This window comes from Nasonia vitripennis (genome assembly GCF_009193385.2).
Source record: "Nasonia vitripennis strain AsymCx chromosome 1 unlocalized genomic scaffold, Nvit_psr_1.1 chr1_random0009, whole genome shotgun sequence".
Taxonomy (NCBI): Eukaryota; Metazoa; Arthropoda; class Insecta; order Hymenoptera; family Pteromalidae; genus Nasonia; species Nasonia vitripennis.
This window is the reverse complement of record NW_022279596.1, coordinates 59,793-120,740: the sequence shown is the minus strand read 5'-3', so window position 1 is coordinate 120,740 and position 60,948 is coordinate 59,793. Positions and strand designations below refer to the sequence as shown.

The following is a 60,948-nucleotide window of genomic DNA, read 5'->3' as shown; positions in this document are numbered from 1 at the left end:
GATTGACAAAAATAAAAAAAGTTATGCGACCGAGGCGTAATAAAAAGGTATATTGAATTGTATTATTAAGTATTCACATAGAAACTATCGCTTCAACTTTTGATAGACTTTTGTCATTGATAGACATGAGCATTGAATTCACCAGTGTAGACTCGATCTGTAGCGAGAGTCAAACACTCCTTATACATACTGCTGTTGCTCCTATCGCTTAAGAGTTACGGGTAGCCACTTAGTGGCGTTTATTTCAAGCGCAGTTCACTCTTTGCTCTCCCACGGCCCGCGAGTAGTGCCATCTCAACTTATTGTTCAAACATACAACGACAATTTTCTTAAGATAATTTACATATTTACAAATCCAACCTTACAAATTATCTATGTTTATTTACTTTTGTTAAAAGTTTCATCGATGTAACTTGAATATTTGAATACGTTTGTATAAACGCCCGGATAGCCTTTGGCACAAGGGATACCTCCAGATACGATGCCGATATAAGAACGCCATCCTGGGTCAATGGGCCTCCGCTGTCTCCCTAAAGTAATCAATAATTTTTATCAGTAATCTGATATGCATAGTATTAATATGAAACCAAACATTTCAAGTATAAATAACTCATTTTTTAATTATTACAGTAGATATAATTCACCGAGGTGACCAGTAGTATATTACTCAACTTTTCTTACTTTGACACAAAACTAAGATAGGTATGTACAAGAATTCTAGTCCATGGGCCTTGTAAATAGAAATATTGACTTATCGTTATACATGCAAAGTACATCTGTATAATTTTCATAACGTATACATGGATATATACACTAATATACATATAAAAGCAAAGTATACACCTCGGTTATAAAAATTATGGGACCTTGTAAATATCTTAAGTTTTGTGTCAAAAGGAACCACCAAACATATGTTGTACAAGACTGTACAGCGTACTCCCAGAGAGTGAGCCTACATACCCAAGCAAAAAAGTATGCGAAATATATCTGGCAATTAATGAAGAAAACAGTTAATAATTGCTGAAAAATGTAGGAATTGAGAAAAAGACAACAGTTATTTGCAGTATTCTTCAGTTGTACACAACAATTATTCGTAGTTTTCTTTTGTTTTTAAAAATATAAAAATATGTTAAACACATTTATAAAAAAACTTACAAAAAAGTCGTCATTTATTATTAACAGTTATTATCTGTTGTGTTCATTATTTCAATCATTTCGGAAATTGTAACATTAATAACGATTTAACAAAAGTTTGAATAATATACAATATGTTGTCTTTGTCTCAACTCACACATTTTTCTGCAGTTATTAATTATTTTCTTCAGTTTTTTACACTGATAATGTTGGCTAGAGTAATACTTATCCATACATAATATTGATAGGTTGATTTCGATTAAATAAAATTTTGAAGTATCAAGCAATTCTGTCTGATTACAGCACGATTGAGAAATTCTTGAATATGATTGGGAGCAGCACATATCAAAAGATACGGTTATATATCAAGTTATATCGACACAAAGAAAGTAAAATAAATATTTCTTACAGCGCAAATGCCATGCCCCTTATGAAGCTTAGTACAAATATGTCACTGGTCTACGTAAGCTTGTTTCCCCATCTTTTCTTGACAGGTCTTTTGATCTATGATTTCCATCTCTAGTTTTTTAAGCGTTGTTGAAACTGGCGTATACGCATTCTCCGTTGAACCCTATCCCGATACAACAGCTCGTGAACTAACCTCTACATCCTTAGTAGGTAGTTTTGCGATAACAATGAGATCTGATAGCTCGATTTCATCGGCAAGCTAAGAATTTATGCAGAAATCAATCATTTATTCCCTATAACATTCAGTTTTTTGTTACAGAAAAGCTCTACCATTTAATGAAAGTTTATAAAAAATTTAATAAATTGAGAAATTTTTCAACAATTTTGAATTTTTGAAAAAAATTATGCAAATACCTTAAAAATGCCGATGTCATACATCCAATCCGGAAACAAGTCCTGGAATTCAAAATCTGGATGTTGATATGAGTGGCTAATCCTGTAAGACTTTCCACCGGTGGACACACTGTTGGTGCCAACGACGACGATGAGACTGCCAAACATGTAATTTGTCACAAAAACGCAGTGAGCTACCGTCAATACGTGTCTCTTTGTAATTAGTGCACCACTGCAAAAGTGTTTGTTGTTTGAGCGAATCGATACTGCAAAAGGAAATTCTCCAATTTCCGCATCTTTCGCACCAATCAACCTCTCCTTGATTGAAGAAGCTTCAATGCCTGAACAAAGAAGACGTAAGACATTTTAAATGACATTATTATTTGAAAATAGTGATATTTATATTTAAGAATTATACAAGGATTCACATTCTCTGTCATCTTTTGCTTACCGATCACTAAGGCGACGATTAATAAGAACCTAAACTGCGTGTCATGGTTATTGCCAGCTGTATCACGGTGCAAATAACACGTTCTTGTAGAGCTATTTAAAACGTCTTGGCAGAGCTTATATACTTTCTACAAAACATTTTTGAGATTATCTTTGATTCGCAGCTGCTTTATGGATAAAAACTATTAGATTAATAACACTCTACTTACTTTTGTTCGAAAAATATATTCTGTCTTTTAAATTTAGGGTTATAACGTAATATTTTGTTATTTGAATTAGCAAATAACTGGATGTATGCATATTATTGCAATTTGATTTGTATTATTTTACACGATAACGCATATTTTACGTATTTTACATTTTTATCGAATGATGGCACATATCTTTATGTAAAATATGATGAACGATAATTAGTAGAATATAGCGATCAATCTTTCTGGTGTTTGTTCCACAAAAACATAATATGATTGCAACTAGAATTTATACAAGATGATTTTTTCGAGCATTTAAATTATGTTTTACGTAATGTCTTGGCTGAAATGTATTAAGGAAAAATTGTCATCTTTAAGTAAATTGAATAATTTTGCATATTATATAAGAAAATATGAAGTGATACTAATAAGGAGAATGAAGATTCAAAAAATCTTGATGAACTATTCGAAAATATAAATCAGTTGTGTTCGAAGAAGAACAATTTTGTACTTATATATTTAATAAAAATGTGAAAAATGTTGTTTAAACTTTGATAATTTTTATAAGAATAAAGTTTTTAGTGTAATTCTAACATTTACATCAGATATATAGTTCAAAGAAATTTAAATATTTATTCGATTAGCAGATTGCTCATACGATTTGAGTACGCTTGTATAAGATTATAAGGAAAGTCGCGTCCGTCATTTTTTCAAAGAGAGGTATCTTTAAAATATAATAATATACGTAGAATGAAAAATCATGCTTCCATTATCAGCTTATCAGATGAGGAAACATTAACTAGTTACGTTAGAAAAATATTGATTTAAAACATCTGTGTAAGATACGCGTATATCTATAAGAAACGCTACAATTGGTCTATAATGCTCCCTTTAATAAGATAAGTTCAATATATAATTAATTTAACATTGGTTAGTGTGATTTATATTAAAAATAATCACTGCAAAATGGAGCATAATTATTTTTATAAAGCATTTCATGCGCTCTGTGTAGTACAGGATTTAAATAAAAAGCAAGTATGTGAACATGAAAGATACCATTTATTTATCATTTTTGATGGGACAAACAAGTTTTACATAGAAAGGACACTTTGAATAAAACGCAACTGCCAACCATCAACACAGCAGGTGTACATAAAACGGATTGTTACTCGCTGGTTATTTTTTTTTTATTTATTTATTATTTTTTTTTTCATCTAAACGGCATTACATTACGTCTATATAGCGTCATTAAAAACGATCATAAATAGGAATAGGAGTAGGAAAGGAAAGATCTCTCGAGTTTTTAATGTTACACGTTTTAATAATTTGTTTTTCTAGCTTCTTTTTATTTTTAAAGGCGACACGCGTTTCTTCTACCCGCTGTCGCAGTTTACAACATCTACATCGTCAGCTACCACATACTGTTTTTAGTTTTCTTTATAACGTATAAGTTAAGTGTCTCACACAAAACTGTGTAGATTCAGGATTTTTCTTTATTTAACTTTTGAAAAATGCCAAAGCAAATCCCCGGCAAAAGTTCATTTTCTTCGTTCGCTAGCAGCAAGCACAATTACGGAGCTGCTTGTAAGTGAACAATGTTCGGCGCTTTTGTTTCCCTCTTCGCTCGAAATCGAGCGTATCGCTTTAAATTCTTATTTAAATAAACTGTCCATTAAAATGTATTCAAAACTCGTGGATTTGGAAGGAAAGAAAAATTTTGACGATATAACGATTATTGATTGTGACGCGCGTCTGCTTTGATTAATTTTTCTGCGAAGTACTTCGCCTATATGTGTAACTATAAAAGAACGAAGAAATTTGAACTTCGGCGCAGGCGACTTGGTTTTGCGTCGTTAAAAAAACGATACAAAAGCGTACAAACGAGTTTTTTTTTGTCGGATACGGTACTCGAAATTTTTCTTCGGAAGATTCGCACGTTTTCTCTTTTACACGCACGCCTCTTAATTTCTTCAACACAGGCACTCGTACGTTCACTCCTCTACAATCGATGTAGCGATCGCGTAATAAACTAGTAAGGTACAAACAGGAGTTTTACAGGCAGATATATTTAAGCTCACGTCTCACAATGTACTCAACTAATATTCCTCTGTTGATTTTTTCATCTTCATTTTCGCTTGCGTTCGTCCGCTGAAATATTGTTTACCTTATCGCCGTCTTGCCACGATATAATTATAAGCGCCATCTGCCTTTTATCATCTCTCTCACTCTAATCTCTAATTTTTGCTCTCATTCTGTCTCCCGACAATACTTACACGCAGTTCTCTTTGTAGAATTTTTCTATCACGATTAACAGCATTTTAAACACGATTTTTACTTTTGTCCAGTAACGTTGTATTACGATTATAGCGCAAGCGCGCATCTCAAATGCTTTTTATTTATTCCTCGCTATATTTCGCACATTATTCAATTATACACCGTTGGCGAAGTGACGGCGCAAAAACGAAGAATATCGAGATGCGAACGTTTAACGTGCAGGCAGGATTTTTTCGTTTGATTTTACACTTCTTTTTTAATTTTTTTGTTATTTTTATTCTTATCGAGCGAGGAAGAGTCTTTTTGAGTAACGCCACCGACGTGCTTTTGACATTATGCGAAGCTTTACATTTATCTGATCACTTAGGACATTTTAGTGCATTTTATAACGTCGTTGTCGTCGTCGCTTCGTTATAATAGGTTCAAACAATCGGTACTTAAAATCCTACGATTTTTCGAGAGGCGTATACGTTCAGCTACATATACATGTCTTCGTAGTATTAAAAAACTTGAGATTCTTAAAAAAGTCAAGTATTAAGCATTTCTCTTGGGTAATTTCGTAAGAAGTGCTGAGAATGTAGAAACATTTCGTATAAATGAAATTTCGTACACCCGCGGTGAAAAAAATTGTTCCATGCTTTAGCAATAAAAAAGTTTGTTCATTTACCCTTTTTTTTGGAGTGTTGATAATATTCTTATGTAGTTATGTTTCGTTACATTAAAGACTGGAGCTTAGGTAATTCGTATTTGTTATAGTATAGTTTAGAATATTTCGTGAAGAAATGAATACTAATTTTTCTAGAATTCAGTGCCTACTGATTGATCTAAAAGACACAATACAATAACGGTAAAAAATTGACCTGGTGTAATTCTACTCAATCATCAGCAAGCAAAAATTAAAGCTCAGTGGCGTGCGTTCTAGTATTATCAATCCTAACTCACTTCTATACAAGTATTCGTATATAGTAGGTACAAATGAGACATTAGAAAATATTGAAAAGTCCAGTCAAATGTTAAGAATCAAACGTTGAAAAAGAGGTAAGACATTGCCGTTGCTTTCAGAGATACTTTTTGTCTACATTATGCACACTATTATAATTGTTTGACAATTGCAAGATTATCAGAAACGAGTATAAACTCACCCAATATACATAAGTGAATCGTGAAAAATATAAAAATATGCACAAAGAAAAGATATCTCCGAAGCGAGCAGCCATGGTCTGGCGGTGGGCAAGCACTTACGGAATATCAAATCCAATCGCGTTTGTTTACGTACACGTCAATGCAAGCAGCTCTGTGTTTTATTAATTTCTCGTAATTGACAGCGCGAGCAGCTCGAAGCTTCGTAAATTCGATTGTCCATTCGTAAGTCATGAAGATCAAAGTAGCCGGGCTTTCTTATCCCGTTTGAACGCGCGATATAAGTTTCGGCCTCGCATATCTCAAATAGTCGTCGTCGGCTGCAAGCGGCGTCAAATTTTTACATCAAACGTTTTTCCTTTGTCGTTCTCTTTTTTTACTCATTATAATTCCTATAGTCACACTCACAGTCACGTACACGCGGATTTTTGCTTCTTCCCTAATTGAAAGTCAAAGCGGGTGGTTTCATGTTAACAATTTGTCTGTTCGTTTTGTTTATTACAGTATATTTCTTAATATTCCCACTTATTTGAGCAAGTTTTATTTTTCTAAAAACGCGTATCTCTGCTCATCTCACCTAACTAGCGAGCTAAGAGTTAAGTCTAAGCGATATCTTTGATCGTCGACGGTTTTCTTTTACTTCGAACGTGACAAGACCATCTCCTTCTATGAAGGGACATCTATATGCTTCGATACCTATTTATATTTATGCAGTTTTAATCGACGTTCATATACATGCATATACATATCTGCATCGATTATTTAACTAGACTAACTTTCGTGCCCTTTATTGATAAATCTGCTGTTTTTAAACGAAAAAGCTCTCGACTTTGTTCGAAAAATCAAGATATCAAACAATAACAAACGATATCACTCGTAGTTTTACGACGAACTAAACGATTAAACGATCAGTGGTTTTTAAAGTAACATGTTCTTAACTATATTGCGAAGTTACTCGGCGTATTTTTTGTTCACGATGAAACGCGTTGGTCCTGTCACTATATTTTTCATGTTTAGTCTCAATTTACGAACTACGCGAAAGAAAATCCTGTGATTCCGCACTAACACTGAATTGGTACTGATGGTATTATACATTTATATCACATTCAGAGAACGTACGGTCAATACTGGCCCGATTTTAAGTAAATTCTTATAATTAACGCATGTATTGTACAACGTGTTCTTAAAGCATATTACATTAAATAAATTTCCCTTGACACGCGAGAAATTTAAGTCTTTCAGTAGATCGAGTTAGCTAATTTCAATTTGACCATAAACTCTTTTCAAATTTCGGCAAGCCTTGCTAGAGTACCAATAGAATTTATAGATACATTTTTCTGAACTGAATTAAAAATATCCTACGCAATGTACTGCAACAAATTTTATCACAATTAATCGCATTCTTCACCAGAACCAATACAGTATTATATTCGGATAAACAGTGAAAACTACGATGTATTCAACATCAACTAATTAATTGAACGCTAATTCTAAACGTAGTTATAAATCCTCAAACGAAAAATCTCCATTCGCTAGTATTGTATGAGAACAAGAAACATCATTAAGTTTTGTAGACTGACGTTTACTTGAGACAAAATAGCACACAATTATTACACGTGTAAAAGCACTCAATGCGATAAATACAAATACGCTTAAAGAAAATCACGGTTTTCGATTCGCAATATATCTGCGCTACGTATGTACGTATGTACGTATGTACCTGCACTTTTCACTCTAAATTTTTCATCAAACTACGAAATACAAACCTTACAATTTTTTTTCCAGAGGAACTGAAAAATTACTAAATTCGCACAGCTACGTGTCAACAAAGGATTGTACGTAAGATTATGTACGACAGTTGCACATTATATAAAGTCGTCGTGGCCCTTAACACTCGCGCGTTTATAAGTATAGAAGCGAGAAAGTTCGAAACTAATATAAAAAGGCCTTGACTGTTTTTTTTTTTATTGTATTCGTTGCATCATATTTGTTCCTTGACGTTTTCCCATATCTCTTTCCCTCTCGCTCCTTGTCTTATCTGTTTCTCATTAACTTAAATCCCCTGTATTCGAATCGTCATTAGTAATACACTGAGCGGCATATTCTGAGAATATTCTCTTCGCTTGCTTCGAATGAACGTTAAATCATAGATGATGAAAACTCGATCTCGTCGAAAGAATCACAATAAGTCGGACATTGTTCTTTCTGTGGGTTCGATGTGTTTGTGTATAGGTGAATGTACGTGTGGTTCTTATTATAGAAACATTGACACGAGAGCATGCGCCCCTAATCGACGCGTTCAAACTTTTTTGCTAGCCAGTCACACAAATCGCGCGAATTACAGTTAGTCATGAAGACGGAAAAAACATTGTTTAGCCTACGTTTACAATACACCGCTTGATTCTGTTTACCTTCCCGCACAGCTAGAGTCCCTATATTTTAATTCTACTATATACCCTCGTACGTATGAAGCCCCAATATACATATAACCCAATCCGCCTTCTCTCCACAGAGTTTGGCGGTATAATATGCACTTGCAGTCCTTACTCTGATAAGACTTTTGTGTTTCATCATAGTAACTATAATATTATGTTTTTAAACATTCCGATTCGACAAGAATGACTTCTTAGCAAATTTAGGAATAAAAAGTCAAACTCTCAGGCGATAAAAACTACTTATACAAGAGCAGTTGAAAAAGGTGTGCACGCGCATAAAAGTGTTACCATAGCGTGGACCATTAAACACCTGGTTACAGCCTTTTGATAAACGTATTATTGTTACAAGCCTAAAAACGGTGTATCATCATTCGACTTTATACTTTAGGTATAGGTACAGCGTTATTGACAATTATGACGGACTTCGCTACAATTAATTTTATTAGTTTATTATTAATTATTAGGTACAACATGTGCATAATGGTCGTGGTGTATGTATTTAATGTCAATGCAACATGTTTTGTGGGGTGTGACGATTTTTGCGGAGACAATATCATCTTGCACTCCGTAGATATGCGCCATCCATTTTGTTTGTTAATTTTTCCCTTTTTTTGTTTTGTTTAACGTACTTTCCACTCTTTCCTTACTTTCATTCTTTGTTCTTTATTTAACTCTTTTTTAGTATTCTTTTATTTTTTATCGCACAAAAAGTCAGTTAATTTGCATTCTCATTGATTATTATTATTACTATTATTTATATTTTAAGTTACACCCCTTATTTTTCCGTTTGTTTATCGCGTTTGCAAAAACCGAGGCCAATTTCGAACGGCAGCGGCGTCGGCGGCTTCGAGACTTATCCGGCACGGGCACAGAGTATACAAGGGTTTGTTTTATTTTTTTTTCTCTACCACAGCCCATTTAATGATATAATCATTCATATATATAATATATTAATATTATTTCGTTATTTATATATATATATATATATATATATATATATATATATATATATATATATATATATAATTGGTATAGATGTAAGAACTACAATAGCTGATATATAATGTGAAAAACAAGTACCACCGATTGTCCTCGTAGTCTATTTTAAATCGTTATTTTCTATCAACTATATCAATACGGCGATTATTCATTTATTACTTTTCCTTTTCTAGTTCACTTGACTTAGCTAGAACGCTATATGAAAACCTTGCGATACACAGGAATTATTCATTCTCGCCACGATCGATTTTCCAATAACGTAACATCAAGGCGCATATTAGTAATTTAATTTGATGATATTGGGGTTGAGCCTTTGAACCACACTTTTTCAGAATATTATTATTATTATAAAAACTCTTATAAGTTAAAATACTTCGTACTATTAATTAGATTTATGCTTTTATTTACGACCTTTGATTTATTAGAAAAAAATATCTTATAAATGCCTTTCAATATTGTGCATTAAAAAATCATAATCGTGGCGACAATGCAACATCCTCGTCGCGAATTACTAGGGACTGTCAAGAAGTCTATCCTTAACCAAAAATCACAATTAACAGACAACTTTCTACATTTTTCGCTTAGACTGCAATTCTCTTTCAATTTTTGCGTGGCGGAACAACATCACCAATAAGAGAGCTTTTTCACGATAAACATTGTCTCTTATTACATGAATGGCGAAAAAAGGATCTAGCCGATTTCTACGAACGATTTTCGCTATTAAATACCTTACAATCCTTGTGTTCAGTGGGTAAATTTTATAGTTAACTCCTTTTATTTAAGTTTCAAAAACTAAATATTTGATTGCACGAATTAAATTACATCACCGCATCATCGCTCGAACATGCAGTCATTTTGTGTTCAATTTTAAGTCTTTTTTGACTTGCGTACCAGTCATAAGCAACATATTGACGTGTTTTTCATAGTCTGTATTTATTAATCTACTGTTCGAAGTCTAGCGTTTCTCAGAGGAGAACATTTTTTAGCGTACTAAGTATGCCTATGCTACAAAATATATGGTTTTCAGGCGTAAACAAGTCTTGTTGAATCCTTTCTTTCAAACTTTCATCATCTTCTAAAACTGAAAATAAGTTTCTTCCAAATGTTTTCAGTTGATACAATTAAAGTTATTGAATGGTATGCAAAACAAGTTTTTTAGTAACTCTACATTGGTTAAGTTAATTAATCTAATCAAATGAATTTGAAAATATGTATCACTGTTACGAAATTTTTAGTGGAAATATTTTAAAAAATGTATGTCTTTTTAAAATGCAAGTTAGAAAAGCACCCACAGCACATAAATAAATCTCAACCTCTAATATCTAAAATCAAAAATAGAAACGACTATAAATACAAGCACCTTTTTAAATAATTAAAGAAAGATCATCAAACGATTATAGATCCCAACTATTTTAGTTATTAACATTTTTCGATATCTAAAGCATTTTTGTACATATAAAATAGTATGGCTTATTTACTACTGTAGAGTATAAAGCACAAAAGAGAAAAAGAAAATCTGTATTCTTTTTTCGCAGTAAATCCATATATATTTTGTTTTGGAGAAAGTAGAATCTTGATAAGTTGTGGACAACCAAATTGTGGAATTGAAGATAATTTGATAAGTTAATTCAAATATCTGATTATAGTTTAATAGCCTTATAATAATGATTCATTTTTAAATTTGTCATCATTTGGAATAAATTATAAACAAAAAATAAACAAAAATTCATTCAAATATTTATTATGTCTCAGTACCATGAAAAAAACATGCTTTTATCATTCTTATTCATTATCAAATTATCGATTCACATTATGTATTATAAATTTGCAGTTAGATCAACATTTTTTTCAAATAACTTATTAGCAATAATTATTAATAAATATAGAAAGCATTTCTTCAAAATCAAAACTACGCAATTTCTAATCGCTTTTTGATCGGTTCCTAAAATTATTAACCTGTGAATCGGTATAATCTATATAATCAGACTTGTCGCATTGCCTACATACATATTTCAGATGCAGATATAAACCATTACAGATACATTATCAACTGCTTTCCAAAAAAATAATTATAAACACAAGCAAAAAAATAAATAAATAAACGAATAATGCTCAGAGTCGTTCAATACTAAGAACAATTACAATTTTTCAATCGCAATTACAAAAACGGTCAAATTATATCAGCCACTATATATATATTTTCTTTTTATAAACAATTAACACATTTTAACTCAAAATATGATCATTTCTATAATGCACAGCATTGTCAAAATAAAAACTTAAAAAGCCTTTAAGTACATCTTCATTTTTTGCATTTTTTTCAATCTTTTAATATATATATATATATATATATATATATATATATATATATATATATATATATATATATATATATATATATATATATATATATATATATATATATATATATATATATATATATATATATATATATATATATATATCTTTTTATCAAAGATACAAAATGTATTTTCTAAACATTTGTACTCGAACACCAAGACAAATCAAAAATCATAATTATCCACACCTTAACCATTTGCCTTGATTTATCTTAAACTCTTTAATAATTTTAAAATAATTTAATCATTAAGTCGCAAATTTACGTGCTATATTTAATTTACCTGCTTCGTAAAAAACGAGCAATTTAAAGTTAGCTCTCCATATTTAAGATAAAATTATACACGTATTCGAAAACAAAGCCACTGAGAAAGCTCAAGAAATCACAAGTATAGAAATTTGATTATCACCAATGCTTTGGACATACTCCAATAAAATATCATTATAAGAATAATTAAAAGTTACTTAAATCACGAGGTATAAATTCATCTCACCCGCCAAAAAAGAATTAATTGTTGATAATCACGTCAAGGATTATTTACAATAATAATCAGATTTACTGCTTCAACAAATAAAATTAATATAGTGAACTGAAACCAAGAGAAAATCTTCACAATTAAGATGTTGCCTTTTCTCTTTTATGCAATGTATAATTTGTATAGAAAAAGCACTTAAAATTTTGCTACTATTCATCATGAACCAATCAAAAATTGTTATTATCTAAAAAATCATGACGTTAGCGCTACAATGGATTGGAAGAAAATCTCTGAGAATCGAACTAACGTGTAGTGTAAGTGCGCAATTTACGTGCGCTTGCACGTAAACAAAAGTCTATCAATATACATATACATTATGTGAACGTTAGATTTGTTCGATTTAGCCATTATCCGCGTAATCCAACTTTATGCATTTATATTTCGATACTCTACAATACTTTTAAACGATCAGATCCAACTCTGGATAAGGTCAGAAGTTAATCAATAAGATATACAATTTTCTCCTTTTTCTTTCCACATCAATCGATCATTTAATTGATTATTGCTTGAGTTTAGTTCATCATTTCTCCATTTTTTTGTTTCATTTTTCATAAACACAATAATAAATGTTACGCGCTAGTTATAGATTATTAATCTATCATCACACTCCAACTTGACCACTGATCATTTAATAGAAAAGTGGGTTACGCGGATGGAAGCTCGAATGTTAAATAAAGCTATTATTACAGTACAGTGGACAGCATTATTTTTTCATCGTTAAGATTGCTTCGCAACATCAACATCAAATAACACACCTATGCCCGTCCAAAAATTTTTTTCGGCTATTAAATGTAATAATCTTTGCATCGCACATATGAAGTGTGTCGTCAGGGCTTTCCCATTTGCAGATTCGATGGGTTACCGACACACACGCACGCATTATACGGGACACACACTTAAGGAAGGCCACATTGAACTATTCTATGAAATTGTATCTAGCGTTTGAACTAACACACTCGGTAAAACTCGGTGGTCCAGGCCTCAGAGATCGGCCCGAAACTTTCATCTAATTGTAAGCGAATAGTGGTCGGAGATTCGACTCGAGAGTAGCTTGCGCAGCGGCGAGAAATGATAGAGATGTACCAAATATTTTGTTGCATGTTAACCTCGTAGAAATGCGTCTAAAGTCTACATACTCATATTCTATAAATTTGTTTAAATATTGGTTTCAAAAATAAAAAAAAATCAAATTTTATTAATAAAACGATTGTTAACAATGATGTTCACTTTGTGCAAGCATTATCAAGCCTAATATTAAATAATGCTGACAGTTATCATGATACACATTCGACAACGGAAACAGACCAAAATTTAAATTCATCGATTTAATTTAAATTCTGAGATAGTATAAAATTAAAAAATCAATTTTTTTATACAACAAAAATTGCTTTTATTGGGTTTTATTAAAATATAAATTAAATCAATCGAATTAAAATTTCAAGCCTGTAAAATATCATGCATACAAAAATATTAGGATTACGAATTATTTTTTCGTCAATTATCCAAGTAGAAATTTTCAACAGATAAAATAGCTTTAACATAGATTAAACATGCAAATTGAAAAATAAAGCCTTAATACGTAATTAAAGAAGATAAACGAACGACGAGGAAATACTTATAATATTAGGCAATAGACTCGAACATTTCTCGCCGCACCGTTCCTCGAGTTGAACGTTTTTATTTTTCTAGTTGGACTGGAAGTCTCGTGCGTTAAAATACCCCTGGCCATCGAGACGACGCCAAATCCCAGACGCATCAAGACATTTCTTGAACTGTCTAGAACTGCTCGATTACATGACTCTTAGGAATTTGTATTTTGTTTAAAAAACTACGGAATCACGAGTAACAAATATAAAAGTTAACCGGTGCAGTAAGATGCGCCGCTGCAAACCTCCAGGGCAATTATAATACGCGACCTTTGTCATCTCTTTTTTGTCTCGTTTTCTTGTTTTTTCACGCACGCTTAAATATTCGAAAAATGGCGAAGCAATGCACTTTTGCACGCACGGCTGCACGATTAATGCAACGCGAACAAATTAATTGTGCGCTTCCCTATATAAGTATGTCTAACGAGACAAAATGACGTTATATGCAACAAAAGCTATCAAGGTCCTGCACTTTTAAGCGATTGGTTAACTTGGTTAGCACCAAGAAAATCTGAGTACGACGGTATTTTTTTTTTCATTATTACACTGTACCTTTCTATAATGATTAACCATACCTTTTTTTCTCGCCTCATATGTTAATAATTCCTTAGAAAAGCTTGATAAAGATTAGGCGCCATGAATCTTGAAAAAGAAAGACTCACAGTGAACTTGAATGACGAAGAAAGACATTTTCTGCAGAACTTCTTCCTTTGCTTTGCTTGAGTTGTTACATCTTCACTTTCTCTTGATATATTTAAGTACGATTAGCAACAGAGGTGGTGATTACAGACTCCTCGCTGGAAGTTAGCTGCGCTGTTGAAACTGAAGTTGGGGCCACTACTGGCGTTGATGTAACTGGCGATTCTTCAGCAACAATTTCCTTGGGTTGAAGCTCAGCTACAATATCTTGGTTGGTTTCCATGATCTTCGTCTCGATCTCGCCGTTGTAAAGGAGGGTTGACTGCATGGCGTTGTACATGGCTGTTCTCGCATAACGCGAGGCTTTAGTAAGTTTATAAATACTATCAGCCAGAGCCAAAATATCTGAAAGATTTTAACATTTATTGTAATTAGATCTTGATAATGTCTCTTGTGGCACGCAATTTTTTTGAAGGACTTTATTATAGTTTTTTGAAAGACATTTTAACTATAGTTTATGATAAATTTATGATTTAGGTAAAATAAAAAGTATTTATTAACTCTGAAAGAATATATTGATAGAGATAATTCTTTATACTGTTTGTTTTCCAAAGTATCATGAAATATAAAAATGCATAAAGAACCGATTTGCTTTCGCATTTTTCATTAAATATATATATATATATATATATATATATATATATATAGAACACACACACTGTAAAAAGTGTGCTGCTTATGTAAATGTGAACAGTGAAACATAAATAATGAATTTTAAATAAATTAATATTGACTTACCATTGTCATCGTGGATAGAAATGCAGTGAGGATTTTCTTTTTGTCGTTTATTGGCATTAGCGATTTCCTGCTTGCGACGTTCCTGAACAAACTTTATGGCCTCGAGCCAGTGTTCCATAGCTTTGTGAACACGCTGATTCATGCCAACACCTCGAAGACGTTCCATCTAAAAATTATAAATTAAGTAGTTAAAATTCATATTGTGATTTCTAAATAATTTATCTCTGAGAGTTTCGTTTTTGGCAGTGGATACTTCTGTTGGGGGAGAGAAAGATCTTGTTGTATTCTGGAAACTTCAAAGAAATATTTTTTTTACTTAATATAATAGTATAAATACGTTTTTATGCGCTTTTAAAAGAAGTAGTAAACAATCTTTACGAAACATTATTTACAAAATATATTCATCAAGAATATTTCTGTAACGGTCGTAATGCTGTTAATTAATATCACTCAAAATTGAATTCAAATTATTGTCAACAAAATTAATATAAGTTATACAATCGATGGCTTGAGAACTTGGATAAAAGTATGTTTACGAAGTTTACCTTAGCAATCAGCGTGATGACACGGGCGTGCTCGCGGAAATGATCAATGATAAGCCTGTCAACCCTCGAAGGGCTGCCCTGAAGCCTCGGAATTGGTAAATTGTTGGCGCTAGTCACTTTCTTGCCAGGGAAATGAGCAGCAAGTCCAGCTTCACATTTTTTACGCTCTTTCTCCAACTGCTTGAATTGTTCATATGTTTGTTCAAGCCTCAAAAATAACATCCGTGATGGTCCTGAGCGACGAGCTGAGCTGGGCGTCGGCACGGCAACAGGAATAGGCATAACCGTGTGTGCCGGGAAGACTCCTGCGCTTGCGCTCTGCATCAAGCCAACGTTGAAGAGCACATCGGCAGCTGGTGATATTGTAGGCATATTTTTCAAGCGTTGTTGCTGCTGCTGCTGTTGGCGTTGTTTTGCAAGACGATTGAAAATTTCATTGTCCACAACACCGTTGTTACCGTTGCCAGTATTCATATGTTGCTGCTGTTGTTGGGCGAGAGAATTACTCGTGAAGTTCATGCTGTTGGCTAACTCATAGGCGGCTTTCATCTTGTAGGCACTCGTGATATTGTTGGACCTCTTATGATTGTTCTGAAAAGCAGCCTAAAAAGTATAAATCATTTTAATCGAGTTTCATGTGAAAAATAACTAGTATACGTTACAAATAAAAGTTATTACAGCACGAGATTAAGGTACCTGAGAATTCTGCTGCTGGATTGCCTTGAGAGCGTCGGCGTTATTAACAATGAATCTCTGGCAGTCGTTAGCGCTCTGATAGTTGTACTTGAGTTGCTGCAACTGCTCGGCCTCTCTGGTCGCAATGGCTGCAGCAGCAGTCAGATTGCGCGAGTAGCCAATCGGCGAGAATACCTGCTTCTCGCGCGATTTTGGTCCAACTCCAGCACCGTTGCTGCTTTTTGGACTAAGCATTTTGAGGAGGGTAGCATCAAGGCGCCCATCGACCATCGATAAACTGTTACTGCCATCGAATTCATTAGCGGATGAGAATTGTTGTGGTTGTTGTTCGACGAGATTAGGATAGTGACTGAGGAGTCGTTTGTATGCCTGCTCAGCGGCCAAAACTGCTGCGTCATCAAGCTTGCGAGCGTTTTGCTGCTGCTGCTGCTGTTGTTGATGCTGTTGTTGTTGATGCTGTTGCTGCTTTAGATACAGCTGTTCGTTGGCTGCTGCGATGTTGCTGATATTCAAATTGGACGTCTCATGATAATCTTTGTACTGGAACAAATTTTTATATTATTATAAAATAATTTTTTTCTTTCTAAATTGGCAATACTTCAAAATGCGAACTAAAAAAGACACGAATTCTGTCAGTCTAACGAGAGCCTGTCTGTTACTACTAGGACTCTGAGCTATGAACTCGCACACGTATATTACAAGCTCACCTCTTCGTATTTTCCACGTTGAAGGTTACTAGCAAAGCAGTTCTGCAGGGTAGAATCGGCGGGAGAAAAGTGCTGCAGCGGCGAGTTAGATAGAAAACCGGAATCGGCACTAAGATCAGTCACAGCGGAGCTAGGACGGTAGCCTTGACTATTGGCAGTCGCGTTGTAGGAATCGTGAACATTTAGTATCGAATTGCCATGACCATTCGAGGGTACGTTGCAGTGAAGCTGCATATCGCCGAGGGTGACATTGTCAGGCGATTCAAGCGCTAAATTCAAAGCGACGTTCAGATTATAGTCTGTATTGTTGCATGACTGTAGTTGCGTGTAGTGACCAAACAAATCCTTAACGCCATCAGTGTTGAGCAGAGTTTCGGACCAGTTGGCAGATTGCGGATTGTAATTCAAGCCGTTGGTCGTCGTTGTAAGTAGGCCATTATTTGATAGAGGAACATAAGAGTTCCGTACGGAACCATAGGATCCATCATTTACAATCTGAGCTGGGTATTGTTGCCCGGATCGTTGTAAATTATTGTCAGAGGTGTGTAATGGTCTGCAATGAATAATGGATATATTTATTTTTATCTAAGAAAAAAAATTACAGATTAATATTGGACATATTTAAGAAACATACCTCTGCACATTATTGATGTATCCATTATTATACGAGTTTCCCTTGTCATGATTTTGCTGTCCCATACACAAGTTGAGACCCAATGAACTCAGCCCACTACAGATATTTCTATATTCTTGGTCATTTTCATTCATACCTAATGAGCCATTTGGTATTTGAGACACAGGATACGATGAATGGAAACCATTGGCATTTGTGAGATATGCATTCGTGCCTAGTCTGGTTTTGCAGTCTTGTGCCATTGGAGCCCCAACTTGATATTGTTGCGAATTGCCGTTGCAGCGGTTAGCGAAGACATCGTTGCTACTGATGCAATCGTCATCTAGGATTTTAGCAACAAGATCATTTACCATAGAGTTGTTCAAATCTTGCCCATCGTCGTCTTCCAATATTGTCTGAAAAAATAGTCATAAAATAAGAGTTTGCGGAGGAAGTAAAATAGTTTACAAAATGCTGATTCAAAATAACATAATGACCAAAGTTGATAAGCTTTCTACCAAAGTTAAAGATTGCATTAAATTGTAGGCTAAAAAAATTACCTTGTTGACGGTACTTCCGCCAAGCAGATTGTAGCTCCATGGACTGTACTCATTACAACAATTGTCTTTCGCTGTCTCAAACATACTGATGCGTTTTTCGATCTGCAAATAAGAAAGTAATAAAAGATGCAGACCAATGAGCCATGTAATCAATATTGAATATTGATTGACCTTGACATGATGGATAATCATATGAATGAGAATCCCGAATTTAAAATTTATCAATTGGAATAGGCATCAGTGCTCGCAGATGTGAGGAATTACTCGGCTATTATTGATATGATTTTATTTCTTTGCGCAAAAGGCAGTGTTGAAAGCTTAGGTGACCTGCAACAGTTCATGCATCAGCAGAGAAGTAACCTGATTTTTTTCTACTTGTTAGGAACAAAGCCGTACAAAATTAATGAAGACTCTGCAAAAAGTATATCTAGCAGGGACAACTCACAAGCAGCGGTGAAAAAAAGTCTGAGAATTTCTGCCCATCATTATTCACCTGTCATCAAGTAAATTAAAAATACAGTTGACATAACTATAAAGAAGGGGTAGTAGCAGAAGAGGAAGGCGAATCGCGCAAACAAGCACGTAATTTCTCTGGCCGAGTGCAAGTAGTATAGTGCTGAACTCATTCCACCGAGAAAGACAGAGATGTGAGGGGGGGGGAGGAGGCGCGAGTGAGAGAGGAGTTAAAAAGAGGAGTAGGTACACAGTGGCACAAAGCGAGTGAAAAGAAAGCCAAGAATAAGTAAAGAAGAAGAAGAAGGCGGTGGCGGCGGTCGGTGGCACCTACGTTTTCTCCGAGACTCGCGTAGTTAAGCTCATCGTGGAATCGTCTGGGTTCGCCCTCGACGCACATAACAGTGCTGCTGCTGCTTCTGCTCCTGCTCCGAGTCTATACGCCGCCTGCCCGCAATGCAACGCTTAACCGCACACAGTCCGACGGGTCCGCGACACACACGAACTGCTGCTGCTGCTGCACCTCCTCCAGCTCAATCGCCTAGATTCGCAGCAACTCCTACATGTATACACTGCTGCTATACTGCTGCGCTAATACTATACGCTGGGCGAACGGGTGGGGGCAGCAGCGAACCTTCGCGAGTTTCGCGGAAAGAGGAGAAGGAAGAGCGAACAAAAATGAAGAGCGTAGGAGGGGCAGGCAGAGACGAGAAGAGCGCGGCTGCGAGGTGCCCCCCGCGAATATATACGCTCGCACACCTACGCGCGCGCACTCGCTATGCGAAAGCCATACAGAGCTAACTCGAGCCGAGCGAGAGAGAAAGAGCAGCGCAGCAGCACCGGGTGCAAGTGGAGCAGTCTTTTTTATATATACCCCGTTGACGCGGCTATACCTCGATATCCCCGATGCCGCGCGTGTAACACTATACACTCTCGGCGTTTTCGTCCTCCGCTAAGACGACGCAAAAGGGCAGTGAGAAGAGAGAGAGAGAGAGAGAGAGAGAGAGAGAGAGAGAGAGAGAGAGAGAGAGAGAGAGAGAGAGAGAGAGAGAGAGAGAGAGGGACAGAGCGAAAGGTGGAAGCAATGACGGGATATACCTATATGCGTGCATACTTGGATATTAGTGGATTAGTGCGACGCGGATTTCCTCTTTGTTTCTTTTTACCTTGTCGCCAGAAGTGCGAGCATCGTTCTTGCCGACGATCGCAGTAGAAATCTACGCCTCGAGCTGGGCCATCGGTCAGGGATCATCGTCGCCACCGCCTGCCATGTCGCGAGTGACTCCGCAGCTACACTGCTGAGCTGACTCCCCCACCTCCTTGCGTACGTGTTTGCCTGTGTATGCACACACACACACACAACGCGCGCGATGCTATCCCCACTGCTGCCGCTGCCGACACCCACCCACACCCCCGCGATCACTTCTGTTAGTGCTCGCTATATACCTCGACGCGAGCGTTTTCGTGCGCCCTCTCCTCGAGCGGCGGAGACACCTTTTGGCTTTTCGGCTGGTGCTTTTTTACATGCGCCTCGACAGGGCGGGCTCTCCCGTTGCCAGGCTGGACGGATCTTTTTTAACAATGGGAAATTCCGCAACTAGTTCGCATGCGATAAATCAGTGATTCGCCAGATTTGACAGGCGTGCATAGCTATATGTGTATGTACACCTTAGCGAAATGTGGTGCAATGCGAATATAACGTGACACGGATTCTTCTTTTATTTTGATTTTAGATCCAGCCACTATACACGCGGATATCTGTTTACGCGTCATAAGTACACGCGACGGAATCATAACAAACTCGCTATATACTTTCATTGTAGACTTGTCCGCGAGTACCTATATTTGTTTATCCCCGCGTACGCAATCGACTCAAATGTATAGCTGTAGAGGAGAATAAAAATTAATTACAGCGGAGTTTTTGAAAAGCGAATGCGCTCGATACTTATAGAAAGCCGTTGCTCGCCGCGTTGGCTATCTGGTCTTTTTATTCACGTTACCAGTAAAAAGGATCGGAACTCGGCTTCGCCTCTTTTCGAGGGCTTTTTGTCGCTTTATGCGAGAGTACACCCACGAATAAAGGAGTAAAAAGGGTCGGCTGCCGAACGATAGCAGAAAACCTGCACTTTCGCGTGCGAATTGCTCGGCAAACCCGCATTCGAATGCGATGATTTGTGGAATGTTTTAAAACTTTTCGGCAATAATGGAGGAATGAGAAATTCACGTTGTATAGACTAACTCTATTTTATGTTTATATAAAAGTTCTAAGTTAAATATGACGGAGATCAGTTTAAACATAAAAAAATGAAGACATTTTTCAAGCTTTCATAATTTACAAATGACAGCGGCAAATGTCGAAGAGAAGAATCTGATTTTAATAATGTTAAAAATTAAGCAAACATAAAACGCAATAAACGCCATTACACTTTGATCGAAGGGTACGCGAAAAGTCTGACGCAATCGGATTTTTGAAACAAAAATATTGTCTATCCCGAAAGTTCTTGCGAGAATTCATTTGAGACTGGAAAAGAAGTTTGAAAAGAAGAGCAGTAAAATAAACATCAAAAGTATCGCTCAAACTTCTTCGAAACACTCACGGTACAATACCACGATTTTCCACGATACGACCAACAAATACAAATATCTGAATCCAGTGGCTCTATAGTAAAATAGCATACACATTTATCACAAGCAAAACATGTAAGTACCACGAGAAAGTGTCAACAGTTCGAAAATTCGTCAATGTTTCGTTGGGGCGATGGGAAGAGCCTATGCAGGCTGAAAAATCGGGCGAGTCGGTTCTCAGAAGATTTCCGGAGCAGCTGCCTCACGGAACTGGAGTAGCGCGCTGCACCCCTGCATACCTACATCGCGGCCGATTCCGCGAAGCTAACATCGGCCAACGAACTTTTTGGAAACTGGACCGCGGGGGGGCGATTTTTCTTGTTTTCGCTCGTTTAGGAACATGCGATTGATTTGCTGACGTTAACTTTTATTATTGTTTAGATAGTTGCGCGATGAATGTAGACATACTTTAAAGATTTCGTATCAACACGGCACTAGTATACATTAATCGAATTACAAAAAACGAGATCACTATCGTTGAAAAAAACCGCGAGCATGTAAAACGGCTAAAAGAGAATTTCTGTCAAACGAGAAATTTTTCCGTGGGTACGTATAAATCGAGAGAAAAAATCCAGAAAAAAAAACAATCCGCCAAAAGCAAAACTGCATAGGTATATACGCGGGCGCTCGACGCTCAGTTTTCATCAACAAGGCCGCGCGGCTGTCGTTTCCAGCTCGCGAAACGAAAAAAACAAGACGACTGATGGAATTCGGGCAAACAAATGACGCGTCGCGGGGGCAAAGGACAATCATATGCGGACTTACTTCGATTCTTTGCTGGAGCTTTTGAAGGCTCGGCTCGAACGGTACCTGGAGGACAACCATTCGTGCGCGGACGTTCCCGGTGAGCCACCAGGAACAGAAGACCAGAGACAGAAATTGCAGTACTCAGTAGTAGCCGCTCGAGGAGAAAATAAGTCGTGCTGCAGTCCTCGTCTTCTTCACACGGCAAGACAGCTTTCTCTTTCTCGTTCGCACCGAATTTGACACCTCGCACTTATCACCGTGTGTGCATTCCTCCGGGCTGCGGAGAAACGAGTGAGCCGATCATCCCGCCGCGCCACCACCACCGCTCCCGCCCCCACCGTAGCGCCACACTCGCGACGAACTCCCATTGGCCCAGACTGCGTGGCGCTGGATTGTCGTCATTTCAAAGCATCGCTCGGTTTCTCGAGTTTGGAGACTAAAAATCAGTTGAATCGCTAGATCGAAGACATTTGATTCGATGCTGGATTTGCTGCTAATTGAAAGAAAAAATCATTACTAAATTTAACGGCATTCGGGGTAGTCGAAAAGCATCGTCCGCTTTGTAATCTACGCGCAGAAGCTTCGGCCAATGAGCGACGAGAGCCGTACTGCGGCGGCTCACCGCATTAGTTAGCCGGCAGCCGCAGCGAAATTTCAAGTCGAGACGCGAATTCAGTCGTGCAGCTCAGCTCAGATTCAATTGTGGATAAGTGAAGAAAACACGTGCCGCATGCATAGGATCCCTGTATAGTTGAAATTTGATTTTTTGTGTCATCATTTATTTTTTGACATTTTATGACATCTTTATATTTTGTTGCGCATTTTTATATGCACGACAGGCTCAATGTGACCTCTTTCACGAAACTGTAAAACAAAGTATATGTTTACATCAGAGAAAGTTTTTAGAGTTGACATTGTATGTTTGTAAGAGAGCTGCGAAAGATCTTAGTTTGCATTGTTCGGAACGGGCTGGGCTAGTGTATTTATAAGTATAGATATACGCCCCTACCTATATAGAGGCCTTCTTTGTGCTGAGCTTGTGTATAGACAAAAAGCTATTGCTGCTGCTGCTGTATTTAAACGGTGATATTTAACTTCGCAAGGTAATATACTATTTATCTTATTTATTGGTATAACTATTTTATATTTGTGATTATGCAACAATACATTTTGGTTAATTTATAAGTTAAGATAAACGATTGTTTACAATGGCGCCAAGTTTGGCAACACTAGAAGATATAAAGAGTGATATAAGATGTTTGTTAATCTCGAGAAACAGTAACAATATAACACTGGAAAAATTAAATAAAATGTATAAAGATGTCGTTGATAAAGACATTCCTTACAAAGATTTTTACTTTACAAGCTTGGAAAAATTCTTGAAAAGCATGCCGGATGTGCTGAATCTCAGGTTAAATCAAGCAAATGAACTATGTGCTTATCACATTGATACTGAAAAGTCACAGCATATCAGTTCTTTGGTAGCCAGAGAAAAGCCAGAAGCAGATTCAAGTTTAAAGTCAAAGTTTAAAGTGTACCATGCTAATCCTATTGATCCTCGTATATTAAGTGAAGTTTTGCAAGAACTGAAAAATTATACATTGCATGAGAAAAAAAAAAATTGTATACTTAAAACTGATGTTTTATCTGCGGTTGTGAAGCACGTAGGCAGATATGCATTTTATACAATCAAAGATTTAAATAGTCAGTTAAATGAATGTACCCATCTATTGACTCATGACGATAATTACATTCATTTTAAAGATAACACCCCAGCAAGCAATAATGTCATTAGTTTGAAAAATATGCAAACTAAAAATGTTGGTTCAAAATTAAAAGACTTTAGTAATCAAATGACAAAAATAGTGGACTTGAGTTCAGTAGGTAACTTAATCAAAGAAAGTACCAAGATTCGATTAAGAAAATTAATTGAAAAACATGTGGAAGGTATTTGGTGCTCAGAGTTGCCACAAATTTATCAACGAGAATATGGCATATCACTGGAATACAGTGATTTAGGCTTTAATAGTATTGTAGACTTTGCAAGTGCATTGCCAGATATTTTTCAAATAGTAAAGCCATTAAATAGTAAAAGGCTTATGGTTTTGAATTCAAAAATATGCGAAGGTATTTCTGAAAATCATAATGCTTCAACTTCGATCTTTAACAAATGTGTTGAAGAGACACCATATGAATCCGGGATCATTTCTACTCGAATGGTACTTTTAAACTTTATTTTATCTTACAAAATTCTTAAAACAGAATTTATATTTTTGTTATCTTTGTTTAGTTGGATAAATATTATAAAGCGCTAATTCCGGATGATGTGATGGCATTCAATGATTCAGTGGATCAGATAAGAGTCAATGAATTGTTAATGAATCCAATAGAAAATAGTTATCATGTGCTTATTTCGGAAGTCCATAATCCATCTTTCTTCTGGGTGACGCTATGTAAAAATAAGAAAAAGATTTCTTGTCTAATAAATAAATTGCAGTGAGTAATATCTTGATGAATAAAATATTTGTGCATTTTATTATTTTTTTTTATATTTTAACATTTTTTATTTCATGTTTTTATAGAAAATTTTATGCACAAGAAAATCATAATTATAAAATACCACATGATATATTAAAACCTGGATTGAATGTAACCTGTATTTTTGCAGAAGCATGGCATAGAGGAATAATCAAAAAGTTCAAATCTGATGGATTAGTAGTTGTGAATAAAATTTTGTTCATAATTAAATTATATGAAGTGTTGAATAGTTTTAAATATTACTTTTAACTTATAGGTACATTTTTATGATTATGGAACAAGCAGTTCTTTTGACCCAGATCAGTTATATTTTTTAAATAAACAGTTTTCTACTCTACCTGCACAAGCTATACCTTGCTGTCTAAACAATGTAAAACCTCTGGGGACAGCGATGTGGTCTAAGAAAATCAATAAAATATTTACAGAAAAAGTATTTGATAAATCTTTTTCTGCTCATATCATAAATACTGATGACAAGGTATTATTTAAATTTCTTCGATCATTGCAGTAATTCTAATAAAAATCTATTATATATCATTATATTCTACTATTTCAGAATAATTCTTTGGTGGTAGATTTAGTAGATAAAAACAATGACATCAATGAAAGGTACATCAGTCTATGGATGATCGCAAATAAACTAGCAGAGCATGGCAAATTTATTTGCCAAATAAAAAACACAAGTTTTACACATTATAAAGAATGTTGGAATCAAAATCCTAACGAGAAGTTAAATGTCACATGAACAGACAAAATAATACCAAATATATTGTAAAGGATCTAAACTGGAAATTGTTTAAGAACAGTAAAATTAAAATTATAATATGCACCTAGTCAAACTGATGTGTAAGTAGAATACTGCATTTTTCACAGATATGTTGGCATTTTATTAGAGTCAATACTGTGTTACTTATTAATCGTTGAAGGCACTTAATCTGAAAGATAATTTTTTGTTATTGATACTGTTAGCAATTATTCAGTTATATTGGTTCAAACTAAAGTTTATATCATTTTGCAATTTAATTTTAATTTTACATCAAAGAATAATCAAAGTGTAATTTGTATACTTTAATTTTATTGTATTTTAGAACTAATATTCTTCTTGGATAAATTAAAGTATAAGAACATATTTAAATAATTTCCAAGAAATAAATTCAAGTATATAGTTTTTAAGGATGTTCTACTGGTACTGCACTAGTCAAAACATGTGCCCTTTTGATTTATAGTGAGACTGCTGAAAATGCTACACAGATAAATATATGCAATATAATGATTATAAAAAATTCTGGGATTGACAATTATTCATAAAAAGCTCCATAGCAACGCTGAATAACAATTATTATTATTTGAGCTTAAATGTATGATTTTTGTATTCAATGAATTTTTATTATACGCAAGAGTCAATGAAACTTTATATTTGTTATGCATTAATGTAAATCTTCAATATGTTTGAAGTAAATCGAAGCACAGTCAAACTTGCGTTGTAACAAATTAGTAAAATTTCTCTATGAATTAAATTAAACAAAAATATTGATATCTTCACTACTATCTTGTGTAGCCTTCTGAAAGTTTATATTTGTTGGGTGCAGCTAGAGAGAGGGGATTGCTATAACGACATAAGCGCGGTGTCGTTTTAACAAATGTTTTTATGGAAGTTGGCAGAAAAACGCCTGTGGTGGTCGCTCGTAACATTTTTTCCCCGTAAGATTTAGCATGGGTTTTGACAGATTTTGGGGGCGTTCCCCCGTATATGTGCACCCAACCAATAGGTGTTTCTGATATACATATACCAAACCTTTATAACAAATTTTTATCAAATCGTTATTTCAATTCTGTTATCAGTAGAATATCCTTAAATTCTTGATATAGAGTGCACTAATTGATTGAGAAGTTAAGAAAAAGGTATATATTGTATTATTTCGTCTAAATGCTCTAAATTGAAGACGAATATCTTAAAAATATTTGTACGTTTAAAGAGATGTGGAAGCCAAATCTGTCCAAATCTGCCACTAGGTATTTCATATTTTAAATGCCAATAAAAAACAAAAGTTTGATTAACTTTTTCGTTTGGTATATAATGATTCATTAAACATGATAGAATGGCGCTACACTGTTTATATATAAATGAAAATTCAAATAATAAAAAGTTTGCTGGTAAAATTAAGGTATTACTTAGTTTTAAGATTAGCGCTGAGTCCGCTGGTCGCGTAAACACCCATTCGTCATTAAAAACTTGTTAAGAAACTAAGAGTGCAATTGATAATTTCTTTCAGTAGAATGATTCTTTGAATTTAACACTATTGCGCTGTGGTGTTGGTTTTTTATTATACATTTTATTTAAAAAGTTTTATGGACCACAAAAACATTGTTTTTAGCCCCCACATTCCCTTAATGTGTATTTAACAAAAAATTATTGTTTTGCATAAAAGAAAAAAAATAGTGAATTCTAAGATTTTCAGTAAATCTCCATGAGTAATAAGGATTTTACATAAGTCTACAATATGTAATTAGACGCAAACATTGTTTCACACTAAATTATTTGGCGATTGCTTATTAATTCCAAAAACCACAAGATAAATCTTTCTCATCATCTTTTCCACAATTTATTCAGTTGTTCAAGTTTCTAGAATTTCTATAATCCTATTTCATATAAAATCTAAAGAAAAGTGTATGATTTCATAATCGTCTATATTACTGATTTCACAGAAACTTTAAATTTGATGCTTGATAACCATTTTTGAATCATAATGAAATTTATGGTATGTTTATGAGTTGCTTGTATTATTCATAATTAAGTTTATGATTGGAAATCTAAAGTTCGATTTAAACTCTTCTTATTCACGGATATATTTTATAGATCCGCGTGTATCAATTAAACTAGCTCGCAACACGCGGCCTGACGGCCGTGGTGGCTTGCCGCCTGGCATCCCTTCGCTTCGCGATGCAAGGCGCGCAAAACGCTTCGCGTTTTGCGTGTAAGGCACGACCACTGACGCTCGCAAGCGTCAGGCAATCAATAAAAGCTTTTGGGCCAGATAGGGCATGTCACACCGAAATTGTTATTCAATTATATGTACCAAAAATCGTTTCTAGGGTTGTTGTTTATATATAAGAGTGTTGAAAAAATGTTTGTCACGGTAAAAAGTAGTGTTTTCAAAATATCTACAACTTTTACATTTAACTTTTTTTTGTAGAATGCATACAATTCGAGTTAGAGCCAAAAAACCCTCTTTAGCGATTTTTTTATGTGACCGCATTTTGCATAAGTATACAGGCAGGATCAAGCCCAAAATAAATTTGGGACCTTACTATTACGATGGGAGTTCGCACACAAATTTTTAGCCCGATTGATAAAAGTCTCAGAAATAATGGTGTAACACCAAAATTTTTATTCAAAAAAGACGCAAAAATTGAACAAATTGTGCTCGCATTTTAAAAAAACGTAGACGATCGGGATAAAATAATTAGTTTTTAGGTTTGTGTAAAAGGAAACTTATTCCAAAATTTCAGCCTGATAGGTCGAAAATTGCGTGAGATATCGCATCTCACACATTTTTCGATGACAAAACTATAAGGCACTTCCGTGTCGCGGTCCCTATGGTTCTTAAGACATCAAGGTTTCAATGTTTTTTTTTTAATTTCTGATATCTCTAAAACAATGTATTCAAATGCTTTAAAATTTTATTTGGCGATTCACTATAAAAAAGCTATCTGCTGCTAAAATTTTAAACGATTTCGTCGAATGGTTTTCAAATAAAGATCTAAAAAGTAGAAGCCGATTTTTCTCAAAACTATTGCTTCCTCTAAACAATATTTTATTGATTGGACTTATAAATTTAGTTGGAGGAAGCTACGTGCCAATGAATTGGCAGCGGTTTTTAATTCAGATTATTTAGTGCGATATAAATACTCATGTCTCAAATGCACTCTATACAAAAAATCATTCGCAGCGTATCATATAGCCCAACTCATCCAAACATCCTGTCACCACATACTAAATGTTGGTAAATTATGAAAGGTCAACGCCATATTCTCAATTCATTATTCGAGCTGGTTAATCATACGTCAGAATACTTGGGTATCTCGTCGAAGTAACATCGTGCTCTAAGGAGTGTATTCCAGAGTAACTTTTAACTAAAAAAATCTATTAGAAATCACAAAATTATTGTTTTGTGAGTGTGTGCTTTAGCAATTATTTTAATTTGTGACACAAGCTTATTTATTGGTTCCTGAATTCTAGAAGAATAGTTTATTATTTATTGAATGGTAAAAATATAGCATTTTATTATTTATACGTTTTTCTGAACCAAAAAATGTGAACAACATGAAAGTTTATAAGTGTCACGCGCCAAATTGCACCAGAAAATCATCGGATATTGGAGTAGCTCTATACTGAGAGAAATGTAGAGTTAGAATAGCCGTACATTTTTCTGTGATATTAGCTTTGGACGACCACAGCTGATTTAGTGGTGGACTCAGGCACATTCTACCGGAGTTTGCAGTAGTCCAAGCTTGGCTCCTCCCCGCGCTATACCAGCCGCGCCGAACACGTGAGGATTTACTTATATGTTTATGTTTTTTAGCATATCATATCACAATGAGTGACAAATTCATAAAGGACCTATTGGTTTCGTGGAATTTGTAAAAGTTTTGCGAAAGGTTTGAGAATAAGTATTGCAATATGTACAACCTAACCTCTTAACCTCAAAATTTGTATACTTATGCTGAAGCACAGAATTTAAATAATTATAAATCAATGCATTGTTCAGCCATGAATATTGGGTTACAAGTACCTCAGAGTACAATGTGACATACCTGTAAAGTCTCTTGGCTTATCTGAAAGCCGTAGACCTGTATTGCCCTTAAAATCCGATGTTGCCGTAAGCTCGTTAGAGTTAAGCAAATCCTCTGCTTTGGGATCATGCAAATTTACAAATACGATAAACTGTACTCTAAGGACTTGTAAACCAATTTTCATGCCAAAACAATGAATCACTTATTAAATATTCAATTTTTAAAAACAGTGGTAGTGCTAAGGCAGATTCAACCTTAAACCATTTGCTTGAGCGCTCCGGTAAAAACTGCGGAGTTTCCGGTTAATCCAACTCTACATTTCTCTCAGTGTACATAAAATCCTCTAAAAGCTCTGGCAGTCGATCTCTGAGCAATGCCAAATAGCTATTCTGGTTAACATATTGACCGAAAAAATATGGCCCAATCAGGTAACCATTAATGATCCCCCACCACACCATTAAACTCCATCGGTTTTGATGGTCAATAGCCCTGTACCAGTGGGGATTTACAGGTGACCAGTAGTGACTATTGTGCCTATTTAATTGACCATCACTGCGAAATATAGCCTCGTCAGAAAACAACAAATCTGAAAAACTCTGGATCATTTTGTAAAACTCCTAAAGCCCACTGGTAAAAGTTAATACGCATTAGAAAATGGCGTGGCCTCAGCTCATGAACTAATCTTATGTGGTAATCGTGATAGAGGAGATTATTGAGAATTCTCAATGCTGTTCTTCGTGGTATACCGATTTCTCTTTCAATTTGTCGACTACTAATTTGTGGATTGAGATGAACAGCTGCTAAGGCGGCTATAACATTAGGATCATTTTCGTTGTATTCGTGGTGTCTGCGTTGACGACGAAGATGTCCATCGCGAGCTCTTCGAAGTAATCTGAGTAATGTGTCGTGAGTAGGACGCCTTCTTAGAGGAAAGCGTTCAGCGTAGAGTCGCACCGCGGCTCTGGCATTGTTTTGGGTTTCGCCTAAGATCATTATCATATCAACAATTTCATTGGATTAATAATCGCCCATTTTGTTTATAATAAGAAAAACTATTTTATTTACATTCACTCTTTATTGAAATTGAAACTAAACCAAAATAAGAAAGTGACAACAAAAAAAGGAGGAATTTTCAAACTGTATAATTTTTAAATCAAATTTGTAATTTCTTATTTTCTTACGTTAAGACATTGTGATTTAAATTGAAGACAGCGTGAGAACAATTCGTTACAATTCATATTAAATTAAAGAAATTCAACAAATACAATTATTAAAAATTTTTTTTAATATTACAAAAGCAAAATGCTGTTTAATATTTTATCTTAAATAATGTATTTTTTAACATCCTACCTTTATTGTTTAACCATTTTTTACGCTTTTGAAACGTTAAACTTTTACTTGACTCTGCTTCGACCATGAATGAATTGACAACATTGATTTTTAACGTTCCATTTCCCACCCCCATTAAGAACTCAGATATTTAAAATTATCATGTTTACTTCAAAATTTACTTTTGACCACTGAAAATTTGTTAACGAATGTTAAACAAGCATCCTAGTGAGAGGCAAGGGGACTCACAGTAAACAAGCACCCCAGTGAGAGGCAAGGGGACTCACGTTAAAAAAGCACCCCAAAGGGAACATAATCCTAATACGTCCACGTCGTTGTTCCTGGGTAGCGCTGAAATTAGGGAATTATTTTGTTTTCAAGGTAAATATTATCATGGTCATTGTCACATTGGGTTTGAATATTCATCATAAAAGTACATTAACTACGATTATTCTATCAGAAAATGCGATTAAATAGCAATTACAGTATTTCTTAACATTTGACCTTGAAATGACCTTGTGAAGGTCATGAAAAAAAATTTAAAATACCGTTTCGGACGTAAAATTTCCTGTTCTTTCCGAATCTGCTATCAAAAATAGGGATTCCTATTTAAAAAAAAAAATATTTGACCTTCAAATGACCTTGAAATTTGAGTTCAAGGTCAAAACTAATTGCACAAAAAGATGTCCCCCTTGATCCTGGACAACTTTCATCTGAACAATTTTTCTGTTCATGGCTTAATTTAGGTGTTATTAGACTGGTTTGATTAAAATGGCCCACCCTGTATACAATAATAATACTGCGTGAGAGAGAAATAGTGATAGAACAAGCATAAGTGAATTGTGTAGTAAAGATGTTACACAAACAAAAAATCTATCATATTTAATGAGAAGTGATTAGGACCTAATTGCATATATAGGAATTTGCTTTTTTAATTACTGCACAGTTTAATGAAAAGAATTTCAATTTGTGAAGAGCGACTATCAAAAAAGTTCTCTAATACATTACAAGAAAGAATTGTTCTGTGCTTGTGCAAACTACGTTTAAATTTGTCATTTAGATTTTTGGCCAATTTTTTTTGGATTAACACGGCAAAGTTCTAATAATTTTTTTTATAAAAGTTTTTATAAAATTTTATAAACATGTGACTAAAAATAAATTGTACATAATAATAAACAAATAACTACACATACATATTTTATTTCTGATATAATATAATTTTATTAATATCACTGTAAAATATGAAATTATATTTTTAAGAATAAGTAATACTCTTAAATCTTTACTCAACATATTGCGCACTTATAGTAAGTACGTAATATCATTAACTGTCTATAGTTATTTATTACCTATGTTTTTTGAAAGAAAAAAAGCGTTTTCTTTCGACATTGTTAAGGTCACACATTTTACTCTGAGCATTTCAAAATTTCAAACAGGTGTTCGAGGGATCATGGAAGCTTCACCTGCAAATCCAGTAGATAGCGTCGCTCTCGCTTAACATGACGAATTCAGAATTACATATTACCAGTTGCCGATGAGCATGGGCGAAAGCGTGCCGTGCGATATGCAGCCGTAAGCTAGCGCCGCCCTGCGGTTTTCGCTCCGAACTATACGCATCTAGAAGCAGCGGAGGAGAAGTAGGGGTGGCCGTACGCAACTAGCTTCCCCACCAGCAGCAGCGGCGAAGAGGGAAGTAGAGAGTACACAATCATATCGCGGCGCGGCAGAGCATAGAGGAGAAATAACATAAGCGGCGGTAACTGTCAAGGATTCGGGCTTACGCGGTGAATATGATTCATAAACAATGATATATTTATAAACAATCACCGTAAACTCTATTACAGACTAATGTCTCTAAGCCCTTAATGTCAGTGGCCATGATCGTCTTTATGAAATCAACCCTATGACGGTAGCTCGGCCGTCATTATTATTTTAAGTTGTTTGTTGTTTATGCTACTATTCACCGTTTCCGTTGGCTGTGCAGAAGGCACTAGATCCTACCCCCCCCCCCCCAAGACGCTGGATAGCCGGTCAGGTGTACCAGCTCTTATCCACTACGTCTATCCGGGCGATCCAGGACAATTCTATTTTTATTTAATCAAAAAGAAATAAAGATGATAAGAAAAGAAAAGAATATGGAATCAAACAAAAGTATATCAAGTTAGAGGGGTTACCTCCTTTCTCTCTCCGGGTTCCTATAGCTTGTTACAACGTCATTCACGGCCGTTACCGAATTTGTACACGGACTAATGTCGGCAGACTTATGCCTAACGTCGAACGCAAAACGAAAAGGAACGGACAGATTAACTTCTGGAACAAATAACCCGTTTTACATTTGTCAAAGCAAGTTTCTCATTATTCAGTCGGTGGATGACTAACTCGATCGAATACGTATGGACGGTTTTTGTCACTTTTCAACCGGACGTACATGCATCATCCTAAACGGTCTAACATAAATTTCATACCATGAAAAGAATTGCGACAATATCTGCCATTTGTTGTGTCCGACGGTTAGATTAACTCACGAGAAGCTTCGAACGGTTTTATAAAACGATGAGAATAATAAATGCCTTTTTATTCCACGTCGTTTGCAGACTACTAACCTGAGTACCATTAGTTCGCACGCATCATGCTACGGTCGCTCGAATACTATTGCTATTCTAAAAATAGTCCTACAACTAATTTTTCAAATGTCTCGCGCTTGAGAGCTATATGATCGCTACAGTGGAATAAACGCATTTTCCTTGATCTTCTCTCTTCAGTTGTGGAGTCGTTGGCACGGCCGGCTAACCACTTCCTAAAAGCGGATGGGTGGCTTGCCTAGATGTTGGACTGAGTTTTAACAGATGTGAATCTTCCTCGGACGTAAATTCTGCCATCACGGATCGGATTATCTGTACAGTATAACCAATTTCGTTATCAGGGGATCTTCCCTCCTCCAGCTGTTCCAATTCCGTGAACAAGCGATAACAATCTAAGCATAATAACATGCGACTATCATCCGTTGGATGAAATTGGTTGCAAATAACTTTTTGTCTAATAACTATAGACTCGCACGAAAATCGTGCTAGCAGAAAGAACATTTTCTGCTGCGACATCATTCGTCTCCGCTGTTGCCCTAGAGTCGAGCGTATCAGCTGATGTCTGGGTTTTGGCTTTGAATTCAAAGTATTCTTTACAGCCTCGGTGCTGTGGTGTTTGTGCTTGTTGCTTCGTGGGTGAATTAGGTCTACAGCTCCTGAATTGAGAGCTCGAAGCTCACAAACGGACATCGATGAATAAAACTCCCCGTGCTGCAGACACCTTGGGCAGTTCGTCCGCTTATATCCCGCCAGCTTGCATTTATGGCATTTGAGGATATGCGGCTCCCGACAAACGCGAGCGCGATGCCCTACGACATCACAGTTCCAACAGCTCCCTTTGAAAGGTTGAGAAGTCGGTGCTTTCCGAATTTCTAGATTCGCACGTTTATTCTCCACACGCGCATTACGAAACGATCGATTTGGCGTGTATTTTTCTCGTTCACACGTCTGTGAGCAAGATTTTCGACTGGTGTCATCACTACCGGTATCAGAGACACTTGATGCGGGTCTCACCTTGTGATCCAGCTTAATTCCGGATGAAGGATTTCTGCGAAGAGTTGCAGAAGTGCAGCCGTTGTGACCTTGTTGACTTGCATGCTGTTTGTCTCGATCGAGGCTAACTTTCGGTCGACGTTTATTGTCACACTTGTTGCTAGAACTAGCCTGCTGCTGGTGAACATTGTGACTAATTTCCTTCCGTTTGGCCGAACGGGAAGTTGCACTCGTGCTGTTAATCTTAGCAACGACGCGCGATTCCTTGTCACAATTATTCCGACGACGCTTTTTAGCACCCTTGGACCTCGTGCAGTTACTCTTGTCGTCCCGGGACTTACAGGTTAAACACCCGCCCGAATTTATGAGTGACTTCACTAAATCCGTGAGTAACTCAATCTTCTGTGTGAGCACCGCAAGCGTTGCACTGCTCTCACATGGCGTACCAGAACACGATATTTTTCCGGCTGCTTGGCAACTACATTGTAGCGTGGATTGCCCTTGCAATAGCCTGTGTTCTGAAAGTGATTAATCGTCTGCCAAGTTAGACTGATTCATTTCAGAAGTTGACTTCTTTGAACCGTCGGACGCTGTCACTGATTCTTGATCGTCCATAACTGAACCATAGTTCAAGTTAAACAAGTTCTCTATGGAAGTACACTTCTTCGTAAGGTCGGACGTATTCACAGATTGTTGTTCGTCCCAATGACAGTTGAGCCTGTTGTGCGAATTTGCCACTGTTGTATTTTCACAAAATGAATTATGATGGTTGGGGGTGCAAGGATTATCCAACTCTTCCTTCGACCCTTGTGTAGAAGAATTCAGTAATGGTTTCGTTGGTACTCTAGCATGACTTGCTGATGACTTCCTCTGCTTCCCAACCTTAGCTTCCACGGGTTCCTCCAAGCGTGGTAATTCTTGTGCACGACTAAGACTCGGTATACAGGATTTGGATGTGTTTCTTGTATTAATTCTCTGTCGATCGCTGATTCTCTGATTCATCGGAGCGATACCGTTCAAGTACGTCGTACGACGTGCTTGACGAAATTTCCCTTCGTCGTAAGAATGGTCCAGCATAGTTACATCTGTGAAGTCCGTTGGCCTATAATCGCCTGCGAGGTAATAAACTGTTCTCTGGACTTTCTCCTCCCTGGCACCTGTTGTTTTTAAATTAAGGTAGTCGAGAGATTTTGACAGTGTCGTCTCGTCCTGAGTTGAGATTAACTCTCTCAGAGCATCCGACCGAGTTCTGTAGGCTGTCAGATGTGTTTTACTATCGGACGATGCAATTAAGTCGGAGGATCCCCCCTCACCTAAAACACATCTATCCGGTGAAACGGACGTCGAATCTTCAGACATCATCTCCGTTGATGGTACGCTGTCTGTATCAGTCCAGTCTTCTTCCCTATCTGGTGATAATGTTACACCTGTTTGTGACGACCTACTAGATTTTAAACTCATTTTCCGTAATTACTTAGTTAATACGCGAAGGTGAAGAATATAATAATGTAGAAAGAATTGAGTTTCCAATTACCAGTTTTTCAGTGAGCTGTCAATTTGACTGCATTTAGCGAACCAGAAAAAAACTACTCTTTCGGTTATTTTATTTCGATTCAATTTTTATCAATTTAAATCATCTCAATCACGAAAAAAAAATTTTTCTCTGCGTTTGTGTAAGATAATTTAGATAAAATTTCACTGCCTGGCTAAATAAACAAAAATACTCTAAGGTACGTGTCCTCAAATTATTCAATTATTGAGTAATCAGCTGTGCTGATCAGATATGATAATGTGATCTTGTTAAAAAAAAAACAACAAAGATTATTTTTAAATTATCATTGCAATTATGATTTACAATTTACTCAGCCATGCAGTTATCCATACTAACACGACCGAATTCCGAAAAAGTACTTTCCAAATTAAAATCTGTTTATTTAAGCCTTATATCCGAACGGATGTGTACACAAAAAATTTGGCAACAACGCAAAAACTAAATTTTCAATGATTCGATGAATAACAGTCTGTTGATAGCAAGAAACTTCCGATTTTGCTGACTATTGTTTACCGCTAGATCGCATTAGATAGAGCTATATCGGACTATTCTGTTATTGTATACGGCTGTCTATCAAATTCGCCGCTTCACACGACTGTGTTGATAATATTTACAATTGGAATACTCTAATCTATTCTCTTCGTTACAATAATAACACCTAATTTACTAAGTATTTAAGATCCGTGTTTACCGCAACCTTGGATGTTAACGAGCAACTCAATAAAATTATCACAACAGTACTTGAATCTCGAATTTATATACAAGAAATATTCAGACGCAAAAATGTTCGATCGCTTGTATTTCGACAAAGAAATTATTTTCGCTGCCGACTAGCTATTTATGTCCTACAGAAAATCGTCCAAAAATTGCATATCATCACGAATATTCGTAAAAGCAAAAGAAAACTAGTAAGCAGCTTAGGAGACGTACTAAGCTCAGTTGAGACTACAACTACGCTTACTTAGCTATACGTGATTTATTATAGTACTAGCTATACGTTCGATCGAACGTTTAATTCGACGGCTAAAACGAAAATAACACTCACAGCACGACCGAAAATAGAAATTTCATTACTGTATAAGTGTGAATTTTCGTGGCATTAGACATACAATTTATATGTAACAATCATCTCGAAAATACAAGCTTTAACGATCAAATCTTTGAGCGTATGTAATCGCAAAAATCATGCGCAGATAATTTTAAGTTACTAAACACTAAATTTAAACATTTACGATCTCAAATTACGGACGGTCGTGTGCGATCCTTAATTAACCGTATACGCTCAAAAAAAAGCACAGTTCAATTCTGATGAAAACGGACATATACATCAAGTTTTCTGCGGTCCGTCTCATTCGCACACATACCACTACGATTCACGAGTCTTATATAGTTGCTTGCCGCGCGCGGATGTAAACAATACCGCGCGATCGGCCGTCTTCGCTCTATACATAAGTATACCGCTCGGCCGTTTGGCTTTTCACTGCTCTGCGTGATAAACTCACGTGAGTATTTGAATTTTCGCCGCACGGATTTATTTTACAATTCGTAATTTGTATAATTCGCGTACTTTTTACTTCAATTGCCACTGTAGTTGGGCGCCATTTATGACGGTAGCTCGGCCGTCATTATTATTTTAAGTTGTTTGTTGTTTATGCTACTATTCACCGTTTCCGTCGGCTGTGCAGAAGGCACTAGATTCTACCGACTATAATCTATCCGCGCACGGACGTAAAGACGTATGAACACGCGGCGGTGATAGTAGTACTCAGGACGTAGATTCAAAAGGAGGAAAAGTCAATGAACACTCTCGGATTATTGTAAAACTTAGACTAACTGTTTATTGGTGCTTGGCTTACACAAGCGCGCCAGACGGGCGCATGCCAGCTACCAGCATGTAGTCGAGGTGAGAGAGAGAGGAGGCTTAAAGTCGCCCGAGTAAGCGAGAGTTGATAAGAACTAGTACTTACAGATGTACGTGGCCGGCACGGCCGTTCTAACCCACGCGAAGATGGTCTCGGACGGATTGTCCTCAGTTCGGTTGACCTCACAACCCTCGCACACAATAATCGCAATCGCAGAGTGTCTATTCGCGAAACGGAGCGGAGCGAAGACAGACTCGGAATAGCTCACTAGCGCGAGCACAGATTTATCTATGCCCTCTGACACACTGTTGTCAACTCTTGACAGCAGTGTGCGGGCAGGTGGCAACATTGTACGTTGCTGAATTTAAATCTCTCTCGATGCTTATTCTCTCTCTGTCTCTCTTACTCGCTCACATGCTGCGCCTTTAGTAGCTGTAACTGTTCAGAGAACGTGGATAGGGTGCGCGTAAATAAAAAGCTTGTGTTTGAAAAGTATTATAGGTTTATTGAAATAAAAGGAGTAAAGGGAGATGTTACTCGCTTGAGCGCTAGGCCAGACCTGAGCGCGATAGGGACGCCGTGCTATGCGCGGTGGTGTCGTTACCCCCACTCTTACACTAGGATCTTGATAGACTGATCGGTCTACAGTCGGTAGTGTAGAACCGATCGATATATATATATGTGTATATATATATATATATATATCGAAACACGAGAATATACTTAATCCTAACACCCCCACTATTTGAGTGTTTTCGGTGTCGTTTATTTTCTTTTATTTATCGTTTTTTGATTCATTACAACAACATTATGACTCGGTTACATTAATTTTGGTGCGCATTAGATTAAATTTTACAAAACTTAAAGCTTTCGTGAATATATCCGCATACTGATCGTTCGTTTTTACATATATAGTGTCAATCAAGCCATCACGCACTTTTTCGCATATGAATTGATAACGTACGTCTATGTGTTTGGATCTACAATGAAATTCCGGATTGCGGGTCAACTTAATAGCGCTTTGATTGTCCATTAATAGAGTCGTTGGTCCAACACATTTATGTCCGATATCTGATAACAATTTGCGGAGCCAAATGGCTTCTCTCGATGCTTCGTTCACTGCTATGAACTCAGCCTCGGTTGTGCTGAGACTCACAGTACTCTGTCTTTTTGAAGACCAGGCTACACAATTTCCATTTAATAAAAATACGTAACCACTGGTTGATCGACGAGTTACAATGTCTCCAGCATAGTCGGCATCTGAGTACCCTTCGAGTCCGTTATTCGCATGATTTTCGCAGAACAATAATCCGAAGGAGCGTGTGCCCTTTAAGTATCGCAGAATGCGTTTAGTCGCGCGCCAATGTGATTCATCGTGGTTGTCGAGGTACCTACTAACTATGCCAACTGTATACGTAATATCGGGTCGTGAAATTATCGACAGATACAAGAGAGATCCAACTAATTCACGGTACGGAAATTTGGTTTGTTATCAGTTGGGCATGTTAACTTTTCGCCTGGATCGGCTGGTGTTTTAACAGTATTCGCATCTGACATTTCGAATTTTTTAAGAATCTTATTGATATACGCCTCTTGGCTTATGAATATACAATTGTTTCGCTGTACGATTTCCATACCAACAAAGAAATTCAAATCGGCTACAGTGATATCGAACTCTTTCTTAAGAAGGTTAACAAAATCGATAAGAATATCTCTATCGCGGCATAACAACAATCCGTCATCTAAGTAGAGCGCTAAATAAATTTTACATTTTTTAAATAATCCAGTGTATACACACTTATCCGCACTACTTTGCACAAGATTCAAACCCTTAATAAATTTGTCGAACCTTTGGTTCCAACAACGTCCGGATTGCTTTAAGCCGTATATAGCTTTCTTAAGCTTTAAAGCGAAATTCTTACCATCTATGTTTAATCCATCAGGAACTCGCATATACAGGGTGTTTCATTTTAATCCGACCACGACAAAAAACCATGGAAAAACTAATTTTAACGAAAAATGACCTTAACAAAAGTTGAAGGGGGTAAAGGGGGCCATCGAATGACACAAACACCTATGACCTTGAACTCGATTTTCAAGGTCATTTGAGGGTAATTGTGATTTTTTTAAATAGGAACCTCTATTTTAGACCTTGGAATCGGATAGAGCGGAAAAAATTACGTCGCAAAGGATATTTTAAGTTTGCTTTGGTGCCCTTGAGAAGGTCAATTCAAGGTCAAATAACAAAAAATCTGCTAAACAGCTGTTTGTCTGGTTTTATTTTACTGATGTCGAAAGATGACCTTGACAAAAGTTTAAGGGAGCAAAAGGGGCCATCTAATGACACCAACACCTTTGACCTTGATCTCGATTTTCAAGGTTATTTGAAGGTCATTGTATTTTTTTAACGGGAACCCCTAGTTTTGACCTCGGAATACGGAGCAGCGGAAAAAATAACGTCGGAAATGACATTTCAAGTTTGCCTTAGTGACCTTGAGAAGGTCAATTCAAGGTCAAATAAGAAGTATCAGGCTAAGATTGTTTTCCTTTCAATTTTTTCGTAGAATTATCATTTTGTTATTGTAATAAACATTAAGAGAATAATTGACTTAAAATGTGATTATGCTTTGCTGACTTTAAAGCCAGTTTGTAAGGTCAAAAGTGCAAAAATGCAATATCAAATGTTATGTGAAGTCCATATTTATATCATAACTTTAGCGTTACCCAGGAACAACGACGTAGACGTAATAGGATTGTGTTCCCTTTGGGGTGCTTGATTAGAGTGAGTCCCCTTGCCTCTCACTTTTCGGGGTGCTTAATTAGAGTGAGTCCCCTTGCCTCTCACTTTTGCTCAAAATTCAACGCAGGTGCTTAAAGACACCACCATTTTGTTGGATATACAATTCAATTCGCTGCTGAAAATGTTTTACTGTTCTGAGTAATACAGCTCTTGGGATGTTTTCACAAGCGGTTTGAATTCTGTGGATCATATCTTCCCTTGTTGTAGTTTCATGTTCATAAACATCTTTCAAATACCCCCACAAATAGAAATCGGGTGATCATATCATCATATCTGGAGATCTCGGTGGCCATCGAACACCCAAATCTCCACGTCCAGTGTGTCCAATCCACCTGTCACGGTAATTTTGATTAAGATATTGTCTAACTATTCGAGCATAGTGCGCAGGAGCTCCATCTAATTGAATCCACATTCTTGCTCTTGTGTATAAATCTACTTCTTCAAGAAGTACTGGAAGACGTTCTCTCAGGAACTGTAAAAAATTATGGCCATTTACATTTTCATCGAAAAAGTATGGGCCTACAAGGTATCCGTTAACAATTCCACACCAAACATCAAGACTCCAACGATTTTGGTTATCTATCTGCCTGTACCAATGCGGATTAACATTCGACCAATAATGACAGTTGTGTCGGTTAAGCTCTGCATTGCTTTTGAATTTTGCTTCATCAGAAAACATTACGTATTGAAAAAAGTGACGATCATTAGCAATCATTTGTCGTGCCCATTGGCAAAACTGTAGCCTTAACCTCATATCAGCAGGTGTGAGATCCTGAGTCAAAGTAATATGATATGGATGATAACGTTGACTTCTCAGTATTCTCCAAGCAGTAGCCATAGGTATACCACTTTGCCTTTGAATTTCACGGGTACTAACGTGGGGATTCAAATAAACCATTGCTAAAACGACCATTACACGAAGATCATCTTCGTTGTAATTACGACGTTCTCTAACCCGTGCTAGTTGCCCTTGTTGAGCTCTACGGTAAATCTCACGAATGGTTGTATGACTTGGATGTCATCTATCGGGATATCGAATTCGATACAAGGCTGCAGCTTGTCGATAATTATGTCTAGATTCACCAAGAATCAATAAAATATCAACCCTTTCAGCGGCTGGATAATCAGCAATTGTTAAAAATTTATAACAAGTTCAATAAAAAATTTTGTTTGTACTAAACTGAACAAATTAGATAGCTTTCGATGAGTAATAAATTTTAATAGAAAAAATAAAGGTCAATGAATGAAAAAGAGAAAATGTTAAACAAATGATATTTGATTAGTTTGGCTAATCAATAACTATTCAATAACTAGTAAACTATTGAATACTAAGTGTAAGTAACAATGAGTAGAGGATAAATTCATATGAAAAGAGATCTCTTGTCTATTTCAACAATGAGTCGCGGGAAAATTCAACATGAAAAATCATCTTTACAAAATAAATTATTTATTTCAACAATAAATTCAGGTAAAATTCGATAAGAAAAATTAGTAGCTTTAGTAATTGTGTCCACGTCGTTCCTGAGTAACGCTAAAGATAGAATAAAAATTCGCTTACGAAAACATCCCAAGAACTGAATAGAATCCAAAAAAATGGTGGTGTCTTTGGGCACCTACATTCAAATCTGTACATAATAAAAGTGAGAGGCAAGGAGACTCACTCTAATCAAGTACCCCAAAGGGAACACAATCCTATTACGTCCACGTCGTTGTTCCTGGGCAACACTAAAGTTAGGATATAAATATGGACTCCACATAACATTTGATATTGCATTTTTGCACTTTTGACCTTACAAAATGGCTTTGAAGTCAGCAAAGCATAATCACATTTTAAGTCAGTTATTCTCTTAATGTTTATTACAATAACAAAATGATAATTCTACGAAAAAATTGAAAGGAAAACAATCTTAGCCTGATACTTCTTATTTGACCTTGAATTGACTTCTCAAGGTCACTAAGGCAAACTTGAAATGTCATTTCCGACGTTATCTTTTCCGCTGCTCCGTATTCCGAGGTCAAAAATAGGGGTTCCCGTTAAAAAAATACAATGACCTTTAAATAACCTTGAAAATCGAGTTCAAGGTCAAAGGTGTTGGTGTCATTAGATAGCCCCTTTTGCTCCCTTAAACTTTGGTCAAGGTCATCTTTCGACATCAGTAAAATAAAACCAGACAAACAGCTGTTTAGCAGATTTTTTGTTATTTGACCTTGAATTGACCTTCTCAAGGGCACCAAAGCAAACTTAAAATATCCTTTGCGACGTAATTTTTTCCGCTCTATCCGATTCCAAGGTCTAAAATAGAGGTTCCTATTTAAAAAAATCACAATTACCCTCATATGAACTTGCAAATCGAGTTCAAGGTCATAGGTGTTTGTGTCATTCGATGGCCCCCTTTACCCCCTTCAACTTTTGTTAAGGTCATTTTTCGTTAAAATTAGTTTTTCCATGGTTTTTTGTCGTTGTTATATATATATATATATATATATATATATATATATATATATATATATCAAAACACGAGAATATACTTAATCCTAACAGTAACAACAGAAGTATTATTCAGAATGTTGATTCTGTCCCGGAGAGACGTCGTAACGTACTCAACGTGCGTTAATTGCACTGGCAACCGTTACAACCCTCATAATTAAAAAGTTTAATTTTTTAGACGGATTATGGTTAAACCGACACAAACACATGGCATATTGCGTTTTTATTGTATACTATATATTTTATCAGCAAGTAGAAAAAAAATTTGCTGAGAGATGGACTCGAACCCGAGTGCATAAGAATACCAAGCAACAACGTAGACCGCGCCGCCACGATCGTTGTTGGCATATAAAAACTGAAAGTAGCATATGTTTATCGGGAGGCTGGGGTGGCTTATTAGTTTAATTTAGCTTTGTTTAAGCTTAAGCTTAACTTGTTTGTGTCGGTTTAACCATAATCCCTCTAAAAAATTAAAGTGTTCAATCCTGAGTTTTCAAAAGTTTTAGATTCTAATTTTTGTATACTTATGTTGTTGTTTAAACATTCTTTTTAGTCCAATAATATGCCCGAATAGTTATTTGGCGTTGGTTGAAACTACCGCGAAGTGTGGATGCGCAAATTCGACAGTCGCCATTTGTCACTTTTCCTCCGCCGCGTCAGGCGCGGTGGACCTAAGAATATATAACGCCTCTCCCTTCTCCTCCACTGCCGCTGGATGCGTATACTTCCCCTACGCTCCTTTTCTAGATGCGTATAGTTCGATTGCAGGCCGCAAGTGGCGTCATGATCGAATTCGCCACGAATTTTTAACACGGCATCGGCAATCTCTCCTATAATCTCTGACATTACGGTATGTACAAATATTTTATTTATTATTATAAATGTTAGAAATTTAGGTTGAATATTTGAATACGATTGATATTTAAAAACTTTATAGCAAAGAAAACAAATCAATATTTGTTGAAAAATCATGCTAGGTTTGCGATACAATAAAATAGTGTCCGCACTACATAATTACATTATTTAAATAATGCACTACAGTAGATTTATATCAAATACTTCTTTTTTTTTTTAATATTACATGTAAAAATGTTGAGTTAGTGTATATGTCCTAACAAACATACCGTTGCTCCTAAGGAAGACATTTGCATTTCTTTCAACGAAGACTGGTACTTTTGTATGTCTTGCGTCAAAGATTAGTAGTGGAGATATGCCCAGTACGGATACCCTTATTTATTTTGGACATAACTTGTAAACGACGCGATGAATATTCAAATTCGCAATTTCTACATGTTTTCTAGTCCATTTTCCGCGTTAACGCAAAGAATGCAATTTACGAGATCTTGAAAACATGCGCCCAGTACGGATAATTTTAACTATTTCGGCTGTAACTATTTCCCCTCTAACAAAAATAAAAAATATTTAAGTGCACCACTACACAGCGCGTCCTTAGGTTGCGGATAGAGGAACAGCCCCTGAGAAAGAGCTGCGAATAAATTGAATAAGCAGCCGCGGACAGCCGATAGGAACAGGCGTGGGTGTGATGAGCCCACACTGTCGAACGCATTCATCTAGAAACACTACGCAAGCACCACAACAACAAAAACACTTCACATTATCTCTTATCTCTCAATCTATCTCTTTCATCACACATTACAAAAATGGGCAAAAATCCTGCTGCCGAGGAGGATGCGGGAGCGATGACAACTGCCCCTAAAGGGGATGTGTAGAATGATTCGTCACCTGGTCTTACGCGGTAACGATGCCAGCGAAGGCGCGCTGCCTTGCAGGGGGGCTTTAGGATGCGAGAATGAAACCGTAGTGTGTCTGACGACGAATTGACACTGTCCTCGTCAAAGTCGGAAAGCTCTCATACTTAGTTCTAGAGAGGTATGGGGGTTATCACCTCTAGAACGGTGGACTCACCTGCGATCGGAACAGGATCCGAAGCGCGCGGGTTTAAGATAACATCATGGCTCAAAAAAATCAAATCCGAACCAAAAGGGACTTAAGGGTCGGAACTTGGAATGTTCGCAGTCTATACAGAGCAGGTGCATTTAAAGAACTCGTAAAGGAAGCTGATAGGTACAATCTAGATTTGGTAGCAATACAGGAATCGCGGTGGCCAGATGGCGGAGTAGTAGCATCGGGTAACTTCACGTACCTGTATGGGGCCGGGAGTGGGGGATCTCTAGGCACCGGATTTCACGTAAGCGAAAGCATCATACATTCGGTTAAAAGTTTCAAATCCGTCAATGATAGGCTCTCGTACATCATTATCGAAGGTGAATGGTATAGATATGTATTTATTAATGTACACTGTCCTACGGAGGACAAAGAAGAAGAAGCTAAGGATCTCTATTACGAAACTTTAGAGCAGGTAATCGACCAGTTCGCGTCTTACGACACAAGAATAGTATTAGGCGATTTCAATGCTAAAATAGGTAGGGAGGAAATGTTTAGGCCTACTATAGGTAAGGAAAGCCTGCACGAAGCCAGCAATGATAACGATATTATAATCAAAACTACGTGTTTTAAGCACAAGAACATACACAAGGCAACGTGGACATCGCCGGACGGGGCCACACAGAACCAAATTGATCATTTCCTCATTGAAAAAAGACGTCATACTAATGTTCTTGACGTAAGGGCTTACAGAGGGGCAGATAGGGACTCGGACCACTTCCTAGTAGTAGCCAAATTAAGAGCTAGACTAGTAGCGAATCAAAATAGTAAGCGAGCAAACAAGGTAGAAAGCTTCGATATCGAGAAACTACGAGATAGAACAGAGCGAATTAGGTACCAGATAGAAATTAATAACAGGTTTCAGGCACTTGAAGAAGCAAACACATCGCCGGAGGGGAATGACGAACCGAATAGCTTATGGGGGGACATCGAAAAAACGGTAAAAGAGGCCGCGAACAAAGTACTGGGTAAAAAGAATAAGCCAAAGAGCAAACCATGGTTTGACGAAGAGTGCGAACTCTGGTTTGAAAGGCGCAAAAAGACTAAATTAGATAGCTTACAAAATAGAAGCGATAGGACCGTAGAAGAGTATTCTAACGTAAGGAAACAGACGAGCGCGATCTACAGAAATAAGAAGCGGGAGTATCAAAAGAATCTTATTAGGAGAATAGAAACTAACAGTAAGGAAAATAACCCCCACGAAATGTACAGAGGGATTAACGCCATCAGAAAGGGTTTTAGGAGTAGAGCGCAATTGATGAAGGACGAAAACGGGGACCTCGTAACAAATGACAACGAATTACTGTCGCTGTGGAAAAATTATTTCGATAAATTATTAACCGTGCACGAAAATAGCGAAGAATTAGGGGACGAAATTCATACTGCTGAACCCCACGTGGAGGAACCGAGCTACCAAGAAGTAGAGGCCGCGATTAAAAAACTAAAAAACAACAAAGCCGCGGGAAATGACTCTATACCAGCTGAGTTACTCAAATATGGGGGCGTCGAGCTCACTTTCAAAATCTATAAACTAGTATGTGCCATCTGGAAAAATGAAACAATACCCGAAAATTGGAAGGAATCTATCATTATACTGATTTTTAAAAAGGGGGATAAGACAGACTGCAATAACTATAGGGGTATTTCACTTTTAGCAACGTGCTACAAAGTTCTGTCAAACGTAATACAAGCTAGACTCACTCCATTCGCGGAAGATATAGTAGGAGATTATCAGTGCGGATTTCGGCGCAACAGATCGACGAGCGATCAAATGTTTACCATAAGACAGTTGTTAGAGAAAAAGTGGGAATTTTGCGAAACCATACACCAACTATTTATAGATTTTAAAAAAGCGTACGACTCTATTAAACGAAGCAAAATGTATCAAATTCTAGTACTTCTCGGTGTACCGAAAAAACTCGTGAGATTAATTCAAATATGTCTGAACGGAAGCACGGGAAAGGTCCGAGTAGGCGGTAATGTATCAGAACCCTTTATGATACGCGATGGTTTAAAACAAGGGGATGGGCTCTCTACGGTGCTGTTCAACTTAACGTTAGAGTATGCCGTTAGAAAAATGCAGGTTAGCCAGCTGGGCGCAACGCTTAATGGAACAACGCAGATACTAGGCTACGCAGATGATTTGGATATACTGGGGGATTGTAGGGAAACGGTAGCAAGAAACGCGGAAATCCTCATAAAAGCGGTGGAGTATACAGGGTTAGAAGTGAGTGATTCAAAAACAAAGTACATGATTGTAGATAAGCTAGGCATCTGCAGAGGGGAGGAAGATCTCAGAGTTGGGAATTTTACTTTTGAAAAGGTTAGCGAATTCAGGTATCTGGGTACGACCATAAATGTTAGAAACGAGATTAATGTCGAAATAAATAAGAGACTCCATTCGGGTAATGCTTGCTTCTACGCCGTGAGTAATTTACTTAAGTCGAGGCTGTTGTCTAAAAACGTTAAAATAAGAATATACAGGACAATAATACTGCCGGTGGTTCTGTACGGGTGCGAAACGTGGGCTCTCACTAAGCAGGCGGACAACCGTTTTAGGGTATTTGAAAATAAAGTCTTGCGAAAAATATACGGGCCGAAGAAAGATGAGGAAACCGGGGAATGGAGGAAACTACACAATGATGAGTTACACAATCTGTACGCGTCACCAAATATTAACAGAATAATAAAATCGCGCAGATTGGGATGGGCAGGGCACGTAGCGAGAATGGGAGACGACCGTACGGCAGCGCGTGTCATGAAGGGCAGGCCGATGGTAACGCGACCTCTAGGTAGACCTAGACGTAGATGGGAGGACAACGTAAAAGGATCTAGTAGAAATAGGACGGGTGGGTGTCGATCGGAGAGGTGCATCTTGGGTGGGGTTGACACAAGATAGGGCAGCGTGGAAGGCTTGCGTAGATGAGGCGATGAACTTTCGAGTTCCAAATGCCATGTAAAATAAAAAAAAAAAATGATTAGCAATGGTCCCGATTCAATGTTTCGTGCAATAGTTAATTCGCGACATCAATATAAAAAGTGCAGTTTTCAATCCTCGTAAAATAACTTTTTACACTTTTGAAATCCACATTTTCTTATTTTCCTTATAACTTTTGCAGTAATTAATTTAAAATAACGGTACCGAAGTATGTTTATCAGACCACAAATATGTACGAAAAAAACTGAGCTAAAGTAGCTCCATCTGTTATTGGGAGCTGGATACATGGAATTATCTGTGGTGGTTAAAGCTAAAAAATAAAAATAAAAAAGGGGGTTCTTTATTGGCTTTGAACGTGTGAGTTTTCATAGCATTTTTAAGTTACAATGATTATTCAAAATAATAATTTTAAAATTCTATATTTTGTAGTTAATGTCAAAAATCCTTGTCCATATACAGACTATTGGTTAATAGCATAACGTGAACCGGCTTTTGGTCGGTATCATATGCTTGCTAATCACGAAAGTTTATAATTTGTTATATGTGTTACGCCGTCAAGTTTACTTTTATAAACTCATTAAAACTGAATAAAAAGCTGTATAAAATGTAATATTTGCTATTCATTTATTTCTAAGCCAAAAGTAAATATCTTTCTTACTTATTTTGCATATACCAAAATTTATTTTGCAACTTAAAAACCCAAAATTTTTTTTATATATAATATAGTATCACTTGAATTTGAAATGTAATCTATTGAGAAGCTAAAAGTATCTTAAGAATAACATTTCATCTTTATATTTTAAAATAATATATGCATCGCAAACAGAGGCTATCACTTATTGAATATCATTATTTATATGGAAAGTGTATGCGCGTCAAAGCGTTGGTCGTATACGTGAATCGTATGTAATAGAGCTATAGTGATCAACAATTATTATTTCTTGATAATTATATAATGAATTTCATCGATGCAGATTTCGTGAAACATATAAATTCGTAAAAATTGATTCAAGCTGCTCTGATTATATGATGAGCATACTCGGTCTTAAATGTATGAAATATTAACTTCAATGAAATTTGATGATTTCTCAATTATTTAGATTGCTTCTCACTAAAGATTCACATATAGTAGACAAATAGAAAAGTACGGGCATTACATTTAAAACACAATCCGTGGAAATTAGACCGATATCTTACTAAATGTATGATAAGTATCCTGTAATGACTTGTAATGAATTTTCATCGATTTCGTACGAGGAATTTTGCTGATGGTCATTAGCGTGCCATCCAAAAAGTTCATATGAATGGTTCGGGTTATCTGTTTTTATTATAGTGATCGATAATATTTTATTGTACAGTAATATTACTGCCTTTCAAGTACTAAATGTATGAAATATTAATTGCAATCGAATTTGATGATTTCTCATTGGTTTAGATTTCTTCTCACTAAATATTTACATATAGTAGACAAAGAACATATATAGTATCAGTATCAAAGTACGGGCATGACACTTGAAACGCAATGCATGGAAAACTGAGCTTTGATCATTCTTCCGTAAAATAGCACGACCGATCTTACTAAATGTATGATAAGTATACTGTAATAATTTGTAATGAATTTTCATCGATTTAGTACGAGGATTTTTGCCGATTGTCATTAGCGTGCCGTCCAAAAAGTTCATATGAATGGTTCGGGCTATCTGTTTTTATTATGTGATCGATAATATTTTATTGTACAGTAATATTACTGCCTTTCAAGTACTAAATGTATGATATGTTAACTGCATTGAAATTTGATGATTTCTCATTGATTTAGATTACTTCTCACTAAATATTTATATATAGTATAGAGTACGGACATGACACTTGAAACGTGAATCTGTGGAAAATAAAGCTAAGGTCTTTTACTGTCTTGCGTAAAAATAACACGACCTATATCTCACTAAATGTATGATATGTATGCTGTAATGACTTGTAATGAATTTTCATCGATTTAGCACGTGGTTTTTTTTGCCGATAATTTTTATTAGTAAGTAACGATATTTTATGGTATGTACAGCAATATTATTGCCTTTCAAGTACTAAATCTATGAAATATTTACTACAAACAAATGTGATGATTGTCCATTTGTTTTGATATTTTTTTATTTTTACTGAATATTTACATAATAGTATATGTATAAACAAATAGATTAGTGTCAAATAACAGGTATATTTTATATGCTATTTATAGCTAACACTGATGGATTATTGTTTTTTTTTAATACTACTAATCATTAAATGTGTAACAACTGTGCTGCGACGAATTGCGAGGCTCTCTCATCTTTGCAGATTGCTTCTTAAACTGTTAGTCACTAATCCTCAACGTTATTTAATGAGCACATGCAAAATTTAAATAATTTTTACACTTCTTTCATAAAATCAAAGGCTTTATGCAAATCTGTAAAACAATATCATTAAACAATAATTTATTTTATTAGTATAATAAGTAATAAGTGATTGTCAAAAATATGCATTTAAGGGTATAAAATCGTAGAACAAGTTTTTAAACTTCGCGCCAATGCGCGTCACTACCGCGCATGTCACGCGTATTCAATATTTTCTGGTCGGTGATACTCAAGCAATATTTTATTTATTATTTAAATAAATAAGAGTGTGCCGTTAAAATAAGCTGTAGTGCAGTTACAATTGACCTTTGTGCAGTTTATTGGCACTTGGTGCAGTTCCGAAAACGCAGTATTTATGGAGATATCGAAATCCCAGTATGTGAAAAATATACCAATTTGTTTTTGATTTTTTATTAAAAATTGAGAAGTGTGCAATTACAACTAATAGTATCAGCGTAATGTGCTAATAAAAATACATCGATTGGTATTTTTTTTATTAACAAATTCTAAAACTTGCAGACTGGGGTGGGGTAGGTCTGAGCCACGGACCGCTTATTATCTGTGGTGGTTGCTCCATTCCAACAGCTGGCGCCACCTCGCGGTCGCCGCAAACAAACCCTCGTCCCACGGGAGATCTTCTAGAGGGCGCTGCCATCCCTGTCAGCGCCTCGCGTCTGAACATAACTCGCCGATCGACTCTGTCACACTGCACACCATCGACCACGATATTCTCGCATCTCAAGATCTCTCGACCGAAGGTTGTTTGCTGCTGCTGAACTGTTGTCCACCACGCGATCTCATCCCTATATAAAAAAGTCATGACCGGATAGAGTGAAGCCAAGAATGCGTCAATATGATTGGTTCATGTAGTGCGCATGCGTCAAAAGTATCGTTAGAATTTTTTGATTTGTTTTTGATTTCTAAAATTGATTCTAATATTAAAAATGTAATATAATACTATAATACATATCAAATTATAATGTGTATTTATAATATTCTAGAGACATTCTACTCTCGAGATTATTCTATTCTCGAGACATAACCTTAAAATTTTAAAAGGAAGTTGGCGACGAAACCGCGGCAATTTTGAAATTTATATGAGCGCGAAATGAATCATATATTGTAAAGTTTGATATATTTCTGTGATAGAAAACAAATATTAAAAATATTAATCAAGTATTTATATTCTATTTAATAAGTTAATGAAATTATAGTCTACTACAGTGCGCGCAGCGCACTGCGCCAAGTCTAGTATTATAATAAATCTAAGTTAAAAGTATAGTGAGGAAGTGTTCATTTATTTGCGCGCCAAATCCCCGACATAATTCCCGCCAGATATCCATACTGGGCACATCACCGGCTCCCCTACATTACGCTCTTTTGCGTCGAAGACTAATATATTTCGCACATTTGCGTCGAAGACTAGTACACTCGGCACGCGAAATATCTGATTTGAACTATTTGAATTTTGCATTGTGTAATATGGGCTTTGCCAAATTCAAAGTCGAGATTGAGTGTTTAGAAGTTGAATCAAGCTCATTTTTTAAAATGTTCCCAAACTTTTAGAAAAGCAAAAAGTTCGATCGAAATTTTCATCCGTAGAACGATTCATTAAGGTAGTTCACCGGCTGCAGTGGTGCTCAATCAGGGTTTTTATTAGAAAATTCCATTTTTAAGATATTATGCAGTGTTATCTAATGTCAAAACCTTACAATTCATAGTATCAAACATTAGAATGGTAATATAAATTGTTTAGAGTACAGAATACTCTCAAAACTTGTAAGAGGGAGAAACACTGCGCACCTGTATAGATATACTGATAGCATGGGATAAAAACTTTGAATGGTTGTATCTTAAAAAAAGTCTCGTTTGCCCTATCCAACTTTTTCTCCATAAATTGTATTGCTATTTTACACCATAAGCTAGTTTTTTGTCATCAAAATTCGGACTCGGTATAGGCTTCCCATGTTAAAATACAAAATTTCAAGGTTCAATATCTCTAAAAATAATGTCGCTAGGGGGATAAAAAATACCACTTTGTAGAGGACACTTAATTAAACATGTAAACAAAATTTGAGGGATATCCTAAGAAATAAAATATTCCGGTGAACTACCTTAAACGTGATACTACGGCGCTACAGACTCGGTTTTTCATTGGAAGCTGCATTTAAAAAGTTTTAAATGAAATAAGATTTTAAGGTTGGCGCTGTAATCGCGTGAGTACACTTAAACATCTGTTTGTATTTCCAAGATTTTAGAAAAACTAAATGTCTGATCGAAATTTCCCTTTGGTATAATGATTTATTAAACCTTTAACACTAGAGCGTTTTTCATTAGAAGCTTTATTTAAAAAGTTATACGTAATAGAAAAACAGTGTTTTTAGTAGTTATGTAAACGAGGAAATCGTCCGTATACGGACGGGTCCCTTTGCGACGTACTTTTGAAAAAGCGGCTGCACCTAAGACCTTGGGAAAAAAATATAATACAGTTTGATGTGCACTTTGTGCGCAGAAGCGAGCTGAGATGTCTCTGAAAGCTACGTCAGTTTAGAAAAGTCATTTGAAATTATTTATTTAGGAGCTGTCAATTTACGATCGTTATTATGTTATGTAAACATAGGTACGCACATTTTAAATCCGCAACTATAAAAGCAATGTATTATTTTATGTATAAATAATGAAGTCAAAGAAGCGCAAGCCCGTAAATCGGCATAAAATTTATTGGTCTGGAAACAAACCACATTCACGAAAAAAAATTTTCCGAGCAAAATAATTTTTAACACATATATAACCTTCTAATTCATGTAAAATAAGTTTGTCTTATGTAATATAGACAAAAACGATTCCTTGAATCAAACAAAAACCATGACTATGACCATTTGAACAACTCTATAAATGATAAGGTTTTCCGTGCTTGCCAAGATTAATATAATATTACTTCCTGCGACGTATTGCAGTTGAGCAATATTGCGAAGCCGAAAACTCAAAATCGATGAGTCAGAATAATATGTAGAACAGCGAAGTTGATGAGTATACACTGTATACTCCGCGCGATCAGTTGTGTTTGTACACTCAATCTCGACTCTTTGGACGACGCTCCTATCCGTCGCTACCAAAAAGCTACCAGTCTTAAGCCGCGATTTCGGTCTTTATACAAAACTTTGCCTTGAATAAATCGTGAGAATCAGCCAACTACAAGTGTCCTTTATTCAAATACACCCATCCTGTATAAGCCTGACTACAGCACAGCAGCAGCGATTCAGCCCAAGCAGTTAAACGCAAGTAAGTAACGATAAATAAATAAAAGATCGAATTTGGGACTTAATATTGGTTCCGGTACGAATCGAACGCTAGACGTTTGTAAAAGAAAAGTAAAAATTTTGCTAACTGATAAAATATATCAGTGTGTGATACTAAAAAAAAGTGATAATAACAGTGGTTCTAATAAGAACATAAAACATATATAAATGCAATAAAAGCAATTACAAACGCAATCGAAAAATAAGTAAATACGAAAAGTGACAGTGTTTCAAAGCCTTATAAATCAAGTCTTTTGCCTAGTGCGAGTGTAACCCTTTCCTCAAGTTTGCTTAGTATCAACATTCCCCTAGATCTGCTGAAAGAGCGGTCAGTCTTCTTGATCCTAAAGCTCGCTGAAAAGCGACATATCCCGTGATCCGCTTAAATAGCGATTACTCATATCCTAAAAAGCACATAAAGGCACGAAAACCCTCTAGCCATAAAAATACGGTCTATGAACGGATTTATAAACTTATATCTAAATAAACGGAAATAAATAAAATCTAAAGAGTACAAAAATAATCAGAACAATAGAAATATAAAATCTAAAGAGTACAAAAATAATCAGAACAATAGAAATATAAAATCGCGAGTTTACAAAAAAATTTAGGTAAGTGACCTGCTTGCGCTCATCGACGATCGCGCTCACCTTACGCTGCAGTGTCAGCAAGGTGACAGAACACAGCGCGTCGGATCTATACAGCGCTTAGGTCAGTTTAAAAACCAGGGCGATTCAAAATATTCGAAACATATGCATAGCAATTAATCTCGTGCATTTTCCAATCTACCGTGTAAATAGTGATTTATTTATAATTATAAAAGCACATATTTCATTCAATGAAGGATAATACTAGTGTAATAAATACAGTAAAAGAGAATAATCACAAAAGAGGCGGTAGAAACATATTTTTACGGAAATTATTAAGTGAAAAATCTAAATTAATTGAGGAATTAAGACAATTAAACAAAAAAATAGATTCATTTTTCCGATCGCAAGAAGTTAAGCAGCCTAAAATAATAAACAACCAAGTACAACGATCGGAGTTTCAAATAGTAATCGGCAACAAATTTGACGAGTCATTTAATTTTGTCATAACGGAATTGAATAAAAATAAATAGATTTTGGATTGTAGAATCACGAAAAATCAGTTTAAAGCCTAAAACCGTTCAAATAACACTCGTATAGCAGAGACGAGTCAAATTACTGTATCACGCGTAAAGCCGTGTTGAATGAACTGCCCAAAACTTGTCGAGTTTGCAAAAAGGCGAAAAATTGGTCGCGTATTGTAACAGAAGTAGAAAAGCAAAATTACATTCGAGTTATTTGGACGCGATTTAAAAACCCAAAATTCAAGCTGAATAAAATTTTATAATAAATGAAAATATAACTAAAATGAGAGCTCAAAATGAGTGACAATCAGAAAAATCCAGCAAAAGTTAGCAAGGAGCGTTGTTCGAAATAATCCAACATTACATAATCAGATAATAATTCCTAACAATCAAACGCCATTTTCGAGGAGTAAGAAAATAATTAGATCACCGCAAGAAAATAATACAACTGCACAAGCAAGACGAAGAGGCAGTAACCAACACTGAAAAATTAAATGATACAATAGCCAAAAATATAGAAAAATAAACCAAGAAATAAATTCAGAGCAGACGAACAAAGAGAATTCCACGGGGGCAATAAAAAAGGAGATTTCAAGGCTCAACAAAGCCCACTTAACAATTAATATACCAACTACACCTAATAAACAGGAATCAACCGAAATATCTAAAAAAGAACAAAAAGTAGCAGCAGTAACACCAATAACACTGTTGACAGCGATTAGAAAAGCAGAAGATTGGAGATTCGATAATAGTTTGAAACAGGACATACACTGAGAAAACTAGATATTAAAATTTACTACATATGCAGGAAAAATTACTATATTATATAGTAACGGACGGTTATACTTGCTTTGTATTAAATTTTACTACCTCAGATAGTTAATTTCTATACTGAAATGAAATTTTTTTAAATTTAATTTTTTTTTGCTGGCCAATTTTACGCGTTTATTCGAATATGATTATTATTATTATTGATATTTAATGTTGTTAAGTGAAAGAAATAAATGAAAGAAAGAAATTTTTGCGGCGACGGGAATTGAACCTGGATCTCTGGCATGGGAGTCGAGCGCGCTGACCCCTTACCCAAACAGTACTGTTATGTACAAAATTTCAAATCTGATATATTAATCACATTTGCTCATGAGTTAATATTAATAATAAATTGACCAAAATTAATAAATAATAGCAGCGAATGATATTTAATCACTTAATAATACCAGATAAAAAAAAATTATAGATTTTGGTCTCTGATTACTGCATAAATCAACTTTATAACCTCAAATTCTGGCACACGGAGAAATTCTTAAAATAATTTTTACTATGAATATAGTAAAAATCGTCATGGAGCGAGTATGACCTGTCGTTACTACCTAATATAGTAATTTTTCCTACATATGTAGTAAATTTTAATATATAGTTCTCTCAGTGTATCGTTGATAGACATCGAAGGCTTTAACGAACAACCAAGCCTAATCGGCAACCTAAATAATTCACAGAGTAAATTCAACTTCAATTTTAATTTGGACAGAATATTAGATAGCACCATGGTGGTTGGTGGGTCAGGTAATCAACAAGAACAACAAGCGCCACAGCAGTTGCGGTTATCGCTAAAATATGTAGCGAATCTAATACCAGAATTTGACGCAAAGTATATGTCGGTTAACGAATACGTAGAAAAATTAAAACATGCAAAAAACATGTTATCGGAGACCGATCGAGCGAATTTAATTCCGATACTAAAAATGAAACTAAAACGCGACGTATGGCTATGTTAAATGCACAAATTAATAATATTCAAGATTTTATCCGAGGTGTGCAACAGATTTATCCGTCAACTGATAAAATGGCAACTCTTTATGCAAAAATAGCAGAAAGTTTGCAAAACCCAGACGAGACGGTACTCAGTTTTGCTAATAGGTTGCAAGAACTAGTATTGCAAGTAAAAGACTATTATTAGCATTGGCAAAAACTCTATTAGCATTGGTAAAAGGATTACGGCAGGAAATACGTCTCGAATTAGGAACAACAAGGAATTTAGGTGATGCTATACAAAAAGCAATAGAAGTAGAGACGAGATTAAACAGAAGAGATTTGATATTTGGTAAAGCAAACAAAGTATTTTGCAGTGTAAGCAATCAAGCGGACATATCAGGAGATACAAGCGTTGCCATATACTCGTGTCAAATTTGCCAAGACTAAGGACATGAGGCATTGTTTTGCCATAAAGTAGTGTTAAGGATAAAATTGGTCCAAGGATCTCGGCAATAACTTGAAGTCGAACACAATTTGAAGAGTACAATATTATAGGTTAAATCTTTATTTAGGAATATAATCACAAATGAGTAGCGGCCTGTATCACGACCAACTACTCGCACCAAGGGTCAGAGTGCATCTGACTGCTGTCGATCCTTCGTCGATCTGGATCGCCACTGCCCCCCACCTATGCTAATTGCCGCCTAATACGCCGCTGATGGCTGCCGGGGCGTCGCGGAGAGAAAGAGAGAGAGAGAGAGAGAGAAACCAAACTTATCGCGCGCGAACCTTTAAATCGTACGCATGACATCTTACACATAAAGGGCCGTCGCCACGTCGCCTCGCTCCTCAGCCGAGAACGTGCCACGGCCCGCCTTTCGGCTTCCCCGTGCAACGTGGGACCCTCAAAGCAATGGAGCAAGCTCCCTTTGGGGTCGAAACAGCCTCGGGGCGCCAAAGCACCCCTAGCTGGGGGCCAGAAGCCACAGAACTCCCAAAATTGGTTCTGCGCTATGGGAGCTCGGCCAACGCACGCGCCCGTCTTTATCGACATTCACTGTACATTACGCACTATCCCGTTCTCTCTCTGTCTGTCCGCTCCCCCCGCCGCATCTCCAAGGTACATATCTATATTCTATCCGTAACAACACTCCCCCCGTACAAAATGATGCTCAATTTTGTACCGCTTTCTCGCTAATCAGCCTTATCAGTTTTCGGACAGGTCTAACAAAGTGACCACTCGCAGTGTCGACCTTCGCTACTCTGACTTCGCCGTCGGCACCTTCGTACACCTCGATGACATTTCCCTTTTTCCATGAATTACGCGGCGCTTGTAAATCTATAATCAGTACTATATCGCCTACCGCGAGCGGCGCTTCTCGGTGGAACCATTTCTTTCTAGGGATTAGCGTTGGGACATACTCTCGTAACCATCGTTTCCAGAAGGAATCCGCGAATGCTTGCGCAATACGCCATTGCTTTCGCAGGCACACCGCTTGCGCGTCATATTTTCCGAGCTCAACTTCTCCCGACGACGTCCCTATCAGAAAATGGTTCGGCGTTAAAGCTTCCTCGTCCCGTGGATCCACTGACACGTGAGTTAGCGGACGCGAGTTCACCGAATGCTCAATTTCTGTCAACAGAGTGTACAGAATTTCCTCGGTAGTCGTTTGCCCTTTGAGCACTGCGTTCAAAGCGATTTTTACGGATCTGATCAGCCGCTCCCATGCACCACCCATGTGCGGCGCATCAGGCGGATTAAACAGCCACCGCATCCCACCCTGTAACGCGTACTCTCTTTGTTCATTGGTATTTATTTTCGCGATTTCGTCCTTCAGTTCTCTGCACGCGCCGCGAAAATTTGTCCCGTTATCGCTGTAAATGACAGTCGGGCATCCCCTTCTCGCCGCTAATCGTTGCAAAGCTAAGATCGCGGACCCTGCGGTTAACGATGATGCTAGTCCTAAGTGAATGGCCCGCGTCGTTAAGCACGTAAAGAGTACGCCCCAACGCTTTTCCCTGCGCCTGCCAATTTTCACCTGCATCGGCCCAAAATAGTCCACTCCGCAGTGACTAAACGGCCGTACTTTATACGCTAATCGGCCAGCCGGCAGCGAAGCCATCACAGGGCCTTGCGGTTTGCCTCTTCGAAGCTTACAAATAAGACACTTACATGTAATTGATCGCAGCGCTTTCTTAGGCCGATAATATAACATTTTTGTCGCAGTTCGTTTATCACGGTTTCACCGTTCGCATGATACATTTTTCGGTGATAGTGATATATCAAAAGTTTCGTAGCTGGGTGCTCGCTTGCTAGAATTATTGGTTGATTATTAAACAATTCGCCTTGCAATTTTGTCACGCGACCTTCGGCCCTCAACAGACCTCGGTTGTCTAAAAAAGGTTTAACATTTACGATTTTACTATTTTTGCTGATCGGATTACCGCTCCGGAGTGCGGCTAATTCACTTTTAAAACAATCATTTTGAATCGCGCGAAACCAATAATTCTCAGCGTGTTCCCTCTCCTCGATTTTATCAAGCGTTTTTAGGCAGTATTTATTTACGTCCTTTCGCCTGCGACGTGCCGTTTTTGCTCGCCATTTGTTTACGGCATTCCGAACACGACATGCCGATACAACCAGGCTTCGCCAGCCAAAAACCTTCGCAGACGCAGGAATGATCATTTCGTTCGCAGTTATCGTATATACGCACGCTTTTCGCGCCTCTGTTTCGTCAATACTTTTCTTTTCATTTACGTCGAGTATTTTTTCTTTTGGCCAGCTTGCCTCCTCCCCTCGCAGGAAACCAGGACCAGCAAACCAAAGGTCGTTTTTATTAATATCATCGGACGTCCATCGCGTTGCGCAATCCGCAGGGTTGACATCCGTCGGGACCCACCTCCATTCGGAGCTTTCGGTGAGTTCGCCTATCTCGCCCAACCTATGCGCGACGAACGCTTGTTTAGCTCTAGGTTCGGATTTTATCCACCGAATTACCGTAATCGAATCCGACCACAAAACTCGCCTACTTATTTCTAATTCCAATTCTTCGGCGACGGTTTTTATTAATCTCGCGCCGAGCAACGCAGCTTGTAACTCGAGCCTGGGCATCGATAAGGTTTTGAGCGGCGCAACTCTCGACTTCGCCATGACTAATACAACGTGTGTCGATGTTCCCGGGGAGATAAAACGCGCGTAGACAGCTGCCGAATACGCTTTGAGACTAGCGTCGCAGAAAACATGGAGTTCGGTTTGCGTGAACGAGCTTCCCTTCGGTGTAATGCATCTCGGCACGCGACACGTGCTTACATCTTTCAGATATTTTGTCCATTCCAACCATCCGACCTGCTCTTCGTCCCTCAATTGCTCGTCCCAACTAATCCCGCTGAGCCATATTTCCTGCATTAAAATCTTTGATTTTAACGTAAACGGGGAGATTAAACCGAGCGGATCGAAGACAGACATTATGGTCTTAAGAAATTCGCGTTTCGTGGGTTTTCTCGAACCGTTTATTAATTCCTCGGGGACCCGATCTATTCCAACGTTGAAGCCAAGCGTATCAGTTTCCGTATCCCAGAAAAGACCTAGAACTCGCTCTCGCTCTCCTCCTCGATTGCAGAGCTGCATTTTTGCAGAGCTTTTTCCGCGCGCTTCCTCCTCAACAGAGTCAATCGCCCGCTCATCGTTGCTCGCCCACCCGTGCATTTGAAAATTTTCCGCTGCGTTTATCTCGATTACGTCCTGTACTAATTTTGCGGCTTCTTCTACGCTTTTTCGGCTAGTTAAAATATCATCTGCGTAACAGTCTCGTTTAATACTTTTCACGGCGTCCGGTTTCGCCTCGGCAAAGGAATCCGCGTTCTTATCTTTCACGTATATAGCGCTACACTGCGACGACTTGGCACCGAATAATAAACAAGTCATCTCGTATACATCTGGCTCTCTTGTTCTATCCCTCCCGCGCCAAAGAAAACTCTGCATTCTACGGTCCTCCTCGATAACACCCACGCGCATATACATATCGGCGATGTCCGCTTTTATCGCGATCGCGTATAAACGGAATCTAATCATAACGCCTGGAAGCGGTTGTAATAAGTCCGGACCTTGATCGAGCTGGTCGTTTATGTTCTCGCCCCCTGTTTCTTCGGCCAAGTCGTGAACTATTCTAATTTTCTTCGGTTTGTTTATATTAAAAACCCCAAAATGTGAA

At 36.7% G+C, this 60,948-nt stretch overlaps 3 protein-coding genes across 9 annotated transcripts; 1 reads left to right on the top strand and 2 right to left on the bottom strand.

The window, feature by feature from the left end:
- Window positions 1–302: 302 nt before the first annotated feature.
- LOC103315946 (serine protease 55-like) lies at window positions 303–3,023 on the bottom strand. 4 transcript variants are annotated; one of them, XR_004228047.2, is made up of 5 exons: window positions 2,595–3,023; window positions 2,387–2,513; window positions 1,957–2,276; window positions 1,544–1,801; window positions 362–530 (listed from the first exon to the last, which is right to left on the bottom strand). XR_004228047.2 is itself a non-coding variant. In XM_031932822.1 (3 exons), exons 1-3 carry the CDS (start codon window positions 2,373–2,375, stop codon window positions 369–371), a joined length of 504 nt encoding a protein of 167 aa, XP_031788682.1. In that variant the 5' UTR covers window positions 2,376–2,386; the 3' UTR covers window positions 303–368. The 4 variants fall into 4 exon arrangements, 1 of the variants encoding a protein (XP_031788682.1); XR_001729461.2 differs by lacking the exons at window positions 2,387–2,513; window positions 2,595–3,023 and adding exons at window positions 1,370–1,452; window positions 2,354–2,386 and having other exon boundaries at window positions 366–530; XR_001729460.3 differs by lacking the exons at window positions 2,387–2,513; window positions 2,595–3,023 and adding an exon at window positions 2,354–2,386 and having other exon boundaries at window positions 364–530.
- A 9,756-nt stretch (window positions 3,024–12,779) lies between these two features.
- LOC100677857 (uncharacterized protein DDB_G0283357) lies at window positions 12,780–22,636 on the bottom strand. 4 transcript variants are annotated; one of them, XM_003426055.5, is made up of 8 exons: window positions 20,142–21,190; window positions 18,523–18,624; window positions 17,984–18,378; window positions 17,350–17,902; window positions 16,643–17,182; window positions 15,947–16,549; window positions 15,402–15,567; window positions 12,780–15,008 (listed from the first exon to the last, which is right to left on the bottom strand). In XM_003426055.5, the coding sequence occupies exons 2-8, from the start codon at window positions 18,604–18,606 to the stop codon at window positions 14,719–14,721; spliced, it is 2,631 nt and encodes an 876-aa protein (XP_003426103.1). In that variant the 5' UTR covers window positions 18,607–18,624; window positions 20,142–21,190; the 3' UTR covers window positions 12,780–14,718. The 4 variants fall into 4 exon arrangements, with proteins under 4 accessions (XP_003426103.1, XP_003426102.1, XP_031788725.1 ...); XM_003426054.4 differs by lacking the exon at window positions 20,142–21,190 and adding an exon at window positions 19,310–19,697; XM_031932865.1 differs by lacking the exon at window positions 20,142–21,190 and adding an exon at window positions 18,694–18,860.
- Window positions 22,637–22,640: 4 nt separating this feature from the next.
- LOC100678028 (tudor domain-containing protein 5) lies at window positions 22,641–27,133 on the top strand. The gene is made up of 7 exons (XM_031932876.1): window positions 22,641–23,092; window positions 23,187–23,450; window positions 23,534–24,566; window positions 24,638–24,843; window positions 24,930–25,068; window positions 25,142–25,363; window positions 25,442–27,133. The coding sequence occupies exons 3-7, from the start codon at window positions 23,556–23,558 to the stop codon at window positions 25,628–25,630; spliced, it is 1,767 nt and encodes a 588-aa protein (XP_031788736.1). The 5' UTR covers window positions 22,641–23,092; window positions 23,187–23,450; window positions 23,534–23,555; the 3' UTR covers window positions 25,631–27,133.
- Window positions 27,134–60,948: the final 33,815 nt, after the last annotated feature.

What these genes read in the sequence shown, in the direction of transcription:
- LOC100678028 (XM_031932876.1), top strand. Translation starts at nt 23,556, where the DNA reads ATGGCGCCAAGTTTGGCAACACTAGAAGATATAAAGAGTGATATAAGA. An exon ending in GGATCATTTCTACTCGAATG is followed by an intron (nt 24,567 to 24,637) that starts GTACTTTTAAAC and finishes ATCTTTGTTTAG; the next exon opens with TTGGATAAATATTATAAAGC. An exon ending in TCATAAATACTGATGACAAG is followed by an intron (nt 25,364 to 25,441) that starts GTATTATTTAAA and finishes CTACTATTTCAG; the next exon opens with AATAATTCTTTGGTGGTAGA.
- LOC103315946 (XM_031932822.1), bottom strand. Translation starts at nt 2,375, where the DNA reads ATGACAGAGAATGTGAATCCTT. An exon ending in GACAGAGAATGTGAATCCTT is followed by an intron (nt 2,277 to 2,353) that starts GTATAATTCTTA and finishes TTCTTTGTTCAG; the next exon opens with GCATTGAAGCTTCTTCAATC. An exon ending in ATGACATCGGCATTTTTAAG is followed by an intron (nt 531 to 1,956) that starts GTATTTGCATAA and finishes TGATTACTTTAG; the next exon opens with GGAGACAGCGGAGGCCCATT.
- LOC100677857 (XM_003426054.4), bottom strand. Translation starts at nt 19,375, where the DNA reads ATGTGCGTCGAGGGCGAACCCAGACGATTCCACGATGAGCTTAACTAC. An exon ending in ACGCGAGTCTCGGAGAAAAC is followed by an intron (nt 18,625 to 19,309) that starts GTAGGTGCCACC and finishes TCTTATTTGCAG; the next exon opens with ATCGAAAAACGCATCAGTAT. An exon ending in TCATCACGCTGATTGCTAAG is followed by an intron (nt 15,568 to 15,946) that starts GTAAACTTCGTA and finishes TATAATTTTTAG; the next exon opens with ATGGAACGTCTTCGAGGTGT.